This window comes from Manis javanica, chromosome 3 (genome assembly GCF_040802235.1).
Source record: "Manis javanica isolate MJ-LG chromosome 3, MJ_LKY, whole genome shotgun sequence".
NCBI lineage: Eukaryota > Metazoa > Chordata > Mammalia > Pholidota > Manidae > Manis > Manis javanica.
The window spans coordinates 214,691,785-214,763,197 of NC_133158.1; the positions used below are offsets into that span (position 1 = coordinate 214,691,785).

General features: G+C 50.4%; 1 protein-coding gene across 1 annotated transcript; it reads left to right on the top strand.

Moving 5' to 3' along the window:
* Positions 1-42,479: 42,479 nt before the first annotated feature.
* On the top strand, positions 42,480-45,183 carry HAND2 (heart and neural crest derivatives expressed 2). The gene is made up of 2 exons (XM_017651035.3): positions 42,480-43,139; positions 44,437-45,183. The coding sequence occupies exons 1-2, from the start codon at positions 42,588-42,590 to the stop codon at positions 44,533-44,535; spliced, it is 651 nt and encodes a 216-aa protein (XP_017506524.2). The 5' UTR covers positions 42,480-42,587; the 3' UTR covers positions 44,536-45,183.
* The last annotated feature ends 26,230 nt before the right edge of the window (positions 45,184-71,413 follow it).

Here is a 71,413-nt window from a genome sequence, read left to right on the forward strand (position 1 = left end):
CCTGCCCCAAGACGTGAGTATTGCTCATTCCAGTAAAGAGAAAATTCTAATTCCCAAATAGCGGTGAAAGTACTGAAATAAAGAACCAAGTTATAATGTATGCCGTTACCCGCTGAGAGCTGATTGCCAAACCTGAACACACTTGGGCAAAATAGGGTTTGTGCCGTCTTCCGGGAGCATATGACTGGGACAGGTTCACAAGAGCTAATAGCCTCAAATCAAACACTCTTTTAAGGTAAGTCACCCTCCAACTGGTTACCAGGGGTTGCACTGATAATTCAGTGTAAAATCTTGACATTTTTTCCCACCCAGGCTTTCAAAATTGTTTCATCAATGAAAGTTCTTGTTTGCAAGAAATAGAAACCTACTCTGATTATTTTAAGGGGAAAAAAATAAAAAGAAAAGTGGGGAAGCGGATTGCATGGAAGTATATGGAGGCTTCCAGAATTGATGGGAGGTTGGAGGGCCAGGCTGGGGAAATGGCCAGGCACCTAGGGGTCCAACAGCATTGGGCAGCCAGAGCTGGAGCAGGGGGAACGCTGAGCAGCCTGCTGCAATCCCCCCTGCCCCTGGCCTTCCACCCATTCTTGCCTGCTTATTCCTTGCTCTGGATTCAAAGTCCTGGAAGACAGTCTGACAGCCCAGAACAAATGGCACAGCTTCCTCCAGGAAGAGAGGAGGAGGGTCTAGCCCCTTCAGCCAGTTGTGTGGGACGTCTCCTACTGGGAGACTTCATCAAAAGAGGACAGGGGACTCGTAAAGGGGAAGTTGCACACATGCTCACACAGGATGGTGCACTAGTTCATTTATTTATAACAAGACATTGAATTTGGGAAATGAGTTTCTATTTCCGACAAAATCCACTTGGAGCTTTAGAAATTAAATGCCTTGGATGGGAAGCAAAATACATGCGCCTCACACTGACATCTTGGCTGCAGCAAGTTGTAATGGTTGTAAAATGGTTCCTGGGTGTGCCTGACTCTAATCATAGAGCAAGACGTGGCTGTAACAGAGGAATAATCTCCCCTGAGATCTTTGACCCTTATGCTAGAAAATAAGATTCATACCAAATGATTTCACTCATATGTGAAGTATAAGAACAAAGGAAAACTGAAGGAACAAAACAGCAGCAGAATCACAGAACCCAAGAGTGGACTAATAGTTACCAAAGGGAAAGGGACTGGGGAGGATGGGTGGGAAGGGAGGGATAAGGGCGGAGAAAAATAAAGAGGGCCTTACGATTAGCATGTATAGTGCGTGGGGGGCACGGGGAGGGCTGTGCAACACAGAGAAGACAAGTAGTGATTTTACAGCATCTTACTACACAGATGGACAGTGACTGTGAAGGGGTATGTGGGGGGGGGGGGACTTGGTGAAGGGGGAACCTAGTAAACATAATGTTCTTTCTGTAATTGTAGATTAATGATACCAAAATTAAAAAAAAAAAACAAGATTCAGCCATTTCTCAACTAAAGAGGATATTTTCCAACTGGATCCCCATGTTTGGTGAGGTTGAGTCAGATCTTTCCCATTTTTTACGTTAGGTGACTCTGTCAGCCAGTAGTCTAATTTTCTTTGTACGAAATAAGAAATGTAAGAGCATAATTTGCACACAAACATTTCACTAGATGATGGCAAAGATGCCATTCAACATGGAACTTTACTCTTTGGCATGTTTTAACCATTTGAATAAAATAAAGATCAACTTTTTAAAAGGTCAAAATAATATTTTATTGCATATTTGCTTACTAAAGTCCAGATGCTGCCCTTTAAATGAAGAAAGAAACATTCATACTAAGAATTTTGCCAGATAGGAGCACATTTTCATCAGATTTAACTTTTCAAACCTGACCCTCACTGTGCGGAACGAAGCAGTGAGAATTTGTAATCAAGTTTACTCCCTCTAAGAATTGCTCCCGTGTGGGTGGGGGGGGGGGGGGGGTAGGCAGAAATGGGAAGATGCTGGTCATAGGGTGCAAACATGCAATTATAAGATGAGTAAGTTCTGAGGGTGTAATACACAGCATGGAGATCATGGCTAATGATACTGTATTACATACTAGAACTTTGCTAAGAGAGTAGATCTTAAATTTTCTCACCCCAAAAAACGTGGTAACTATGTGAAGTAATGAATATGTTACTTGATTGTGTTAACCATTTCACAATATATGTGCAGACTTAATCATCACGCTGAACACCTTTTAAAACACCCCATTGTGCAATCCAAATATACACAATTTTTGCCGATCATACATCAATAAAGCTGGAGAATAAAACCAAATAAATCAGTAAAATAATAAACGAATGGTTTTTCCACAAAAGATAATAATAATATAGAAGGTTGATGTGTATTAATAAATGCTAACTAATAAAAGCTCTTAATAAATATTTCCTAATTGAATAAATAATAACTATAACACATAACACTGACTGGGCAAGGCACTGCTTTGATTGCTTTTTACATGTGTGACTTCAACTAACCCTTCTTACAGCAGACCGATGAACCAGGTGTTCTTTCCATACCCATTTTGCAGATAATGAAACTGAATCTATGTTCTTAATAGTTAAGTTATGGTTCCTCTCTGGATTACAGTTTTCCAACAAAGGGAATGGAAGTTCTTCCCTAAATGTCATTCAAAGGTAAAATATGCAATTGGTTGGGATCACGGAAATAATCCTCTGCCTCTACCTAATTTTGGATCAAAACGTGTCACAGTTTCATCCTCACCTATTAAAGACTATAAATCTAGACTACAGGACGTCTCTTCAAAAAGTAGATGTATTTAGACAACTCTCCCCAAGGCAATTGTCCTTTCCTCACCCCCTACCCGAGTGGGTGTTTCCTCTGACATTACGCTTGTTAAGCTAACATGCAGGAGGGATTGGCTTTGGTGCAGAGGTCGCTCCAAACAACAGCTACATCAATAGGTAAGCAAACTCCAAGCACTAACCATCTGCTACTTCAGAGTGGCAGGTCTACCCCAGTGCCCTAAGAGGATAAAGCAACCTAGAGAGACCCTCGTGTACAGCCACGGGCGAGTTCACTGAGCCAGGAACCGAATCCCCGATGGCACCCTTGCATTGTGCCCTAACGTGCCAGAGGAGGGCCTGCAGACAACCCATCTTCATGACAGCGAGTGAATGTGTGTGAGAAGTGGACTGAATGGCATTGAAAAATACAGCCATCACTAAAAAGGTTTCCAGACACACGAGAGTTATTGGACCCTGTTACGAACTCTGACTCCCACCATCAGTTACTGCGTTCACTTGTGCCATTGAAAGCTACACTCAGAGCAACGGGAACAAAAGTGATGTTTACATTTTCGCAGTGTTTTATTTTCAATTAAACATCTCAGCTGCTATTTACATAGTTGAATGGCATGGCATTTGTAGCATGCAATTTGGTGTTATTTCTTTGTAAATATTTCTCCAACGAGAGACCTAAGTTCAAATTAGTTGTGAAAATGCCACCAAAAATAAAATAAACTTCAATTTAACCTTGATCACAAATTATCATTACACTAAAGCTGAAACCTGTAAGAATTAAAAAAATGGAAGGACCATCAGCATGAACTTGACATGCACATGTCCCCCAGAGTGATTTGCTTTTGCACTGCCAGGGCCTGTGAGGACTTAGGTTGAGTTAATTCAACTAAGGTCAAGTTAAAGTGGAAAGGAAAGCTGTAGGGGACACAGGAGAGTGACACCGTGGGGAACGCTCGGGCCCGCAGGTCCATTCTGGGAGAGGTCACAACTGGAATGTTTCATGTTTCTCACTAATAGTTGCTGTTACCCCAGCAGCTTCCCTGCTCTGGAAATCTCCACTCTGTCTGCGTCTGAAACTCCCAGGGCCAGGCAGTCAGCATCAAATGCAGAATGGAAATAAAATGTAAAAGGACCTGCCCTGCCTTCCTTGTCCTGCTGCCCCAGAACATTCCCTTCCTGCTCTCTTTAACACAGAGAGGAGCCTAATTAAAGGGGCAGTGTTTCAGACTTAGTTTGTAACACTGACTTGGTGATTTCTTCCAATTTTTAATTCATTTTTTTTTTTAAGTTTGAATGCCTTATTGAGATTGCCAGTGTTCAAGTGAAAGACAAAACCCACGTGATGGATGTTGCCAGAAATATCAGCATGTTAAAGGGGTCGAGTGGAGGCCAACCTGGGCCACTGCCAGATGGGCAGGGACAGCGGCAAGGTGACATTCTGTTCTTGGCATGTGGGTGTCTTCAGGTGATGGTACAGGGAGGGACTCAAGAGGGGGGTCCTGTTGAAGACACTTTGGGAGAACTTGGGGAAGAGCCCAGATGGATGGCCACAGCAGAGTAGGGGAAGCCAGATGGGCAGCCCAGGTCAGATGGTGGATGGCCTGCAGAGAGCTGCTCGCCAGGGGACACAGAGGCACACAGGCAGATGCCCCCGTGCACCCATCCCTAGTGAGGCAGAAGGTAACCCTGGGCAGGATGGGTGCCCAGCTGCACAGGCAGGCAATTTGGGGCATCTTGAAGTGTTTTTGGATCCCAGGCCAGTATCTCTAGACTTTCCAATGAGGAAAGTTCAGCTCTTTGACCCTCTATCCATGGTCCGAATGGCCCGTTTCCCAGGTGCATGCCAAGGGACCATCTATACCACAGGCGGGCCGGCCGGACTGCCCCTGGGCACCAGCCTGTCAGCAGGGCTCAGATGCCTGGAGCCTCCAGACTGCTAGCCGGGCTGCCATGCAGGAGGCTGAGCCGGGGCAGACGTGGGGGTGAGGGAGGCCTCCCAGCCGCAGGGGCCCCTGCCGCAGCCCTGGGCACCAGATGGTATCACCAGATCCATGGGCCTCGGGGCCCCAGAGAGACGGGTCAGTGGGCCAACCTGGCAGCGCTCCTGCTCTGTGGGGATTTCTTCCAAATTTTTAGATTCTGACATGGAAACCTGAACATAGGCAAAACAGGCATTTGGGTGACTTGGCTGGTACGCACACAGTGCAAAAACCAAGGGTCATGGCTGTGTCATGTGACTTGAGACATTCCAGACATGCCTTTCTGGCAAAAGAGAAAAAAAAAACATCCATTGGCTTGGCAAATACCAGAGATGAAGACGTGGCTACCGATCTCTCTAAGGCTCCCAGTGGCCCTACCAGTGTAAAGCATCAAACTGGTGTCCATCTTTGACAATGAAGTGTGGGTTCCTTTATTAGAGTACTTTCCTCTGAGAAGGCTAAGTGAAGTAACCGAATAAAAACTAACAGAGAAGGGAGAGCAGTCCTTCTGGGGCAGGGGTGACATGCCGTTAAAGAAATTCAGCCATTTACCGATTTTGCCAGTTTACCAAATTTGCCTTGATTTGGGGAAATAAGACCATCCTTCCCTTCTCTGCTTAATCATGAAACTCCAGTTCCTTTAGCCGTTAGGCAGGAAAAATAACTCACACAGAACCCGCGCTGTGTAAAGCAGCAGAGGGTGGCGAAGTCTCTGACGATCAAGGAGCACAAACCTCATCGTGAGGTTTGCAGATTCAGAAAAGGAAATCGTGAGGCCTTGGCTGGCCAGTGAAGCCCTGGGGCAGCTGCCAGGTCTTTATTAGTCCAGCCTGGCTCGAACGAAGTCCTACACGAGAACTATGTCACTCAGCATTAAAACACAGTGTGGTACCTGGGGAGCGCTTGTTAAATCAAGAAGACGTGGAGAGAATCCAAACGCAGGGCAGTCGCTGGTCAAGTCCCCCCTGACCTGTCCATGTGCTGCTCATGACGAGGACGGGGAGGTGTTTGATTATTTGAAGACGTGTCCTGTTTTGTGGATGGCAGGGTCTGATGGAAGTGTACAGAAAAGGCACAGGGGGAAGGCGCCAGTTTAGACGTTTGGGAGTTCAGAACCAGAGAGCCAAGTGCTGGTCACCAGCCCTCAAAGACCGCTGTAAACCGTTTTCTTTGTTTCCCTATCTGCAAAAAAATAGAGCACTTCTGGGCCTGCCTCCGAGGGGCATTATGAATATTAATCTTGTTAGTGCCTTACAGGTGCTTTGAAGATGAAAAGGACTAATTAGTATCAAGCCCTGAAGTGGCAGCCCAGATATTCATAACAATCAGAGCAAAACAGGAAGGGGGCAGCGCGGAGAAACTTGGAAGCAATACAGCAATGCAATTGTTTCTGTGCAAACCTTGTAATAATGAGAGCTCTGAACTCCTCTTCAGATGAAAAGAGGCTCAACCGTGCCTTTAATTAGATCATCCCAGTGGAGCACAATATAGTGATAAAGAAGATTTAATAAAGCATTTTGTCTTTTTATTACTTTGATTTGATGCAACGTATCTGCTCATCCAAGCAAGATGTTTAACTTCAAAAGAAGTTCTGTCCACCCTCCCCTCTGCCCAATAAATAACTCCCAGGGGTAAAAACACAATATTTTTGGAGCATCCCCAAGCTCCTGAGTGGTGAAAAGATTCATCATTTTTTTCTACTGTGAACATGGGTCTTTAATTAGCACTTTACTTTTCTCCTATAACTGGCTGGATTTGTAAGACTTTAAATATTGCTAGTTATTAATTAAAGCGCAGGTGATGTAATTTTGAAAAAAATCCTAATTACTCAACAACCGTGGTAAAACTTGCTGGTTTGCATGGTCCTGGGTATGTCCAAATAGACTGCGAAATGCAGGAATAAACAAAATTAAGTCATAAAACTGTTGTCATGGAATTCTCAGTATCATGACAAACTTACTCTAAACATCTTTTTTTATACATACCTCTGTAATTAGGCTCAGGTCTTAAATTTAAAATTATGGCCAGGCTAAGCCTAGAAACATGTAAACAGAATGTTTAGGAAGTCGAGGAATTGATGCTGGGAATTGGCTGGCCTTTTTCCTCCTTTCGTCATCTTAACAGGAATATTAGCACAGATGATCCGATTACCGGACAACTATCCTGAGTCCCTACATATGAAAACTGCGGAGAGATCCATCCGGATAAACCGGCAAACACTGATTGAGTAGCTTGGATAAGAAAGAGAAGGAAAAGATGGACAAGCCCCTCAAGGAAGTGAGAAGAATATCAGTCAAGATGAAAGGGAATGGAAGCAACCCAGTCAAGTAATTGTTGTAACCACATCACATCTAAAAGCCACTTTGACTTTTGGGCCCTTAAGAAAAACTTGGCTGCATTAACAAACCAACATACTCTCGTGGGAGCTGCCTTGAATCCTCAGGCAAACAGAGAGAAAAAAGAAAAGTGTTTCAGATGAGCCTGTAGGCCACAATTGTAAGTGATTTCATAGGAACTATATATTTTTTTTGCACGACATAAACAGATTTTTAAAAACAGTCATTCCCAACATCTCTCTTTTACAAGAAAACCACTGGTTTCTCTATCTCCCAACCTGAGGTCCCTAAGGCTCCCCTCCTGCCTTGGGAATCAGAGACTGAATTCACACTGCACGTTCATCATTAGCAGAGCCTTCCATCTGATACTCAAACGCAGACCCCACTTGGGTCCTCGGCGCTGGGCCCTTGTCCCAGCTTCCTTAGAGTCACTTGCATGTCCTTCTACCAGCTTTTCTGTGGTGACATGTACTCAGTACATCTAATAAACTGCACATGTCCAGGCAAAATTTTGTTTCCTTATCTCTTATTTGTACATTTCCCAAATGCAATTATCCATTCATTTAGGGTGCTTGGATGCATGTAGACACAGCTTTAAACTGTAAGTTTCTAGAGAATGGAGCACATCAGACTGAAAGGCGTGGCCTAATGGTCCCACTTCTTGCAACTAGAAGGACAGAGTCCAGAATCAAGTGTACTTATGGTGTCGGACAGCTCCTGGGGGTCTGTCCCCACCCATCAGTGATAGGGGCTGGGTCCTGCGGACAGGCCACCTTTGACATCCAGCAGTGGGCCCCCTCCACCGCACCGCCAGCCAGCCACTGGCAAGAACGGGGCCACACTTGATCCAAGTAAGGCACCAGGATTGGAGGCAAGTCACCCAAAGAGGAACCTGAAAGATGGGATCTAGGTCAAGGTCCTTGTGATCACACATAACAGAAACCAATTCAACCCAGCTGAAGCTGAAGTGATGTTCTCAAGAAAAAAGGTCATTATAAGGATGGTCACCCTAATATTCCAACTACAGAAAAGATCACAAACTCTGGACAGATCAGCAATGGAAAGAAACCCGCTGCGTCTCAGCACATGGGGCAGGTGGTACTACAGCCATTTACACATCATCTCCTGAAGCAAAGGTGGGTTCTTGGACCTGAGCCTTCAGAATGGGGACCCAGCGATCCCAGCCATGGAGAGGGAAGGATGAGGAGCTTGGAAATCTACCTGGTGTGCACATCCCTAACATTTGGAGGCCCGGAGCAAGAATGCACACAAAGGCCCACGTATCATATGTCTACACATCTAAAGTTAGAAATCAAGCTTACCAGCTGTTAAATACAATATGTTTTATCCTCTGACTTTGAAAACTGTGCCTTCATAACAGCTTGGAAGGCCAAGCTCCAATTCAGAACCCGCAGACCTCTGGGAGCTCCACCTGGGGGCATGGTGGCTTGAGCCACCGCCACCTCCTCCACTCCAGGCACCTGCAGGGGCTTCGTGCAATATGTGTGGACGCCCCATCCCACACATGCAGGTCTTGCCCGTGTCCCTCACACCTGTGCTCTGCTGAGGAGAAGCACAGTCCTGGGGACAGGCCCTTCAGGGAGACAATTTTAGGTCCCAGGGACCTGAGCAGAGTTTCCCAACTTTGCGACTATTCACACTTTACACTAGACAAGTCTTTGTTGTGGAGGAAGGAGGGGGTTTTCCTGTGCATCATGGGATCTCTGGCCTCTTCCTGCTGAACACAAGTAGAATCCCCCTGCCCCAAAGTCACAACAATCAAAACAGTCTCCTGACATTGCCAAATGTCACCTTAGGAATAAAAATCACTCCGTTAGAACCACTGACCTAGAAAGGGAGGCTCGTGGTGACAAGTGACGAGGGTCAGAGTTGGGGGGGAGTGTGCTAAAGCAGGCCTGTGGCGGGTCAGGCTCTATGCTCTGTGTTGGCTCTTCCCAGAATTAATTTCCCTGACCCTCCAAACACTTGGTGAGGTATTATTAGTCCATTTCACAGATGAGTTAAATTAAGGCTTGTGAAGATAAGCCTCTTGCTGGATTTCACACATCTAGAACCTGGCAGAACTACTCATCAAGCTTCACCTACCAGTGCCAACCAGGCTGCAGCTAACTTGAGGCTGACCTGGGCTCTCAGGTCTGAAAGTGACCCTCGGAGTGAAGCAAGCCTGCTCGATTTTCCACCAGATGTACTGCAGATCTGCTGATGCTCAGGAAATGGTATGTGATAATAAAGAATACGTGACGTGCTTTCTCCTGTTTAGGAGAATATCCAAGAGATGTGGAGATGGTATTCCTGACTTTCATACCAACCCTATCTTCTCAAAAATACCATATCGGAGTGGAAAGAATCCATATGCCCCAGTCTAATTCATTTAGTTAACATGGCTTTAAATAAATGAGAATCTGCTCTTTTGAAACCAGCAGAGGTTTTGTCCATGTCATGAAGCAAAGACTTCAGTAAGATGCATGCAAATCAAGGTGCAGAGCTGGAAGGCAGAATCCCAGGGCTATGGCTCTTTCAAGGCAGGGAGCATAGCCTCGTGATTTTGGATTGAACCCTACCTATGACACGCAGAAAGCACTTTAGAAATTCTGTTGAATGAACGAACAGCTTTGGATTTCTCTAGATAATTTTAGTTCAAGAAGTACACTTTCCGCTGCCCATGGGGAGATTTCTGCATAATCACCTCAACGTCTTATTTAGCTTTAACTGTATAAAAACAACCTAAGAGAGAGCCTTGGAAGGGATCACCTCTACAATTTTCAAAATGCAGTTTGTGTTGCATACAGGTGGTTCCCCTGCTCGTGTCGGGCATAGGCAGTTCCCGCGAAGCCATGCGTCCAGCAAAACTAAGTAGGCGCGTGTCCTCAGAAAGCTGAAATGCACTCATAAGAGCGTCTGCATGCACTGGGCCAAGGGTAACCGTACACAACGGCAAAGGTTAAACAGTCGGAGGCCGTGGTTTAATAGCAGACCTGAACTGTTATTTAAATGTCACAAATGTCAGTGTTCGTCCTCAAATGGTATTACAGTAGGATTAGTGTCCTAAGCCTTGTTCCAATTTATGGAGAATCAGGGAGAATGATTCTCGTCAACTTGGTCCCGAGCAGGAGAAGATTGATTTTCCTTCACCACTCAGTCCGCTTTTATGAGATTCCCAGACCCGGCCTCTCGCTGCCAGGATCACGGGCGGAGGCGGCCAGATCCGCCTGCAGGCCGCATGGAGCAGCCCGGCTGAAGAGCTGCGGTCCCCCGAGACACCAACGCGGGGAGCCTGCCGCTCCCGGCCACCCCCCGAGGCCGGGCTCCCCGCCGCTGTCCGAGGCTGCACGGCTTAAAGCCCTGGGCCAGCGCGGGGCCCGCCACGCAGAAGGCAGGTCCCCGGAACACACTTCTCCCCAGCACCGTGTGCCTGTGCCCGGCTGGGAGAACACGTGTGATTCTGAAGCTCTTCGGATTCACATCGAGCTTCTCTTTGTTAGTTGTGGTTGTAGTGAAACACACCTGCATGTGCCAAGTGCAAGGGCCACAGCATCTCCGTGCTCACAGAGCTTTGTGAACTGGGCATGATTATTAGTATTATGCCTATTTTAAATTACAAAAGTAAGGCCCAAGGTCACACAACACAGGAAGGGGGTACAGATTCCAGGCACCAGCCTCTTAACAATTACGGAGAAGGAGCAGCTGGCAGAGAGGAAAAGGCCAAGGGCCCCCACGGCTGCAAACTCTCCCCTAACATCCGGCCCCCACCTCGCGGGGCACAGCTTTCACAGCTCAAGGGGCTGCAGCATTGGAGGCTCAGCACCCGGCAGGACACCCAGACGGGGGTGCGTGCCCCTCGAGACGGCGGACAGCTCCACCTGAGGACGGCGTCTGCCTCAGAGCCATTCCTCTTGGGAGCTCTGGACACGCCACAGAACTGAGACGCCGGTGGGAGGTGGAGCCCCTCCTGCTACAAACAGGCCTCAAAGGGTGTCAGGAGAGGTCAAGGAGAAGGTGCTGTGGGCCCCAGAGCTCTCTGAGGGGGAACCGCGGGAAATGGCAGGCCAGTGAGCAGACGGGGGGGCAGAGGCTCTCTACCCTGGCCCTCCCCAACTCCCTGGCCTCTGAGGTGTACTGTGACTTTAGGAAAGAAAGAGCTTATGGTTCTGCTGAGATTGTGGGGTATGGTGGTGTCGGAAGGCTGCAGGAGGCCCCAGTGGGTCCCCAAGAAAGATGTTGGAGCAGATAGCCAGCCCAAGGCAAGAGATTAAACACGCCTCAAGATGTCCCGAGCAAAGCGCTCACCCAGCCAGGCCCCTCCACTAAGTCTACACAGGGCGCATGGTGCGTGATTCCCCACTGGAATCTAATCCCATGACGCAAACACACAGCAATAGAGACACCTGTTGGTGGGCAACTCTGACTGCCAGTGAGATGACCCCAAACAGTATCAGATTCGTGCCACACACAAAAGGTGGCTATGTATTTAATCAGTAATAACCAATCCTTTACATTCCATGACTGTAAAATGTACATGTCGGGAATCAATGGTACTGTCACACATTAAGCTTTTTCCCTCACGACAGCCCTGGGAGGTTGGTGACGTTGTTAAACCCTTTTTATAGGAGAAGCAACTGGATCTCAGGGAAGCTGCATGGCTTTTCCAGAGTTTCACGGCTGTGAGACTGAGCTGGGGCCTCTTGATGCTAAAGCTCTTGGTCTTTGCATTCAGCACGCGGACAGCTCAGGAGAGCAAGCAGCCCGTGTGGGCAGGTGCGAAGAGGGGCTAACGCTCCATTCGGGCATTACTAAGTATAGATTTTATTCTGACAAAATTTTGCCTAGGAAGGTTCAGCTTGCCAATATCGGTAGAGCCCAGTGTCTAGACCCTCTAAGTTGGATTTATGTAGAGGAAGCAAAGATTTATCTTTAGATTTTAAAAGTATTATTAAAGGAATTAGAATTTGGTACCAAGATCAAGGAATCATTACGTCCTTCTGTGCAGTCCATATTCACCTTGGTAATTGCTAAGCGACCCTTGACTTTGCGTCCGCAGAATAGATCTTACACACTGGGCCCCTTCCTTCCATTAAGGACTCTAGTTCATAGTTCATGCATGATCACAAACCCTCCTGCCTGCACCAAGTCAGAGCTGAGCAAGAGCGACCAGGGAAGCAGAATACAAAACAACTTCTTATTTTGTGTTTTTAAGGTATGAATTAGTCTCTCCTAGTATTTGTTTACATCTACCTTTTTTTTTTTGAAAAACTAACTTCCAAGTATAAACAAACGTTTGAACCTCTTCGGTTAGAATTTTATACAGAAAGAAGAAAAGAAAATACAGCCCCAGACGTGATTAGAAAAAAAAATTTTTTTTTAAGCTTTTGTCCCGGAATTTTATGCTAAATTAGAAAAAAAATTACAACATATTATCATCTCAAATTATTATTCATAAAAAATAATATAAACATCTTCCTGAGCTGGAGTTCAAATTTATGTTGTAAAATGACCAGACTTCTATCTTGACGTCTATGCCCGAAAACCTCGCATCACTTTTTTTCATTCTTTTGCTCTCAGATTAAACATCTGCATCCCTCCTAAAATGTTTGGGAATCAGTTGGTCCTGAAGGGAGAGTGGATTCTGTCTGTCTGACAGAGTGGGCACTTCACTGAGGAGAAGCCAATCATGGGAAGGGGGCGCCTGGCTTGAGGGCAGTGAAGTGCAGGGGAGCGGTAGCAGGGAGAACCAGTGTCCCCGGAAAAAATGCCCTTGGGTTACAAACAGGCTTTTCAGTTTTGTAACAAAAATCCAATTCAACCTACAAATTAACCTTTTCTTAGTTCACCAATAATCTGAAAATAATGTCTATATTGAGTTGGGAAGTAAAACCATTCAATTAAAGAATTAAAAATATCAATATGAACTAAGAACCTTCTGATGGTAAATGTATAATAGCTCTTTTGTTCGTTTGTAAAATAAGTCCAGGAAATGTTTTGATAGATTAGTACTCAAGTGAACAGCAAGTTAAATTTTTCCAGTACAGCAATGCAGTCTGCTTTATTGAGCACCAAAAAGAAAGTTCCAACTGTACCCACTGGATAACAATCTCTACACTGTTAAATTTTAGCAGGTGGAATTCTAACTTGCCAAACACTCAAAATTAGGACCTGCTCTTCCAGCCAGCCCCAGACTGCCAAAGCTTGATTTGGTGAACTGAACACTGTAGGAAGATTGTCCTTAAGTGTGTAATCAGATCTTGAAACAATCTTTTGTTTTCTATTACATTCCAAAGAGGTCTTTATGCCGGGCAAATAATTCTGCAGTACATTAGAAAATGGGTGAAGAAGGATGATGGAACATCAGTAAATTCTGATCATGAGAGTTTTGAAGACTGAATCTCGCTTCTGCATATCTGCCTCCTTTACCCAGAAGGCAATAATGAGAATCACTAGACACATCAAAGAAAGGAGGCCCTTTTATGGGATAGAGTAAAACAAAATAACTAGGCTACATATGGAGATTTACTTCACTATAGTAATTTCTTCTTCTAAAATGTCTTAAAATGTTTTAATTTAAATATCGTATGCCATTTAATTAAGGAGTTTTATCATTTCTGGACAAAGGCATAGTCGTAAGTGCTATACTAACTGAGTGAGCCATGAAGAGATGCGCTGTAAAACGCCTAATACAGGACCGTGGTGGTTATTCACAACTGAATAATGAATGACATGTCACAGAATGCATGATAGTTATCTGCACTGCTAAAGTTATAGCTGAGTTATTGGTCTCCTTATCTGAAAGACCAAATGTAGCTTGAGATCAAAGGAGGCAATAATTGTGCAGGAAACAGCATCTTTTAAAAAATTCCTCTGAGGATGAGACAACGATTTATAAAGTTCAAGATTAGTTAGTACTGAGTATCATTTTAGGTCACCAAGTTGGATCAAACATTTTTTGCAATATGTCTAATAGATGATTTGTAGCAAGAACAAACACTAAAAAATTACCAAATCACCAAATCAGGGATCCCTTCTGGGGAAGGAACGAAACAGCACAGGAAGTTATTTTCATGTACAAGGCGTGGGAAAAGTCCATAAACAAATACAACATGATTACATAGATTCATCTCACTGGAGAGAGATGACTCTTGAAACCCACTCCAGAAACTGCACAGACCAACTCAGATCTCTGTGAGAAAAGGAGACCTTGGGGAAGCTGGTCAGTGTGCTCTCGGTCGCCAGCCACTTGTGACTCAAGTGTGAACACAGAGTCACTTGGAGCACATAGACAAATGGTTCCTATCAACTGCTGGTCAGTAAGTGAGATCCCAGGCCAGACCACTGTACCCCCTTACCAAGCACAACAACTAAGAAAACTTTAGGAAGTCATTAACAACTGATTACAGGACATCGTTTCTGAGCACCCTTAGAGACCTGCAGGGGCAGCAGACAGCCTGGCTTTCCCATCTTACATGGGCTGCCTTCGACCAGTTCTTCACTCAGAAACTTCTCCGTTTAAAACTCAATTAAGGTTCCATGAAAAATCATGATACAGAGCTCTCTACAACGGTACTGTCTAAATATTTAAAACTAGGTGTTTCCAAAGAAGGAAAGCAAATTAACAAATGGCCATCTCTGTAAGACTGAGTGACTTTTAGTTGGTTTTTTATCTTTTATTTTCTGCTAAGCACATATTACATTTATAGAATCAGGGGGAAAAATTAAGAAACATCCACAGTGTGGACTTCAATTTTACGCAAGACTATTTTTCATTCCCCACTTTACTTAGATGTGTGTTTCCCTTTTCCAAATGCAATCATGTTTCTAATAGTTTCCATTTCTCTCTGTTGACTCTTTGGAATGTTCTATGAGCAACTTGTTTTGCCCACCAATGGGGAAAAAAATCTGCAAAAGTTGCCATGCAATACTTGGGTAAGACTTTAGTTAGCTAAGTGAGCATTTGATCTCCCAGCTATGCCTGCAAGATAATAACAGCAATACTCTTCTCCTGATTTAAACACACAGCCTTTTGTGACCATTTGGCCTGCTATGATCTAACAACACAGCTTTAGTACTAATTAGTTTTGTAAAATTACCATTCCACAGGAAAACAATCTTGAAACCAACCACTTCCCTTTCACATTTCAAAACTCTGTATAAACAGTTTTAAATTATCTATGCTAGTTGTGGTAATAATGAACATATATTATTAATACAGAATGCAAGAATAGAAAATCAATGATGGATCAGAAGATTGTTTCATATCAGTAACTGTTAAGTTCGAATGTCATCTTTCACCTTCTGTGTTAGAGACTTTAGCAAAGGTCAAGTCTTGCCCTAGAGCTGCTCACCCCATGTAGTCTCCCTAAACTTCCATAGCCCTGTCTATGCCTTCCTCTGCTCACTGAGCCCAGGTAGGCTGACCCATACCAGTGACAGATACATGAGTGTGTATACATAGTATAAACACACACATGAGCACACACTGGTCGCAGGTCCTCAGCCCCTTGGCATCTCCCTCCAACAATCCCCCTCTGACCCCCGTGCCTGTTACCATGTTCACCACGCATCACTCACCTATCTCTTGGTTGGTTGATTTGAAGGACTAAGCTTGCCTTCACTTTCTCAGTCTGCCAATCCACCATCTTTAGATGGGTGTGGCCCCAACCCTGAGGTCATAACTGGGGAGGCAGCATGGTGGGATCAAAAGTGCACCAAACTGGGAGTCAGAGCATCAGAAGGCCAGGTTCCGACTCTGCTCATCACAACCCACATGTCCTTGGACGGATGGTTCATGCCGGGGCCGTCAGTTTCCCCATTTGTAAATCCAAAACACAAGACTAAGTAGGTTTCAAGGTCTATTCCAGGTCTTAAATGCTATGATTCTACATGTTCAGAATCCCCAAGAATTGTTTGGAGTTGCACTGTCCAATAGAGTAGCCGCTGGTTTACATGTCACCATTTAAATTCAAATTTAGATTAAATTAAACACAGTAAATAATTCCATTCCTCACTGACACTGTCCTTATTCACGTGCTCGATCGTCAGGAGTGACTATGGCTACCACATTAGTACAGATATGGAACATTTCCATCACCACCAAAAGTTTAATTGGACAAATCTGGTCTAGAGGGGTACCTTAAATATCATAGCTGTCCATCTAGTGGGAAGCCAACCAATCCCTTAACTTTAAATAACTCTATTAGTCTTATTCTATTGCTGGTTTTAATACCCGTAATTCACACATTACAAAATGAACATGTGTATTTGTTTAAATGACAATCACTTACAAATGATCCTTTTTCTTTAAAAAATACAGAAAGAAGGCACATGATGAGAGCAACAAGCAGAAACACAGGAGCCTGAGATCTCTCGTTCCCGTCCCGATTCCCTTGCGGCTACACCGAAGTGTGTCGCCCACCCCTCACACTTGGCAACTTCTTGTATGTTTCTTCCACTTAGAATGATTTCCGTTCCCTCCCACTCCCCGCCCTAGGTCCAAATTCATCAAGATGCTTCCCATAGTTATTCTGTAGCAAAGCTTGGAAGAACTCGACCCAGTGCAGCCATGGTGGTTTAGCAATAGGGTGGGAATGGAGAGTTCAGTAGAATAGATAGTCTAGAGAGGTCGTATACAGGCAATGCCAGGCAGCCCTGTACTCCTGCCTTGCCTCAACCTGCCTACCAAATCGGCCAAAGCTACACATGAACATGCTGAGGCTGGTTGACCTGAGGAGATGCCAGCTAAGCTCACCAGAACACGTGCTAAAAATGAGGGGATAGAATCAACCATGAATGAAGAGCCTGTGGGTCACACTCGTGTGCATCTGGAGAAACGCCGTGATACCCTGTCTAGTCTTTCTCGCAACCACTGGACACCAGGGAACCAGATTATGTGAGTATCAATCTGGCCCTCGGGAAAGGTGGGCAGCCACAGGGCAGCAGACACTTCATCAGCCTCTGACAGCGTATCCAGTGTGGGCTCTGCATGAATCACTACACAGTCAGTAAAATCTTCCACGGCGGTTCTGTTACTCCCGCCACCTCCCGCTACAGGACAAGTGCCACCATCTCCTGCCTGTTGAAAGCAAAATCTTCCTCCTGCGAAGACATTTCTTAATTCCCGCACGAGAATGTAAGGTATGTACTTCTTATATTTTCCAGAGTTTTAGCACAATGATTAGCACAGTAGTAGCCCAATAAATATGGAATCTGACAAGGAATGAGTGAATCAATGAACCAAATGAGTGGATTCATGAATAAATGCTCTATACGGAATCCCATTGCTATAACCTAAGGTAGCCCAGGTCTTGAAAGTAAGACCCAACTTACTTAAGTTTCTATTCTTAAAGAAGTGTTATACTGGTCACACAGCACAAGCAAGGTCCACCAGCAAGGTGAACTGCCAGGGTGTGTCACCGATGAGCAGGCAGAGAGTCACTCGGCCATATTTGCTGAATTTTACCTCCTCTGTTTAAAATAATTGTTAGAATTCTTACCATATTTAATTAGGCATCACACAAAATGATCTAGGGATGGTGAATTTTTGCAATTGTACATGCCAATATTAATCATTATTAGCACCAACTCATTTCCTCATAAAATTTCTAACTCAGCGACAGAAGGGTTTTCCCCAATCCTCAAAACTAACAGTGTCTGAAGAGTATCCATTAACTGAAGAATACATCTTATTCACAACCACGTATTTCCCCTGCACCATTACCGTGGGCTCACACTGCTTATAAGGCCTCTGTAATCTTAAGTAGGCTACCTGAGCTTTTCTAATTTGTAATTTATGCATGGCCATGACACTGCCTGAAATCATGACCCCCCGTTACTCCCTACCAAAGGCGATCCTTTGTTATATTTCCCTCGACTCTTTAGTTCTTACCAGAGCTCAAGAATTCATATCCTTCGAATATCGATATATTACAATATCAAGTGGAAAGGCGAAAGAATGCATATTCTACAACTAGGCAACAATGACTTTGGCATAGAGGAAACTTGGAAAATGAAAGTATGTAATTATATAATGTGATTAGTTTTTTGTGACTTTTCATCAAAAAGCTGACCTCTAGGTACTGATTTTTTCTAATATTTACTAAAAATGTTAGTATAAAAATTAGCATAAAAATACTAATATTTACTTATGCATATATAATGCATGTATAATTATTTTACTATAACATTGTCTATAAAAATAAAAGACCATGAACTCAATGTCCACCAATAGGGGACTAGATAAACAAATTATGAAATATCCATTCAATGGATGATTAGCAGACGTTAAAAATAAAAGAATAAGAATGCTTTCTAAGTAATGCATTCCCAAAGTAATTTATTACAGTGTTGTCTGTAAGAGAAAGTATTGGAAACTACATCAAGGTTAATGAATCGATGACTAAATGAATTGGATACATTCTTTAGTGAAACAGTACACAACTGTGGCAAATGACGTACAATGTTTACAGTGTGTTAACTTTTGGATTTGAAAAGGACAGGGTTTAAGATATAGCTGCATTATGACATTCTAGAAAAGCACAAAAGAAACTAGTAAAAATGACTGTGCAAAGGAGATAGAACTTGGTACATGAAAGATAGGAGAGGGAGCAAAACTTTTCACAATATACCGTTTTATATTTTTCCTTTTTAACTTTGAGAAGGCATTACCTGTTCAAAGAATTTTTAAAATACGTATCTTTATTATCATTGCTCTGTTTGTTTAGTAAGTGGACTTTAATAGAATCCCCAATGTATCATTCTCCACCCGTCTCTTACCAGACTTCTCTTCTGCCCTCTGCCCTGCCCCCTTCCACCGTCACCACCTTTTCGGTGCACAGACCCAGCTGAGGGAAGCGGCTGAGGCAGGGCCCTTTAAAATGCAATTGATTTTGATCCAATTTGAAATATAACAAGACGTGATGCTAAATAATGAAGTAATTTGGGGAATAAGTTTGCCTAGAAATGAAAGATGAGATGTGTGGGCTGGGTAATGCCCCAAAACTTGAAAAATACAGAATTAATTGTATCTGCTTCTTGTTAACATTTTAATGGTCTAATTAACAGGAAGTTTAATAAAAACATTTTCATTCTTAAGTGACGAAAATGATCAAAACCACTCTCTGAAAAATGAGTTAATTTTTTATTTCACTAGCTTAAATGGATTTTAAGAAAAAAGTAAGTAACTAATGGCCATATTGAAACTTCTTTTTAAATATTCAAGTCATTAATCTGTATTTGGAAATCTGTAACCATACAAGGTCTTCTACAGCCTTTCATTTATTAGAAATTAGAAATGAACCACGTGAAAAAGCAACAATGTTTAAATTTGGTGTTCAAAAGGTCCTCTCAGCAAGAGGTATTAAAATGTCAACCTCATTTAAATGAAACATTATTGACCCCCATTAGTAGGACACGTGCTTGGCCTGGTTTTCTCTAATGGCGATGATGAATCTGTTCTTGTCCATCCACACACCCCTGCCGTGTCCTCTCATGACCTGGGGCAGACATATGCTGGACAGCTGGCTGGACCAGGTCTGTGGCCACGGAAGAAAACAAACCTTGCTGGCCCACACAGAGACTGAACCTGTGACCTTGTTCTCATTAGCTCGATGCCCTGACCACCTGAGCTACACAGTCTCAGAAGAAGTGTAGATTGAATGCCATGTAAATAGATGTCTGTGTGTGGGTGTCAAAGCCAGGTATAAAATAGTATATAACAATGGACATAAAGCTGGTGCTTAGGTATTAAGGAAGGGTGCTACATCCTCCTAGAAGTTACATATCTTGTATCCCAAGACTCATGCGGCATTTTCCAAGTCAAGAATCAAAATATGATCACCTTAAAAGGAATTTTATTTCCACCTGTACCACAATTCAATATGGTACTGCCATGAAATAAAGAAATGGGCATTGAAACAGTAGTTAACCAGAGTGCGTTAGGAGATCCCAGAAAGCTTAGATTCCACTTCTCCTTTGACGTGTGTTCTACTGAGCTCTGGGCTAAAAGGAGAAGTAGAGATATGAATAGTAGTTGGCAGGGGTGGCGGGGAGAACAATAGCCGAAAACCTGGGACTCGAGGAAACAGGAGCTGTTTGTCCAGGCCAAGCTTCCTGAAGAAACATCAGTCAGTCCATCTACAACTTTTGGTTGACTACACGCAAGCGTCATGGCCACTGGTGAGCGAGAACTACTGACAGGGTGGGGACTTGGACTCAGAGAACACATGATCGTGGAGAAAGTCACTGAAATCTAGATTCTCAGGCTTCTCCTTAGCCCTGCATGGACAACTTTTCTGGTGCCAACTTCTGAGAAGTCCCACGACCACAGACCCAGCACAGCCCTCACCCAATTAGATGAAAAATGTGCCCACAAACGCACATGGGCGAGGGCAGGCCTGGGCTGCACCTCAAGGGCCGAGAGGCATTCCAGCCACCAGCCTTTCCTCCTCCTTCATTCGAGCGGACCCTCCGTTGCAGGAAGGAGCCACACCAGATGCTGGTCAACAGCACTGCCGGCACTCTAAGCCCCAACCACTAGGAGATAACAACGAAACTCGTGTCTTGGGTCATAAGAAATATATTCCAGGTCAGCCATCCAAAAATACCATTTTCAAGCTCCTTCCGTCTTGAAAGATATGACTCCCCTCAGCATAAAGCTCCTTGACATGCAGCAGAAGTCCAAGGCTAAGTGTTTGTTTCTGCACCCCGTGTGTAGCACGGGGCTTCCCATGCAAGAGGGACTCGATATGTTCCCGAATGAGAGCACAAGTGAATGACCGGCCCTGGCCCATATTCTCTTTCCACACGTCTCACTCCACTTCTCTGACCTACTCCTTCCCTCCAAGACTCCTAATTGTCTCTTCATTGCCCCCTGGACATGGCTGGCTCTCTCCTTCCCATGATCGCTCAGCCTGGTCTCTCTAACTAAGGACATTAGCACTTAGTGCTTATTATATATCATTTTATATGTGCTATCTAATTTCATCCTAAAAAAAAAAAGTAGTCACTATTTACCCATTTTCCATGAGAGGCTGAGTAACTTCCCAAGATTACACAGCTAGAGAGCAAGGAAATAAGATCTGAACCCAGATCTGTCTGGCTCCAAAATGAAACCCTTCTCTCCTTCTATCTTCATGTCCCCAAATTCTGCTTTTCCAAAATTGGCCTGTCTTCAAGGTCTAGTGCAAGCTGCAAGGAAAGGCACATTTTCTGTCTACTCCATCCCACAATGGTCTTTCACTCTTTCAATCAGTGTTACTACCGTGATGTCTCAGAGAGCAATCACGGACTTCCGCGACCCTCCATCTATTATCCCTTTCTGTTTTCCTTTTTAACTTTCCATTATCCCAGCCCTTCTCAGCCTATCTAGGTTGCAAGCACAATGGGTGGAGAATACATGTTACAAATCGCTGCATCAGAGAAGGACTTCTGCATGAGGAAAGCACCCAACGAATACGATGCGTTCATGTCGAGAACTCCAGCCTCCCACCAAGAATGCTTGTGCCAATTCCTATTGTTGCAAGAAGCATTCCTTCAAGTATTTGTCCCTTCAGGTTATTGTAATAGAGTTAAAAACAGGAAAACTTGGGAAGTCACACTATGCTTGCAAAGTATTTAAAAATCTTTTCTTGCTAATGTTCTGGAGCACCTCCGTCTCTGAGAAATGCACGGTCCCAATGTTAGTGAGACCATCTCCGTAAGATTTTCCTTATTTCCCTCCACTACCCTCATTTTCAAAGGTTAATTACTTGGTTGTAAAAGTGCAGCCCGGAATGAAATTTAACCTATGAGTTCTCCATCTTGAGGCAAATATTCTTAGCAGTTTTTATTTTCAGAAATAGAAAACCATCTGTTTAACCAATTTGAATACATCCTTATAGAAGAATGTATAAAAAAAATAGAAACACAGAGGTTTATGGATTTTATGCACTTTTGAGTATTTGTAAAACGCATTATGACTTTGATGGTTGGAAAAAATATGAAGCGGTGCTTCCAGCTATAAATCAGCACAGGCAAATAAACCTGAGCTAGAAGTGGGGATAACTTCAGGTTGAAATTTTTTTTGATCATCTAAAATGTTGATCATTTGTGGGCCATAGAAAAGGAGGATTTATTATTTTTGAATGGTTCAATTTCTAGTAAGAATAAAGTACACATAATTGGAGAGGACACCAACTGGGATGTGGTTCTTATTAATATCACATAACCTCTCCTACAAAACCTTTCCTTTCTCCAGCTTAGCTCCCACTAGAACAAAACGAAACACGTTGACAGCTACAACTTAGGAAGGTGTTAGGCCAATAGTCCCTCCTTTGGAGAAACTGGATCATTAATTCAATATCATGTTGCTATCTTTCTTCATAAACCAAATACATGGAGAAAGAGTCTATTCTGTAGGGTTTAATCGCACGTAAGTGGTAAAAACCACAGACACAGCTCCTAATCACTGGCCTTCAACAACGACTCTCTCTGTGCACATGTCACTCCCATTATCATTAGTATGAATAAAACCCTGACTTATTTTACACATTTGGAAGAGGCTGGATTTCATTGTTCATGGTTAGATATGTTCTCATAAAATTTATATTGTCTTGAAACCATAAAACTCTTAGAAGAAAACATATTCAAAAATCTTTTGAACATAAGCATGAGCAATATTTTCCTGAACACACCTCCTCGGGCAAGGGAAACAGAATAAAAAATGAACAAGTAGAACTACATCAAACTAAAAATCTTCTGTACAGCCAAGGATCCCATCAGCAGAACAAACAGGCATCCTACAGTATGGAAGAATATATTTATAAATGATTAATATCCAAAATATATAAAGAATTCATACGCCTCAACACTTAAAAAACAAATAACCCAATTAAAAAATGGGCAGAGGACCTGACCAGACATTTCTCCAAAGAAATACAAAAAGCCAACAGGCACATGAAAAGATGCCTCACATCACTAATCATCAGAGAAATGCAAATCAAAACCACAATGAGATATCACCTCATACCAGTTAAAATGGCCACCATCCAAGACAAGAAATAACAAATGCTGGCAAGGGTATGGAGAAATGGGAAACCTCCTACGCTGTTGGTGGGAATGGAAATTGGTGCAGCCACTGTGGAAAGCAGTATGGAGGTTCCTCAAAACCTAAAAATAGAAATGCCATACAACCCAGTAATTCCATTTCTAGGAATTTACCTGAAGTAAACAAAACCCCTGATTTAGAAAAGATACATGCACCCCTATGTTTATTGCTGCACTATTTCCAATAGCCAAGATATGGAAGCACCCTAAGTGTCCATCAGAAGATTAATGGATAAAGAAGAGGTGGTACATATACATGATAGAACATTATTCAGCCATTAAAAAAAAAAGAAATCCTGCCATTTGCAACAATATGGATGGAGCTAGAGGATATTATGCTCAGTGAAATAAGCCAGGCAGAGAAAGACAAATACTATATGATTTCATTTATTTGTGGAAAATAAGAACAAAACAAAACAAAATGAACAAAACATAGACACTGAGAAGTGACTGGTGGTCACCATGGGGGAGGGGCTGGGGTGGGTAGACAGGGAGGGGGATAAAGGGGCAAAGAACTTCTCAATCATAAGTTGGTCATGGGGATGGAAGTGCAGCATGGAGAATATAGCCAATGATTGATTCTGTAACATCTTCCTGTGTTGATAGATAGTAACCACCTAGAGGGGTGAGGATTTAACTATATGGGTAACCGTGGGACCACTGTGTGATACACTTGAAACCAATATAAGATTGTGAACAATACTTCAATTAAAAAATATCGAGCTCTTTACACAGTAAGTCATCAGCCTTTATGCCTAATAGGCTATGCGCACAGAAAAGGCAGAGACACCAATCCCGATGCACCAACGTATTGCCTGCCTAACGTCCACTGCCCATTGCACACTAGGGGCTCAGGGACTACATGGCCAGCGAGTGAGTGACAGCAGATGAGAACGCACTCATGCCGGTCTGCATGGGCTTCATACCTGCCTGTTGCTCCCTAGCTGTGTGATCCTGGTAACTTCCATGTGCCTCAGTTTCTCATCTATATAATAGGGATAATAACTGTATCTTAATGGGTAACTGAAAACAAATGAGTCAATATGGGAAATGCACCCAGAATGGGGCCTGACGCACAGGAAGTGCCACTCTCATCATCATGTCGTCATCGCTGTCACTATTCCAGCCTCTCGCTCCTGGGGAGGGCAGAGCAGGGCCTTGACCGGCCTTGCGCACTTCACGCATCCTAGACGTGCTCAGTGTCCCGTGAGAATGTTCGCCCCTGTAATAAATCATCCTTCTTTTACGAATGAAAAGACATGTATGCTTCTCAATAAAAGAAATCTCGAAAACGCCTAATGTCTTGCAGTGTTTAAGAAGATCCTCCAGAATGAGAAGCTTAGACCACTCCTGTCCTTAAGTATTTTTAGAAAGAGTTGTATCTGAATTACCACCCAAGGTCCATTGACATTAAACACAAACAATGACCTCCGCACACAAAACGCCATCAGCGCAGCGCAGGCACAGGACACCCCGTACGGCTAACCACTCCCGGGCTGCGCCGCAGACAGTGACTCCGCGCGCTGCTGTCTCGGACTCGTCCGTTCCACCCACGCGGGCCCCGCAGCCATTCTCTGAGGGGTCTGGAGCTGTGCGGAAAGGCCAGAGTGCCCGGGCATGGGCACTGGGTCCCCAGGCGGGCGGGCGAGCGGAGCAGGGGCACCCTAAAACCAAACACTGTGTCGGGCACGGTCAGGGCTGGGGTGTGGCGCGATGGCGGCTATTAAACCCCACTCGGAGCTTCTCTCGGCTTTGATGATTTCTTTCTTCCTCTCAGAAGTTTATCATTCTTTTTGTGACCTCCAGTCAACCTCATAAAAGCCCTATTTTTGTTTTGGTTCATATTAAAGCTTTCGTGGTACTGTTGTTGGTTTCAGGACTTTGTTTTGTTTTTGTTTGTTTTTTTTCTTTGTCTATTTGATCTAGGAAAACCTAAAGGGAGCCAGATCGCCATGTCAAACGCCCCTAAATAGACGCCATGCCATCACCTTGTTCCCCAGCCCCTGCCCTCCAGGGCCCTTGCTCCTAGGAAACAGCTGGAAATGCCCACATGTACTGTGATTTTGTTTCGGGCTGTGTGGTACCATAACCTTCCTTGACGTCTCTCATTCCACTGTGAGCTAGTGAAGATAAAAGGCTTCGTTTCAAAACCTGACGGTGGCATCCTTGAATAAGGTTTACTATTCACGATTGTAAGAGAAAGACCTTAAGTGCACCGTTAGAATTAGAAAATTCCCTTTCATTCTGACAGTTAAGAATTTAATGCCCTTTAAGCTCCTTGGAAAAGATGCGTTATGGTAACATCAACAGTGATAAAAATAAGGCGTTTTATTGTAAAGATTATAAAGAAGCAGTTCTAGGGTCTTCTGACCCTGCTATGAGGGAAATCACTTAAATTAACTATAAATAATGTTCCCTAGATTAACATATCTCAATTCCACCCTAGTATTTAGCATAACCTTTCCTTAAAGGGATAATTAATAAGCCATCACTTAAAGATTATTTAATGATGCCAAATAAAGCCTAGGCTTCAGTCAGTCAACTCATTGGGACTTTGTCCAGCTCCCAGGGACCACCTGGGATTCATCTCAATTCTATGATTCTGTGTTTCAGATCAGCCACTCAAAGATACTATTTGCTGTCAGCAAGTCCTCTGATTTATTTAATCCTTCCCCAAAATATGTCCTTGAATTCTCACGATTTAACCCCTACTTGTTATGAGGGCATCGCCTTTGCAATGACTGAACCCCTCTCCAACCTTGTCTGGGGTTTGCAGAGGGCCTGTGACCGTGATGGCAGCCTGGCAAAGCATGGCCCGCCCTCTGCGACATCACGGTTACTTTACCTGATCCTCGGCAGGTAACTTTAACAAATCCTCGGCAGACTTTTCTGTTACACTTAGAACCTCTACTATCCCTTTCCAAAAATAAAAACATGCACGGGTGCTGCAGGCCTATGGTTCTCTGTGGAGAATCAATACAGCTCACGCGTCTCACTTGAAGAATGAAATTACGAATTCCATCTACAATATACACACTTACTGTTTCTTAGATTAAGCAGCACAGTGTGGGAAAATATGGGTTCAAATAGAATAAAAGAAGAAAGATAAGTAAAAAGGGACAGAAAGCAAAGCACCATAATAAAAACTCTTCTCTGGTAAACTTTAAAAATAGATCGTGACAATCGGAGGCAATATCTAGTTTCTTCTTCTAATGCGTAAATCAGTCAGCTGATAGATTAAAACGCTCCACGGTTTGCTAAGCAGAGGTCCTGTGATGAAAGGGTGGCATTCTTTCCTTTCCAAAAATAGCAGTAAGAATGCATTACAACCTATTGTAAAAATCAGGAGGAAAAACTTCAGAAGAGGTTGAGGGGTGTGCTGAACGTCACTCTTTTAAAGTTTACAATTTCTGTTCTCGGTTGCAATCTTCCTCTATTTCAGGTCAGTTCTGAAAATCAGTGAAGGTCAGTCAACTTTTTGATCAAGCACACCCTTTAGCCATTTTCTTCCAATGTAACATCTTGCAAAATTATAGTACAATACCATAGCCAGGAGACTGACATCAATACAGTCATGATGCCGAACATGTCCATCACCAAAGGATCCCTCTGATAGCCACACCTACTTCCCTTCCTTCCTCACCACTCCTTAACCTCTAGGAACCACTAATCTCTCCATTTCTATAATTTTGTCATTTCAAGAATGTTACACAAATGGAAACATACAGTGTGCAACTTTCTGTGGTTAGCTTTTTTCCACCCAGCATAATTCTCTGGAGATTCATTTGGGTCATTGCACTTATCAATAATCAATTCCTTTTTTATTGCTAAGTAGTATTCCATGGCATAGATGTACTAAGATTACCAGTACATGCTTGCCTGCCAACAGAATGGTTAACAGTTTGTTTAGCCACTGAAGGACCTCTGAGTTGTTTCCAATTTGGGCTGCTTAGAATAAAGTTGCTATAAGTACTCATGCACAGCTTTCTGTGTGAACTGAAGTCTTTATTCATCTCAGATAAATGTGCAGAAGGACAAATGCTGAGTCATGTGGAAACTGCATGTTTACTTTTGAAGAAACTGCCAAACTGTCTTCCAGAGGGGCTGTACCATTTTCCAGTCCCACCCACAGTGTATGAGTGCTGCAGTTTCTCAGCATCCTCGTCAGCACTTGGTGCTATCATGGTTGATTTTTAGCCAAAGCTAGAGATCCAATTTGGGACAAAAACTACCACAAAGACTTTCAAATTTAATATCTTTTGTTATTTTAACATTTGCCTGGAGACCAGAAATATATATGTGTTTTAATGTCAGTTCTCTTTGGATTAAAGTCCACAACTAAAAGCTGTGTGCTTTAGATAAATTACTTCATATCTCTGAACTTCAGTTTTCTTATATGTAAAACCTGTCCCTCCAAGTAGAGAACTATATTAAAGGAACAACGTGTACAAAGAGTATAGAATAAAACAAATGTTCAACAAGTGCTAAGAGCTTTCCTCTATGTCATCCATTTGATCCTTAAATATTCTAACATATGTGTCTCCTCTTAATCCATTCCCAGCACCACTTATAACCATTGCTTCCATTCAGTATTATGTATCTGTCTCCCTGCAATACAGGCAAATATGGATACAGGTTAAAAAGTCAGTTAAGATGATGGAACAGAAACAGCATGATAATGCTTGCAGAAAACAAGCTCAAACCCAGCTCTGTTGCCTACCAACTGTGTGCACTTGGACAATTATTTCATAGGTCCAGCCAACGATTCAACTCTTTCATCTTCCAAATGGAAACAGACCTCCTTTACCTACCTTATGAGATGCTGAGTTCAAGTGAGAGAAATAGGTGAAAGGATGTGTAAACAGTGAAGAGCTTTACAAACCTCATGGCAGGTAGAGTAAGGCAAGTTCTAGAAAATAAAGTCCAGTGCATCTAAGGGGCTCATTCATTTTGCCATAGACTGTCAAGGTGAGAAATGGCACTGAGTCTAGGCCAGCAGTGCCCAAAGAATGGGGTTCAAGAAAACCGTATTAAAAATTCTCTTTATATTTGTTTTTATATTACCAGTTAGAAATAATACCCTTGCTTGGTCTTATAAACAGTTGCCTCAGGCATGTCTCCTCAGGGAAAGGCAGAGATTTCAGCTGCAGAGGGGTTGACAGTGGCGCCTCCCAAGTTCACATGGACTGAGGCATGGTATGTTTATACGGCTCAGTTGGGCAGAAAGCAGATTACATGGCCCACTCTAAACTAAACTAACCTTCATGAAACGGACAAGGGGTTTAAAAAGATTCCTGAAAAGAACCTTAATAATTCAAAGAATACAGGTATAAACCATCACCAAAAAATGGCAGATCTGATCGTGCTCCCCTCCTGGTTAAGAGCTTCAGTCAGCCACAAAACAAGGCAGAAACATCGACAACATCAATCAAACAGTAAATTAGCCAAAGCATTTTTCCAAGACCAAGACTATTTAAACTGTAGATTTGTTTCCACTGCTGATGATGCTGAATCTCACCTTAAAATATTTAAGTCTATTACTTAATTCTTCATTATCTTTTTTTAGTTTATTTTTGCAGGGGTATATAATGTACACAATATAACAGGAAGTATTGCAGATACATAATTTGCAAATAAATAATATATTTAAGGTGTTTCACTGTTGAGATATGCAATTAAAACAATGGAGAGAGCATTGGCCTGGGGGATTCTGTTCTTAAGGTGACCTTTTCCCCAGGTGAGACCTTTGTGACAGGCCCCATATACCACACCACACATAGCCAAGGCGGCAGGAGGCTAGATTTCCACTCCGGGTCAAGCAGGTTGCTGCCAGTAGCCCCATACCTTTCTAGAGGCTCTAAGGACAGACAGAAGCCATTACCTTCACTCTGTCAACCTGGAGGCCTGGAAGCTCATGCAGATTCTTCAAACAAGCCTCCATGAAGTCTAGCAGGTCAGCCTCCCCACGCTCAGAGGCTCCCAGGAAGGTGGCCAGGGCTGTCATTCTCCAGGACTGTAGGGCTGTCAGAGAGAAGAGCCAGGGTTTACTGTTCACCTACTCGCTGCCAGAGCCTCACGTGAATCATGTCACCAAATGTTCATCGTGCCACTGTGACAGTCTGCCATCGTTATGCTGAAGTGGAGAGCGGTTAAACAACTTCCCAAGGTCACATGCGGATGAGTGCAGTAATCAAGGCTCAAAGCTGTGCCTCTAACTCAGAGACTTGCTCTTAATCACTATGCTATGTTGCTTTATATGCATAATAGTAGCTTTATTTCCATGCACCATTATTAAGATTTATTTACCACATGCTCAAAATCGATGTTTAAAATTCATCTCATTCTAAATGTGATTTTGCTTCATCTTGGGACCAATCAAATATTTACCAGAACACACCATTTCAATCTTGTAATAAACATCAAAATAAATAATGCTTATGTTTACAGGAATTGTTGTCACCAACAGATTTTGAAAAATAAGAAAATAAAATGTGTGGTTGACTGTCTATTCAGATGTCTCCAAGGTTATAGGTTAAAACCAGCATCGAAAGCAGTAAGGAAAATTAGTGTGTGATCCAGTTATTTCCCCACATTCAGATAGCTGACCATAGGGACAAAAGACACAGGGACAACCGAGGGAGCTTTTCAATCATTAATGTGTCTATATTAATACCATGTGATAGTAAGGGATTTAAGGAGAGAAAAGTCCATTGAGTTGTAGCCACTCTTAATTCTGTACCTTTTTTATTAAATACAGCAAGCGGAAGTATTGGGGAGAAATGGCAATGTCGGTGGAGAAATGCTTCTGGCACAAGTTCCCCTATGTCATGTGCTCTTGCCTGTCTACACTCGGCATTGGAGTTTCTCTTTGTGGACATCCTCATTACAAACACCTAGAGCATGACTTTACAAGCCCTGTAATTTACAAAGCTCAGCTCATACTGCACAGACTCAAATGCCATTTTGTTACCATGCCTATTTTATCTCTAATGAACCATCGTATTTATCTTTATAAACACTTCATGAAATATCACTCTACCTGAAAAAAGAAAAATTCACCATTCAAACAATTAAGCACTTCACAGCCCGTACATAATTTTTATTTTGTAAAATATATATAAAGCAAAAACAGTCACTTGATTAGATCCTGTCATTTGATTGCTGACATCATCATTCATGGACTAGCATAAGATGCACAGAACGTAACAGTGTTTGGAAAAACAGAATTACTAGGAATGTAGAGAGGCTGTGCTTGCTTTGTTTATCCCAGATTAATACACTTAAAGCTGCCTGGTTTCTTCCTGAAAGTTTTTTTTTTAACTTTTTTCTCTGCAATTTGGATCTTACCAAAATCATCTCATGGATATACTCCATTATTCCAGTTTGACACCAGCTTTCAAAAATTCAACACTTTTTGACACCAATTATAATGATATGCATTCATTAGGGAAGAATGATGGTCTAGTGCATTGAAGGTACTTACATTTTGAACAAATATTGGAAATCAAGGAAACTAGTATTTTCCTATATACAAGAATTTACTACATCTCCTTGACTGGACTTCCTAATTCAGTGAAAAAATCTATTTCAAAAATATCCGAATGGAAGAAAACAAAAACCAACCTGTTTGTTATGTGCACCCACCCCATCGCTCTCCTGTTTATAGACCAAGAGCTTAAGGGTGATTTCTTTTTCGGATTTTATGTTTCTGCCTTCCTCCTTTCTTGTATTTTGTGTCCCCCTTTAAGCCATTATTTTATAACTCCAGTTAGAAAAAGGACTCACTCATTTTACCTGACTTCACATTTTAACAGAATTTCTTTCAGACGGGCCACAAGCAGTCTCATAGAAAAACTCCATTTTCTGGGAGGTTTTGCAAAGGGTAGCAGTCCATCTAGTGCACTGTCCATTTGTCACCCAACACACATAGGGAATCCTATTACCTACAAAGGTATTAGAAAAGTGCTCCCAGATGAAAGCATTTATCCAATGCCAATTGTTGTTTGGAAGTCTAAAATACTAAGGGTGGTATTGTTCCAGGAGCTACTGTTTAAAACAATGCAATGCCTGTTTGGAGTGGAAAAAATCAGTCTGAATTGGTTTAAAAAAATAATAACTGTGTATCCAAAAAAGAGTTCTTAAAGAAACATTTCTAATGCCAGGCACATGTTTTTAATTTTAATAACATTGGCTTACCAAAATAACTATGTAGGACCTAATAATTGTTCTCTATAGTTTGATATTTTTATATATTATTCTGTTTTAGTGAGTTTGCAAAGAAGCTAATGAATACCAATGTGGAAAAAATATGCATCTGTCAGTACAAAGTTGCTGTGATTCGTAGGCATTACAAAATGCTGTGTTGAAAAAAATCTGTTAAAAAGTAATTGAAAACTGCTCTGATTTTAAATGAAATGAATGTAGCCATGTTCTTACAGGATAATGTCAGAGAAAAAATAATCATGTTCCCTCTACAATTGTGTTTGTTGGCATTTATATAAGAATAATAATGCTTTAAGATTATTTTATAGTTGTTCACTTATCATGGGATTAACATCAAAATCTTCATAATTATCTGAGATCACCCATTTGAAAGCAGCATGATAAAACATGTTAATGCTTAAGGCCCTCTGCTAGTTTTAATACTAAACAGATTAACACACATGAAAGTAATATTATAATTTGTGCATTGAATAATATCCAGACCAATTTTTTGGTAAAGAGAGAGTTCTTATGAAATGGTACACTCCCTTACCATGGCTTCCTATTTCTTGAGAGATATGCATGGGTATGCATGCATGACTTATGAACTTGAAATGTTACTGTGTGCTGTTGTCATTGTACAATTTTATGAAAATTACTCATGAGGCTTGCTTTAAATAAAATTCAGAACCAAAATATTAAAATAGGAAGGTGTTCCAGAAGAAGGAAGATCCGATGCAGGTGGAATTATAAACCAAGAAATGTTAAAGCACTAAAGTGCTAATTGACCAATGGCTATGAATTTATTTGATGACCACCAGCAAACAAATGTAGGTCCATACCTGATGCATTTTTACATAATAAAGGAGCATATTTTAATATGTTCCAGAGCTTCAAAAAATTCCTCTGCCTCAACTTTCCCACCTCCTTCAGAGGTCGACATGCAAGGAAAATGGTAGTCATTTAGAGAGTAATATGAGATCCTAAAATAATGGCCCAAATCCTGCACATCTCTCTTGAATCTTCGTGAAAATACACTGCACTTCCCAGACCTAATTATTTCATAATCCTTGGTGCATTCAGATATATGGATTAGGTACGTAGGTGTGAAATCTTAAAAACTAAACTGAATGTAACAAATTCAGGTGTCTCCCCACACACGGAGAATATGTGTTAAAAGATAGTATCTGTGTAACTTCAGCTGTGCCTGAGAGGGGGGCGGGGTGGCGGAGAGTTAAATCATGTTGTTTCCACTTATGCAGAGAGAATCCATAAAAAGAGATTTATTATCATATTTTCTTCTTGAAATGTAGTATTTGTTTTCGACTTTCAAAGCGCTTCTCAGTATCGAGCACAGTAAACATTACAATTTTGTTAAACAGCAGCCAAGATGTAATTGTGTGTGAAATATAAGGCTTAGGACCTGATCTGAGTTAACTACTGTGCTGCTGATAGAAGCGAGGCCGGCCTCGGGGCGGCCGGTTTCCGCGGAGCGCTCCCCGCAAGAACTAAAGGCGGGCTGCGGGCGGAGCCCAGCCCAGGGGCTGGGAGCTCTGTACTACCTGCGGCAGATTTGCAGTGACTTTGTGCAAAAACTCAAACAAGAATGAGCAGCCATGGAAAATGTTGACAAATCACGCTAGCAGCGTAACAGCGGGAGAGAAGGGGAGACCCAGCAACGCCAACAAACCCTGACGACGGAATGGGGAGAGGAGAGCGGGAAAGGGGAGAAAGGAAGGGGGTGCGGCCGCAGCGCCGACCTCCACGCGTGCGGCGCGGTTTGCTAGTCACCGCGGCGGCTCCCTCCAGACCACGCGGCTCTACGCGCCCTCGCGCGCGGGTCTGGGAACCTGGGCCCCCACCCCCAACGCGCGCCCCCTGCTCCCCTCTACGGCCCCGCACCGCCCTCTGCGCGCCCCCGCGCCCCCTGCACGCCCCTGTCTCCCCCCGCGCGCCCCGCACTCCCCTTCCGCCCTCTGCCACCCCCCGCGCGCCCCCATCGCCCCCTGAGTGCCCCCTGCCCGTCCCTGCCACCCCCTGCGTCCCCCTGTCGCCGCTGTCGCCCCCTGCGCCCCTCCGCCCGGGCTCCGCGGGTCGCTCCCTCCACCCACCAGGGGCACAGAAGAGGGCGGGCGGCTGCGATCTGCCCCGTGCCACCGCAGCCACAAGCCAACCCGTAATTGCAAAGCAAACAAGGCTGAAATATTGGATCGGTCTCAATCGTGACAAGATCTACGCTTTTGCCGCCAATTTGTTTGTGCAGCTCTATTTAAAGGCACTTGATTGAGGAAATGTTGGAAATAGCGGTGAGGGTTTTCCTAATGAGACCTCAGGAGGGAAGCGCCGGCCTTCGCCCGGGCCGAGTGCGGGAGGGGGGTGGGGGGGGGCGGGTTAACCCCTTCCTGCCCGCCTCCGGCGAGGAGTCCCTGGCGGGCGGCGGGAGGCCCTGGAGGCCGAGGCCCCGGTGGCGGGACCCGAGTGGGGATCATTTGGCCTGACGGAGGGCGGCCCAGCAGCTGCGCGGGGGCCGCCAGGGGCCGCGCCCCTGCCCCCCAGGCCCCCTCGGGCGCGCCGTCCTGGGGGCGGGTCCTCGCGACGCCCGCGCGCGCGGATCGCGGCGGGGCTCCGGGTACAGAGGCTGCTCGGGCGCGACCCAGCCCAGCGCGGTGGGCCCGCGTCTGCCGGCGGTTGGGAGGGAGGAGAAGGCCCGAGAGGCACGAAGAGCAAATGCCCAAGTGTTGACGGAGCGCAGCCCGAGCGCCGGGCGTCTCGCTCTTGCGGGCGCCCGAATCTCATGCAGTCGCCCCCACATACCCTCGGGTCGGTGCCGTCGCCCACTATTCAGACGAGCAAACTGAGGCTCAGAGAGCCGGAGGGGCAGGTCCAGGCCCCGCAGCCGGTGAGCGCGCGCGGAGAGTCCGCCCGGCCCACCTCGGTCCGGGCGCAGGACGTCCAGGGCGCGGCCAGGGAGGCCAGGCCGGCTGGGCTCCCGCCCGGCTCCCACGCGGCCGAGCAGCCCACTGAACGTGGTCCATCCGCAGGCGGCTTCCCGGCTGCTCCGGAGGGCTTGGAGGTGAGGGTCTGCTTGTGACAGGAGAGGTCAGACTTCGACTAGCTGCGGCCGCTTTCAAAATAAAGAGACCCACATGCAACAGGGGTAGGGGATTCACCGATTACTCTCTCCTCGCTTTTACGCAAGCTGTTTAAGCACCTACTGGGCACAGTGTATCGATTTACGCTCCCAAGGACCCACAACTATGGCAGGGAAATAATACATACCCAGAGATCTACCAGAGGGAATACTGGGGGGTGGGGGCAGACACGGAGTTCAGAAGAAAGGAGACTTATTTGGGGGAACAGAGAGAAGGGAAGCACCACCCGGAAAGGCTTCCTGGAGGAGGTGGCATTTAAGTTGGGCCTAAAAGAAGAAAGTATGAATTTTTAATGTGGAACAGAGATGGGTTGTTTGCTAGCTATGCTGGCAAGTCAAGGTGTGCCAGACACACGGTCGGGGACCCTTTCACCACCTGCTGCCACCTCGGGGCTTCCCCACTCTAACTTGTAAAACTGTGAGCTAATCAAGCCCTGAACCAAAATTCCCATCTCTCTGGACTGAAAACCCTGGGCTTGGGGACCAAGACCACAGCTAGACTTTGACCCTTCCAGAGTCCTAGACTTGGGCCAAAGGGGACTGTCAAGGGCAGGGGCGGGACAAGGCACTGGGGGCCACTCTCCACAGAACCCCACGTTCTTCTGCTTTTCCCAGCGGGATCTGGTCAGAGGTGTACCTTGGCCACTCTGAAGTTTGTCTTTCTGGAGTCCCAGACAGAGAGAGGCTGGTAAAACGAGGACCCCCAAGGGGGTAAGGAAAGACTGCTTTCGGTTGTAGTTCCCCAAGAATGAGCTGCGCCTTCTGTCAGCAGAACAAAAAAGCATCAGTCACAGCGATTTAGTGAAGCCTCTAAACGTGTTCTGAATGGAATTCTGCTTTTTCTGTACGCAACCAATTCCTTCTTTTGAAGTTGGATTCTTTGCAAGCAAATGCAATTCCATTTTTTGTTCCTCGAGGTTTTGGCCTGTGTTAACTTACAGTGGGCACTCACACAAGTATTAAAAAGAAAACTATTCTCTTCTGGAAAATGCAACAAAGTAGCTCCCCTCCAATCATGGTGCAGATATATAATCTGTAACAACAAATTAGCCTCCTAGTGCTGCGCGTTTCCAGCAAGCATCCTGCCTTCTCTGTTTATATTATAACTTTTCTGCCCGCAATTATTTTTATTTTAATTTTCTGTCACTTTAACAGAAACCAGAGGCTTTTCTTTTAATGTTTTGTACACAACATGTTCATTTTGATAAGATGTTCTTTCCTATCCTCTTTTAGCTTGCCTTTCCTTGTTTAGAGTTCTGTATCAGGAGTTTCTAATATTTCTCCCTCTTTTTTTAAAGAACTTGTCCCTGTCTTGCTTTATTTGTTTGTGTGAAATTTAGTTTGAAAGGAGATCAGAGAGAGCAGGAGGGGATTGTAATAAGAGAATGACCGAATGACCCAAAGGCTGATTATCTATCATTAACTGGAGACTCGGTGTACCCAAATTACCAGGGAGACCTCGGTCTGCCGGATCCTGGCCCCGCCAGAAAGGCCAGTGTGGAATGCACACGGAAACAGGCTCGTGGCATTGCAAATGAGGACACTCTGCTCACACGTTTTCTTGAGGTTTCCTTCAAAACTCCACTCAGGTTCAGTGGACGAATTTATTAGATTCTGACGTGTTGTGCACAGGCAAAATTCTTGCTGAAAGACCAACTTGAACATTTCTGTAATGCTCAAGAACTTTTTTTGTTGTTTCATTAGGAGCAAAATTGCAGTTAATTATCTAAGCTCCAGAGAATATTGAGAAATCAGGTCACGCTGCTTTTGATCTGCTCATGCTGCTAAACCCCAGCCTTGTAAAAGTCGAGGCTTGCCATTAATATTGACAATAAAAGGGTTTCTTTCTGTTAACCTGAAACTTCACCATCCTGGCTCACGTCCCTTGTCCAGAAGCGAAGGCCCTAGGAGAAAGCAGAAAAGGCTTGGAACAAACCGCCGGAGCTGAAGAAACCTCTCCAGATGGATTTGCAGAGGAGGCTTCAGAACAGGGCTTCCCAGGAATCCGGGCAACACTGCAGTCAGAAGCTGGAATGCACGAGGGGCCTTGAGTCACAGACCCCTCAGTCACAGAAATAAATGGTGTGTCCAAAGCCCCACATTTTAAGTTGCCACTTACTTTCCTATTTTATCCTGAACTTCAGACTGTATTACAGAGTGGTTGCAATCTAGTACTTACTGTTTCCATGGAGTGTGTACACAAAATGGCAATTATTTCCTTATCTCGATGTTGAATGCTTTCCTCCTAGCTTGGAAGAAAATACTGCTAGTGTGTATGTAATTTGCTTGAAACAAGAATTCAGATAGTAGTTAACATAGATCCTGTGGGATGTATTTTCTTATGCCACTTCGGCTCTAAACTCTACTTTTGACTAGAGTAGCAAACATCAGCTTTTCCGTACCTCTTAGGACCAGTGCAAGAACATTCTCAACACCCCCAGGGTATACAATATGCTGCCTCCAGTCAGGCACTTGCACGAGCAGTATCTTTTGTTCCTTTTGGCATGAAAAGGCATTTTAGCTTTACAGACAGACTGGGATGCCTGGCAAAGTAGCTCTTTCTCCTTACCCCTGAAAAGCCTCCAGATCAGCAATGCATCTGCCAGTTAATATGAAGATCTAGTCATTGGTTATTTGGAGAAAATGCCAATTCCCAGTGCCTATAATACTGGATATTAAGATTCTTCTTACACATCATAAACATACACAGAGTTATATGTCAATATATCTTGGTTTTTAAGAATATTTTTTTTTTCTTAAAGAAACTAAGGATGAACCAATATTTTATTCTTCCTTAGTTTCAGGTTCACTGATGTCAAAAACCTTGCACTGCTGGAGGGCAAAAGAGAAGGGAGAGAAGAAGAGAAGGGGGAAGGAAAGAGAGAGAGAAAAAGAGAAGAGAAGGCAGAAAGGGAAGGGTGGAGGGGGGCAGAAAGGCTAAATGGGGGGGGAGAGTTACAGGGACTGAGCAAGTCACGATGTTCTCTACTGACTTAATGTCTCCTAATCAAAAAAGGACTGAGAGAGTCATAAGCCACCGACCCCTCCAAAGTCATCAGGGCAGCTGGACCACCCCCTCCCCACCCCATCTCCACAGATCTGCTCTGGACGGGAAAGAGGAGAGAAGCGGGCGCACTTACCATTACCCCACTCCCACCCCCACCCCCACCCCAAAATCCAAGAAGAAAATGCTCAGAAGAAATAAAACATCCTAAGAGCCAATGGCACCTTTTCCTGCCCTTCATTTCAGAAGCAGACATAAAAATCCAATCAAACTTGATTCTACTTTGTAGATGACAATACTCCGAGCACCACACGGTTCTGGAACCACTGTCACTAGCCAACTGCTTCCCCAAAGGAAGACCAGACGGGGAGGTTATGCAAAACTGAAGTCAGAGGGAGACCCTTGCCACCACTCAACAATACACTCGTTTTAGATGTCCTAAAGATTCTGGGACTAAGTGGTCAGCATGTAAAATGACTCAACTCAGCCACGTACAGACAGAAAGGCAAAGCCATCAGCTCGTGCAAAGAAGCACCTTCCCTGGGTCAGGTGGGCTAGGGTGACATCACTGGGAAAACATTGCTTTCTCTGCCACCTTCTAGGTATGATGTTCTTTCTGGGCTCACCTTACACGAGAGCTTAATAGATATTTAAGGGCATGCCCAGAGTCATTCCTACTAGGCTGGTTAAGAAAAAGAGGTAAAACGAGATTTCAAAAACGATAAAGGGAATTGAGCCATAATTCCCGTAAACATAAAATGTGTGTTTATGGCCCTCCGGCCTGCTTCTTTTCAGGTCCAGTTTATTTTGAGTTCTCTTATGAGCAAAACAGGAGACAAACTGCCCTTGCCTTTGAAATAATAAATGCCTAGAAAAGATCTGTAGTTTCCCTAAACACAGGTTCAAGTTTTTAAAAAAATTTCTTTCGTTTAAATCAGATTGATTTTAAAAGTAATATCTCTTAGACCAAAAGGTTTGCAGGGGAGTGCTCAGTCCCTCCCTGCTCTTTGAGTCTTTTCCAGGGGAAGAGGTGGGAGTGCAGGGAAAGAGATGGAGAGACGTGGGCGCAAAGTAAATGTCTGCTTAGCTGGAGGCAGAATCGTACGCCACCCGCTGCACGAAGACCTCGCGCAGGAATCACAGCCTTCCCTGAACCCGCTGCCCCTGGGACGCGCTCTCCCCAGCCGGGAAAGACGGGTTGCATGGCCCTGGAAAAGAGAGGCAAGGTAGCCCACCCCTGCCGGTGCTCCTCCGTGGGCTCCAGGACGGCCCCCAGCCCGCATCGTGTCAGCCACCTTTCAGGGACAGCAGTGCGAGTCCAGCCCTTGGGTGGGGTCGCTGGGCTGACATCTAAGCAAGAACCTCACTTTGTTCCCTTTCTTTTCCCACATTCCCCTCCCCAGCAGGCCCAGGCCGCCTAAACTGGGAGGAAACTTGAGCTGGCCTCCTTGCCTCACAGCTTTCCAGAGCAATAGGCCGACCCAGCAACCATTAGGCCTGGAGCACAGTGTGCGGAGAGGACGCGGAGGAACCCCGGGGGCTCGTTTGGCTGGGCGCTCAGAGAGCCCTGCAGCGGGTCTGGCCTCTCCTTGTCAGTGCCTACACTAAAGGGCACTAGAGTTCGCCCATGTGTCCTGGGCCTTCAAGCCACCTTTCTATGGCTTTCTGGGATACAGGAAGCGTGGGACCTGGGACCACATTAATTAACTGACGAGGGCTCTGTCAGTGAGGACCCATGTGCCGATTAGCATCTTTTACGACTTTTTTCTGTCCCGTGTTGTCATCTCTTTTATCACTTGCTGTGCTCTCTGGGGTCAGAAAGGGATTTGCCCATTTTTGTTCCAAGTGAAAGAGCAGCATAAAGGCTGGAAGCGACAAGCTCTGATGCCTTTGCCCACGAACCCCCTCACCTCTGGCGGACGCAGCACCCCCATCCCCAGCTCAGCCCTCTGCCTGGTCTCTTCCTTCTTTCCAGTCCAAAGCTCCCTCGGGGTCTGAATGCAACCTCACAACTACTTTTCCTGAATTTCTGTCTGTTTCTAGCCGGGGGGTGGGGGGTGGAAATTATCTTATACTTTGTCTACCTGCTCCCGAGACCTAGATGTGTTTTTGTAAACAGACATTTTTTTTAATGTATCAAGTGTCAGAGGACTGAACTACCAGTATTTACACATTCAGGGTTTGCCTCTCCGGTGAAAATGTAAACAAAACCCAACCACAGTACCTATATTCTTTCCTTGAAGAACAAGGTCTTTAAAAGACCCTCGTTGTGCAGACCACAAACTGCGGACCACCCCCTAAGACGGGGGTTCGGAGCTCTAGGTCGCTATTTTGTTGCGAACCCAAATGGCACTTCACAACAAATCCGGCCTTAGCTACTCCCCAAAGTCCCACCTCCGCCCCGAGCCCCTCTGCTGGGACGTCCCGGCAGAAACTGAGCCTTTGCCCAGGGGACACATTGGGCCCTGAATGGACCCCCAGCCTGGGTTTCTACGACCCTCCTTTCCCCTCTCCTACCGCTCAGCCGCAGCCAGTTTAAGTATCTTAGTGCTGCCGCCCGGGACTGCGAGGTGGAGCCTTGTGGACCCGCCGACTCCCGGACAGCACGGAAGTCGGGCGCCCCCCCAACCCCGCCCTCCACTCGCGCCGACCTTGCCTTCCACCGAGACCATGTACCACGCGGAAAGCGCCCGGCGGGCAAGGGCAGGACCGTGCTCGTGTGTCCTCGGGGAGGGCGCCCTTTGCGGCCTGGGGCCTGCCTCTGCCTGCCTCCAAGGTAGGACGCCCACGGCGGGGTCGCTGGCCTCCCCCGGGGGACCTTGGCCAGGCCCAGCAGCCAATCCCCGGCCGGCCGGCTTGCGCGCTCCTGCACCCTCCGCCCTGGGCTCGCACGGCCGGGGGCTCCCGCGGACACCGTTTCCCACGCCGAACGCCGCGCGGCGGAATCCTCATCCACACGTGAGCCCCTCGGGCGGCGCGGGGCCGATGCCCGGGATGGGCAGCTCCCGCCTGGTCTGCCTCCAGATGCGCACCCACGCAGCCGCCGCGGCCCGGGAACCGACGAGCCGAGATCCATTTCCCGTTTCAATGAGTTCAAGATCCCCAAGGCCAGCAGTCTAAACATCCACGAGCCGGTCTCCCGGTCTGCCTCTTAAACTGGCGTTTAATGGTTCCCCTCCGATAACTAAACCTGCTTTCCACAGATGCCCGCTTTTATGGGAGAGGCAGGAATGCAGAGATATATTTATATGTTTGTTCATAAAAACTGCAAAATAAGCTCTGAACACGCTGTAAAAAATATTCGGTTACTTACCAAACAGGCTAGTTAAAGCAGGGGCACACCGATGCCGGCCACACCACAAATTCGGGGAACCGAGGTGCCTACGCTTTGAAATCGCCCCCGTCTTCGCAGGGGCCGGTGTCCCTGAAGGATGTGAAAATGAGACTACTTGCAGTCGGCGCGACTGTCGGCCCTGGGGTCGCCAGCGTGAACTCCAACGGCAGCCACAGGACCCTGAGTCGCCCCCCAAGGCCCTGGCCCGGGGAGAGCGGTGGGTAAGCCAGGCGCGGGCAGCCGTGCCAGGTCCCAGCAGCAGCCCTGCCCGCCGCGCCCGTGCCCGCGCCGCCGGGGGACACCCGGCCCGCTGCCCCCGCTTCCCGCCGAGCACCGACCCGCGCGCTGCTGCCAGCCGGCCTGCCCGCCTCCGTTACCTACAAGACCCTTCGAAAAGCAGTATCTATGTCCCTTTCCATGTCTTAAAAAAAAAAAAAAAAAAAACAGGAAAGAAAACGTAGCTATACTGTACCTCGTTTGAGATTCGTCAACATTTGAGACTTGAGAAAAAAAAATAATTTAATAGTGAAGCATCTGTTAAACACTTGCATTAACCTCTGGCTGATAAAAAAGTTTTTTTAACCCTGCCCCCCCTCGTTTTAATTATCTTATGTTCTGAAGGGGCAGCCAATCCTGGAAGAGGTCCTCGACAATTAGCGACCAGAACATCAAAAAGTTTTATTGCGGAGAGCGCGAGGCGCCGCCCCCGCCGCCCCGGGATTGGCGCGAGGGGCCTCTGACGACATATATTAACCCGAGCGGCCCTAAAGATGTAGCTGTACATGGAGATCTTGCTGGGAAGACCCGCTCGCTCCCGCTCGGCGTCCAGCCCGGGAGAGCCACCGCCGCCGCCGCCGCCGCCCGGGAGCCCCTAGGCCGCTGCGCGGAGCCCGCCGAGCGCCCCCCGCGCCGCCTCCGCGCCCCAGGCGCCTGCAGGGCCCGGACCCTTCCCCGAGAGCGGACAGGATCTGAGAACATGGAAGCGCTGAGACCGCTCTGAACGCCCGCCGAGGGAGCCCGAGAGGAGCGAGGACGCGTTACTCGCAGCTAAAATCACACTGAAGGACCAAAACCATCACCACCAAAATTTTCATTAAAACAATACGCACCCGAGAGCCCACGACGAGCTGGTGGGGGGAGGGGAGGGGACGGGAAGGGGAGCGTCGCCAGGAGGTGGCTTCCCGGCGAGCAGTCGACACCGCCGCCTCCCTGCAGAGCCGGCCCGGCCCCTGCAACCGCGGTCGGACGCGGCCCGGGACTCCGAGGGAGCTTCGGTCCAGGAGCGCGCGCGGCCCGGGCGCCGGAGCCCGGCGACCCCGCCAAGCGGCCTCGCGGGAGCGCGGGCACCTTTGCATGAGCCCGAGAGGATCCTGCCTCCCTGCAGCAGCCCGGGAAGCAGCGGCCGGCGCGCGGGCCGTGGAGCAAGGCGGGAGCCGGCGGCGGCGGCGGCGGCGGCGGCCGGGGGCGCACGGTGCCGGGGCCAGCTCGCCGCGCCCTATGGGGAGCCGGCGGCCGCGGCGCTGCTGAGGCGGGCCGCGCGGGCCAGCCGGGGGCCCGGGGCCCGGGCTGCAGCAGCCCCCTGTGCGGCTGCCGGGCCGGCCCCGGCGCCGGGGGGCTGGGGGGCGGGGGGTGGGGGCGGCCGCCGAGCGCCGAAGCGGGGGCCCGGACCGAGGGCGCGGCGGGGCTGCGCGCACGCTGGGGCGCGTGGAGGGGCGCCGAGGGCGAGATGAGTCTGGTGGGGGGCTTCCCCCACCATCCGGTGGTGCACCATGAGGGCTACCCGTTCGCCGCCGCTGCCGCCGCCGCCGCCGCCGCCGCTAGCCGCTGCAGCCACGAGGAGAACCCCTACTTCCACGGCTGGCTCATCGGCCACCCCGAGATGTCGCCCCCCGACTACAGCATGGCCCTGTCCTACAGCCCCGAGTACGCCAGCGGCGCCGCCGGCCTGGACCACTCCCATTACGCGGGGGTGCCGCCGGGCGCCGGGCCCCCAGGCCTGGGGGGGCCGCGCCCGGTGAAGCGCCGGGGCACCGCCAACCGCAAGGAGAGGCGCAGGACTCAGAGCATCAACAGCGCCTTCGCCGAGCTGCGCGAGTGCATCCCCAACGTGCCCGCCGACACCAAGCTCTCCAAGATCAAGACGCTGCGCCTGGCCACCAGCTACATCGCCTACCTCATGGACCTGCTGGCCAAGGACGACCAGAACGGCGAGGCGGAGGCCTTCAAGGCGGAGATCAAGAAGACAGATGTGAAAGAAGAGAAGAGGAAGAAGGAGCTGGTCAGTAATAGGGGGCAGCGGGGTGCGGGGCTCGGAGGAGCGGTGCTCCGGTCTCTTTCCAACCGGGCTGAGCAATGACATCCGCCTTCTCTGGCTGCCAGGGCTGTTGCGACCCGTTCTGGTAGGGACGGCTTCCCGCCGGAGCGGAGTCGGCGGGGGAGGGTGTCAGCAGGAGGCGGAGGTTGACGGGGGTGCTGCGCCGGGGATCTTCTGCCCGGGGCATGGGGATCCCCCAGCTGAGCAGGCCTTGCGGTCTCAGCACCCCGAATGATCCGTCCCACCGGCCGGGCCCCCTCATTCGGTGCCCTCTACAGCCGTCATCTGGCCTCCAATCCTGTCTTTCAGATATTTCTGAGTCGCCCAGAAGCGCTCGATTCCAGTTACTTTACTATTGATCCCATTTCCCCCTGGAGAACGAGGCTGCACTGATCCTCAAAGAGTTCCGTGGTTGCTCTCATTACTATGCCCGGAAGACGTAAAAGTTAACCAATTAAGTACTTTTAACTTCAAAATGCAGTTCCAGTTTCTCTTTAGCAATGAGGTTGAAACGTAACTCCCCAGATGAGAGTGTTTCAGAGGTATTTCTGGTCTTGTTTGCATGAGCCTGTACATTAAGACAAACAGTAAATACGGTCGCTGTTATTGTTAACAAGAAGACAAAATTGGAACTGAAAGTTTTCTCAAGTTCCTATCAAGTGGCCGTAAGATGGCTCAGAGCAGAGCTTTGTCACGCAAGGCCTGGAAAATGATCCCAATTGTCGAGTTTTCCTTCTTGAGGCCTGGGCTCTTCCGTCGCTGCGCCGAGCGACCTCGGGAATGACCCGGGATTTCAGGCCCTTGGGGGAGGGGCGCTGCCAAGCCGGAGGCTGGAAGCCGCGGCCGCGGGTCCACGCCGGGCCGGAGGGAGCCTCGCGTCTGCCCCGCAGCGCGGGCCTGGGCCAGTTCGCGGTCGAAATCAGGAGAGCCAGATTTAGCGCCGACCCCCGCTCGCGCGCCCACATCTGGAGGCAGGGAAAAGGCCCGGGGCGCCTCCGTCAGCGAGCCGGGGACGGGAAGTTGTTGATAAACCGGCCGACCCGGTAGCTGCGCGTGGCGGGCGCGGAGGCCCGGGCTGCCGGCGAGGGCCGCGCAGGACTTCGCAGCTTCCCGCAGAGGCTCGGACTTGAAGCCTCGTCCCTCCTGTCCCTTCCTCGCTCTCTCACGTCTTCTGTCCTGGGAAGTGGGGGGTGGTCGGGGACCAGGCCTTTCTCTCAATTTCTGTCTCCGCTTTTCTCTCCCTCGCCTCCCCTCTGCCCAGAACGAAATCTTGAAAAGCACAGTGAGCAGCAACGACAAGAAAACCAAAGGCCGGACGGGCTGGCCGCAGCACGTGTGGGCGCTGGAGCTCAAGCAGTGAGCGGGAGGAGCCGCCGCAGAGCGGGGGTGAGCCGGGGCCCGCAGCCCGGCGCAGGCCCAGCGCCCCGGGCAAGCGCCCGCGCTCCGCTCTGAGGACTTCTTGCATTTGGAATCATCCGGTTTATTTATGTGCAATTTGCCCCCCTCCTTTGTCCCCCCCCTTTGAGGCATCCGCTCCCCACCACCCCCTCCAAAAAAAAGTGGATATTTGAAGAAAAGCATTCCATATTTTAATATGAAGAGGACACTCCCGCGTGGTAAGGGACCCCGTCGTCTTGTAGCTTCCTGTGTGTGAATGTTCCCTTCTGGCTGTGTAGACACCAGCGCTGCCCCCTCTCCACCTACCCAACCCCTTCCCGATAAAGAGCGGGCAATAGTGTGTACGTGAAGTGTACCTTTAATACTTGGCCTTTGGATATAAATATTCCTGGGGATTATAAAGTTTTTATTTCAAAGCAGAAAGCGGGGCCGCTAGCATTTCCGTTGGGGTCGCTGTATTCATCTGTGGTCGTTCCCTATTGGAAGATGTTTCCAACAGCTACTTGTTTTGTGCACTTCCGTCCTCTAAGACTAAGTGGAATTTAATTAATATTGAAGGTGTAAACGTTGTAAGTATTCAATAAACCACTGTGTGTTTTTTTTTACAAAACCCCCCATCTTTTAATGGCTGATACCTCAAAAGAGTTTTGAAAACAGAACTGTTATACTTGTTTTCATGATATTTAAAATATTCAGAAGTAAACTAAATTATCATGATTGCCTCTAACTTTATTTGAAAGAGTCAGTGGTTCCGACCAGTCACCTACACGAGCTCCCAGCTCTTCGGCCCGAGAAGGTTCCCTTAGAGAGACGCGTCCTTGGGGAGAATCCTGCCTGAGGACCTGGCTCTGCCCGCGTCCGTGCCCCGCCCTGTCTCTCCCAGGCCCGGGAGAACGCTGAGCGGCCTGCAGAAGGAAGGCCTGGGCCGGACAAAGGCCACTGCAGTTTGCTCCGAAGGTGGAAAGGCGTCCTTGTTTTTCTGAAATCATCCTGATGCCACTGAGTGGGGACTCCGGTTTTTGTTTGGGGAGCGCGTTTTCCATGCAGCAGGTTTGAGAAGGACCCCAGGCGTTATTGCAGCAGCAGGAACGAGTCTGGAGTTTATAATTCAAAATGCAGGGCTTTCATCCAAGGAAAGGCAAGGAGAAGGGGAGGTTTTTGCTTGTAATATCGGTTTGGGGTGGGAGGGGAGTGCGGATTCTCGTCCAAGCAGTCGGTGGGGAAAGGGAGGGCCTTTGGGGAAAAGGCCACGATTAGGTAACAAGGAATTTTACGTCAAGTAAAAAATCGCGAACACGACCAAGGATTTAAAAGGGGGCAAGGGTGGGGGGCGAGATTTACAAGGAGCTGCAGGGAACTCAGTATTAACTGTGCGCTGTCTGAAGTCCTCACAGCAGCGGGCCAGCCGCGCAAGAGGCTTCCTCTCAGGCCGCCAGCCGCCGGGACCTCACCCCGTCGGGGTCCGGGTCTCTACCCCGCACGTCCCGGAAGGAAGTCCTTGCGGCCTCCTTTGCCCGTGGGCTTGGCCGGAGCCGGAATCTGTGTTCCAGGAGCCAAAGAAGCTGCAAGGCCAGAAAGGACCCTGCAGGCTCGAGGGGGAGGGGGCTGAGGGAGGGGGTAGGAAAGGTGAAACGTATTAAAAAGCGGTTCTTTTCATGCAACGCCACATATATAAATCTCCTGCTAGGAAGGCTTGCCAGAGGTTTCCATCTTGGAACCCACCTTCGGGGCGATGTTCGCAGACCCTCCCCGGATTTCCCACGCTTAGAGGGTGCCCACTCTGAGCCCGCGCCAAGGGACAAGCGAGCGGCCCTGCGGGAACTGCGGGCAGCTGACAACGAGGGCGAGGGGTTAGAACAACTCGGCCAAAGCGATCTGAACTTTCTCCCCTCGGGTCAGCCAGCGCTGAGCCGGCGCGGTGGGCGCGGGGCTGTGTTTACAGACACTTGCCTTTGTTTATAGCACCGGGGGGCGGAGGGAGGCGCGCCCTGATTTTCTACTACTCTCCGGAGCCGGGTCGGTTTGACCGTGTGGCTGCCTCTCCTGCCTCCAATTGCCTTTGGGCTTTTGCCTCAATACGTTCAAGAGACTCCAGATCCTAGGGGTGGAGGAGAAGAGTCACTGAAATAGTGGGGCGAGTGGTGGTGGAGGAGGGAGGTTTTTCAAACAAGAACCAGAGCGTTTTCCTCGTCGTGCCTGTGTGCCTGTGCTCGCCTCGGTAGCTGGTCTTCGTCACCCTCTGGGCCTTTACGCATTTCAGCCGGGTTCACACTTCCCGGTTTACTAACCACCAGCAGAAGGGAACCAGAACACCCTGGCAGCGCCGTCGCCCCGGCAGCCTGCTGCTTCACCAGCCCTAAGCCGCGCCCCGGAAACCTGCTCTCTTGGGCCCGGGCCGCGCCCGCCTCCAGCCCACGAGTGCCAGGCCCACACCCCACCCAGCCCGGCTTCCCCACGCACGGGAAGCCCCACCTGGCCAGCCAGCAGGGCCGCAGCCCCTGGGCGGATGCACACCCTAACCAGCAAGACACCCTACGCCGCCGGTCAGCACCCCAGCCGCCCAGACATTCCGCCTCCCCACCGCCCCCGAGACCCAACATCCCGGACCCCGTCATCAGGGCCCAGGGAAGTGAGTGGTCTGCTGGGCAGGCGTTTCTTCTGCGCTTCCATGCTTTTCTACACATTTATTTCTCTTTTAACGCCCTTTCATGGCTTTTAAAAAAAGTTCCCAAGCTCTGCTTTACAGGACCAGCTAAAAGGCCTCTGTTTTAATTGCTCGGATAATGTGGTTGCTGCCATTTTGTTAAAAGCAATCACTCCTGCAGCGAAATCACAAGCTCTCTAGACAGGCCGGAGCCGACAAAAATGCAGGATTTGACGTTAAAAGCTAAATGGGAAGCTGGGGCGGCGGAAGGTAAATTGATGGTAGATCTGGCTGTCAGGGCCCGGCCCCAGACCGCCGCGCAGGCCGCGCTGCTGATAAGCCTGGAGCACCGGCGGGGAGAGAGGGTGTGTGAGTAAGTGTGAGTGTGAGTGTGTGTGAGTGAGTGTGTGTGTGTGTGTGTGTCCCTACACACCCTCCAGAGTGGTACCTGCACACACTCCCTGCTCTAGTCTCAATTTCGCAAGACGTTCGCCCCTAACAGGGACACTGACAGCAACTTTAGGAGCTTTTTTCAGGCCGAGACATTGATAGGATGACGGCAAGATCACTTGGAGTTCTCGCTAATTCCAGGGCCACGCGCTGAGGTCTTGGTGGGACGCTCCAACCCCCGAAGGGGTTAGCCAGTAGTTCCGGAAACCTAGGGAGGGAGGGCCTCCAGGCCAAGCCCCCCATCCTCAGGTGTGGCAGAACCAGGAGCCCGCGTGGTCTCCACGCTGGGGCAGAGGCAGCCGTGGCGCCAACAGAGCGGGCCCCTTGGAAAGGAAAGCAAGTATGCGCGAGTCTGGGGGCGGAGGGTGGCTGGATTCCTCCTCCCACCACGCCTAAGCCTCTGCGGGCTGCCTTCCGGGGCTGGAGAGGATAGCAGAGCTAGTGTCCCACCGGTGGTTAAGGTAGCAGGAGGGGAAGGGAGTTGTGTGCGCGCGGATTTCGCAGGAAGGGTGCAGAGAGTGAGAGGGGGCTCAGTGCAAAGCCACAAGCGGCGAACGAGGCCGAGGCAGGCAAGCTGCTTCCCAGGCTGCAGTTTCTCCGAGTCCCCTAGTCAGCAGCGAGGGCCTGCGCTGTGTGTGCAGAAGACACTAACCCGGGCAAAGGAGGCCACCAGGGCAGGGACTAGCATTGGATCTGCAGGTCTGCAAAGCGCGGGAAACTGCTCTTCCCGCAGAGTGGCGGAAACGCGGTGTGGGGCGCTGTGCGTGTCCCGCGGCCTCCCCTTCCACGGCTGCCTCGCGTTCTCCTGCCCGCGAGGCCCCCGCGTGTCGGATCGGGTGGTAGGTGCCGAGCGGAGATGATCAGGAGAGGAGGCTGGTGGCGTGTGCCCCGTAGGGGGCTGAGTCTGCACCGGGCGTTCCCTGCCTTCTCGGGGTCTGTTGACCCTCGGGAAGCCCTTCCGTGCACACGGCACCGCTGCTCGCGTGGGGGACCTTGCGAGAGGCGCGGGCGTTCTGGGGGCTCCGGGAGCACCGGACCCTGGCCGTTCGGAGCCCGCGGACCCCTGGGGGAGAAAGACCCTGAAGCACCCTGGTCCTGAGCCGGGGCCCTGGCTCGGCCCAACAGCCCCTCCCCAAGGCCTCTCAGCCGCGCTGCAGGGCTTCCGTCTCCCGCGCGGAAGGGCACGGAGCATTCTTTAGCTGGGGGGACGGGGGAGGAGGGGAGCCGGGTAACTCCAAGGAGGAAACGGGTCGCACATTTCCGACGCGGACGGCACCCTCCGGCTTCCCGCACAGCCGTGGTGCGCTGGGCTGGGGGCCTGCAGCGGCCGGGCGGCCTCGCCAGGCGGCCGTGGCGGTCAGAGGCAGCGGGGTGTGTGACCTGCGGGCGCACGAGGTTGGGCGTCTCCCCCGGGGCTCGCTCCACCCGGCCCGAGGCAGCTCCCTTGGAGCAGCGCGCCCCCCTGCACACACATTCCCTTCCATTCTCCCGGCAGCCGGGCCGCTTTGATGATCAGATGGGAGAGCCCTGATTACAAATTTATTCCCGGCCTCTCCGTCCGCCTCTATCTCCGCTATTAGGACATCTGGGAGTGATTAGCGCCCAGCCCGCGCCGGCCGCGCTCCTATCTGGCGGCCGCGGGCCCGGAGCCGCGCTGACGTCAGGGCAGACGGCTCGGAGCCATCCCAGCCGAGCTGGGTGCAATCGGCCGCCGCGCGGCCAAGTCCTCCCGGGCCAGGCCGGCAGCTGGAACGCGCCGCCCGCCTGCGCACTGGGACTTTCTAAGGGTATATTTTTAGCCCAGAAGACGGTTTTGTTTTCCTTACCGGAGGCGAGGCGGGGCGGGTGAAAGTTTCCACAGGCCCTCTCCCCACTTTAAATTTTCCAACCCGGTGCGCCGGTGCATTCCTCCTTGGAAAGCCTCCCAGTCCCGCCCTGACCAGCGCACGCTCCTCTGCCATCCCTGCGCCGGGGTGCAGCTCTCCTACACTAACAGCTGCGGCCCGTATGGTAGTGCCCATGCAGGCCAGGGGCGGGGAGAGGGCTGCTGTTAGGGCTGTCCTCTCCCGCACTGGGCCCTATAGTTCTCGAGCTAAGAGTGCCAGTTTCTGTCTCGCGGGGTGGCAGGACAGACGCCAAGCACAGACCCAGACGGCTCTCCCAGCCTCCGTCTTTGCACCTGCTATGGCTCTAGAGCCTTTCCTGCGCCACCTCTCAGCCCCCCACCCGAGTTGTTCTTGGCTCAAACCCTGACACCTCGCGAGGGCAGGAATGACTGCTGGCAGCTCTGTCTGGAGGCCCAGAGCAGAGTGGGTGTATTTGTGTGATTCCTGGATGGCAGGAGGCACCCCAGCCCTCCAACCCTGGCGTCCTGGGCCACCGTTCTGTTGTCTGGGGAGAATACAACTCCAAAGTCCTGCAGGTCGGAGCTTTCCACACCTGGCTACTTATCTGAAATCCCCGAGAAACTTGATACAATTATAAATTCAGTACTTACTTCACCCCACCTTCAGCAGAAATTCTGATTCAGAGGTCAGGGATGAGATCCCGAGTCTGCAATTTTCAAAAGCTCCCTCCCGCCCGTGACACTCTCTCAACAGCTGACTGTGCGCATGGGGGAGGATTCATCGGGAATGGGGGCCGCAGTGAAAGCAAGCCTTCATTTTTTAAAGTCTCTGCAGGGAGAGAATTGGCCATATTAGACATCAGTCCTACACCTCGATTTAAATGGGCAACGGAAGGACTCAGAGCAAACCCAGAAGATGCAGTTTATTCCTGTACAGCCTCCAAAGCCCAAGCTGAGCGTTTAAGTCGGAGGCTTGCAGTGAATTTAGTTAGAGGGAAAAGAAGTCATCGCCCAGGATTTGAGTGTACTGACAAGATCTCTTTGGGGGTCAAGTGTACCAAAAATACACAGGGAATCCAGTCGAGAAAACTTTCCAAATGTTCACCCTCAATTCTTTGAGGCAACTCAATACACAAAACTCCAACGTGTCTTCATGTAATCTAGAACGGAAGAGGACCATTTCCCCCTAAATCGGTGAAAACGTCACATCTGAGAGACATTGCCCCCCCCCCCTCCCTGTCCTCTGCAGAGAGGGAGGGAAATCTTGAGCTGGGGGGTTGGGAGTTAGCTGCTCGGGACAGAGGATAAGTACTTTAGAGCACCGAGGCCTCTAAGACTGGAGAGGGAAGGGCCTGTATGTGCTTCTAGCGGGGGGAGGGGCAGGTAATGGCTGCACAGAGCGGTTTCCCAGTGCTGGGAAGTGGCTTCTGCGTGATCGTCCTTAATGCTGGAGTCTGCTCCGGCAAATAGGCAGCTTTCTGAACACTGCAAACTCCAAAAGACACAAAACATCTCTTTTGCCTATAGTGTTTCTTGCACGTAGCATAGATCTGAGTTTTTCTTTAATTACATGGAATGAATCAACATGGACCACGGGCCCGGAGAATCCCAGTTCATGTTCCCAAGCAAAAGAATGGGGCTTGCAGCCAGCTGAACCATTTATATAAAGAATCACAGAGTTCTCATCAGCCGCCTCCCCAAGTAACAACCCAGTCCTCTCCAATAGTATATTTAATGCACAGCCAATCATGAACAACCATCCCCAACCTGATGCCTCCCCATGATCAGATGGAGGATTTCAAAATGCAACTTGTAGCACCAAAGTATCTTTCAATTCATTGGCCAAGGAGAACTGAAGAGTCAGGGAGACCTAACGATGCCTCTGTAAGAGGTGTGAGGTCCTTTGCCGCTCCACCAGCTGCAAGGACTTAGAGCAAGCAGCGTACTTACTCGGGCAGAGAGAGTTTTCAACTTGCATTAAGTACCTTGCCTAGGGAAGAGGCCAAAAAAGACATCATTCTAAATTAAGATGGCAGTAAATACCTCCTTTCTCAAAAGATGGAAGCCAGGGGCCTCCACGGCCCGTGCGTGGTCGCTCCTCTATTTAAAGTGGGTTGGTGGTTTGCCTTGGGCTGACTTTTTTGTCTTTAGATAAGGGAGACACAGGAAAAGGAAAATGCGTACTTGTTGCTTGTATTTTTAAAGAAGAAAATGCAATCGAGGTCTGTAACTAGACCTTGGCGATGAGGAAAAGCTGGTGAGGTTTTAATGGGAGAAAGTGGCCTCCAGGCCGTCCGGCCATCGCCTTCGCTTTACAAATCTGGTTCTCATATTCTGGCTCAGTAATCACCCAAAGCCATAACTGTCTCTGAAATTATTCATTAAAGTCATTTTCAGGGATTCTCACAGGATGACTCCTTTATGTCTATAATCTGTGAGCAATGACATCAGCCGCGGTCTCTTTTCCGCCTTTAATTAACGTGCTGGGAAGACCAGGGGGCCGCGGCCGTGTCCGTGGGGAGGGGCGGGCGGGGTGGGGTGGCCGGCCGCCGGCGCGCGCGGCCAGCAAAGCGGGGGCGCGCAGACATCCTCTGATTAAGGAGGGTATTTCGGGAGTGCAGGCTGTGCCCTGTGGTGCTGTCAGCAGTGACAGATCCCAGATGGGGCCGCTACTGTACGGCAGATTGAGTTTCTCAGCAGAAAACTCACCCTCCCTTCTAAACGTCTTCAAAAACCTCCAGATACTCCAGGTCGCTTCGTGTGAAACCGAAAAAGTGCAACCCCAAAACTGGATTAGCGAGTGTGTGTTTACTGGGTGGCTTTCTTCTTCTTTATACTCTTTCTTCTCAGTACTCCCTCCTCCGAGCATCTTCGACCCGCAGGACTACCCGGCTGCTGGGAGAGCAGACCTGGTGGGCCTGGGGGTTCCGGGTCGCCTGCCCCCACACCTGCGCCGGCGGTCCTCGCAGCTCCGAGTCGCCCCGAAGGCAATCCGGTGGGTAGGAGCTCGGCATCCGGGACGTGGGGGCGGCTCAGAGCGTCCTAGGCAGCTGGGTGCACACGGCCTACCTCCCTGTGGGGAGAGCGGGCCGGCGGGGAGGTGAGCCCCAAACCTGGGGCCGAGCGCGCAGTACCGGGCATGGAGCCCGCTCGGGTCCTCGCTTCTCTGCAGCGCAGCATGGGCCCCCTGGCAATCCCGAGGGGTGATGCCAGCCCAGGGCAGCGAGCGAGGGCTGTCTGCTGGGAACCCGCGGCGAGTGAAGGCAGGCTCCCGGGGCGACGGGGTCCAGCGGGGGCAGGGTGCAGCAGGCGGCGAGAAGGGGGCTGCGGCATTGCCCAGGCAGCGGGCGCAGCCAGGCTCAGGAGAATAGCCGGTCTGGGTGCTCGGTGTCGCATTCCTGGACATACATCGGGTTGAACACATTGCAGAAACTTTTGGACCTATTTCAAGCCTCTAATAAAAAATGAACAAATGCCCTGTGTCCCTGCCCCCTCGGAGGCAGCAGAGATGCCTCGCCTGCCCCCCTCTCCTCTCGGGGATGCCTGGGCCGGCTCCCGGGGTGCAGCAGTGGCCTGGAGAGAGCGGGCGAAAGGCGCCCCGGAAGGCGCAGGGCACCCGCATCTGCTCGTGTCGCTAGACCCCACCCAGCCCTACACCCACGGTCCCCTAAACTGGGCGACTGGCCTGTTCCCACGGGCCTGGGCCCGAGGCGAAGAGAGAACAGAAGGGAAGGACTGAAACCTAGAGGGAAGGAGTTTTGTTTAAATTCAAAGATAAGCACATATTTCCTTCAGATACCCGTGCGGCCACCTCCACCTCCTCCCACAGCCCCTGCGAGTGGGGGGCTTCGGAGACCTCCACTCGGCTTACCGAAGGACCTCCGGGGAACCGCGGGCGCTAGGCCCGAAGTCCGAGAGGAGGACGCGGCCTCGCGCCGCCGGGCGCGCCCTTGACCCGGAAGCCGCCTTCTCGTGGGCCGGCTGGGGTCTGGGCCCTTCCCCCGGGCCCGGGGCCGAGCAGGCGCCGCTGGGCAGCAGGCCACCTCGCCTTTGCGCCCTTCGGGGTCGTCTGTAGCCCCGCTGGTTATTCTTAGGGAAGCGTCCGGGCCCATCTCCGGCAAATTCGGATGCCTCACTGTAGACGCTTCCCATTCTACCCACTCTGCAGTCTCAGATTTAAGCAGAGCAGAGGTGGGAACAGTAGATCCCATTTTATGCCAACGGTCCGGTCGCCCGGGGGCTCTTCCCCAGTTCGGATGATGTTCTGTAGGGATGTGTGGCAGCTGCTTGCCGGCCTGGCACTCAGGCTGATTTTGGGAGAAAGCTGTGAACCCCTTATTACAGCCTTTTCCCGAAAATAAACAATCTAGCAGTTTTTCCCCCTACAACTCTCCCCTAGTTTATCAGGTAAAACCACAAAACTCTATAAAAGCAAAACACACAGTGAATTTCAAAACTCCCGCTCTCCCCCTTAAAGACAGCTTTTATTTTCACGGCCCACGCTGGATGAAAGTGGTTTATTTTTATCCCCCACCCCCACCCTTGGACCCAGATGCCTTGTAAAAGGTTCCTGTGCAGGGGCCCGGCCCCCCTCGGATGACCGCAGGGCCTTGCTTCCAGACTGCACCCCCCGCCGCTTGGTTTTTAAATCCTCGCCTGGCGGGGATGTGTAATTGTGACCCCGCCCGAGCCGAGAGCCTCCAGTGGGGGACGCTTGGCTGGGCCTGCTCTGGGGCTGGGACCTCCCAAGTGGCAGCCCTGGGAGCCCGGGGCGCGCGACCCTGCCTCCCTCACCCCACCCCGCCCACTGCGGACCTTGCCCGGCCCCCCGCTTCTCGAGCCACCCTGCGCTAGGGCGCCCCGCGTTCCTTCACTTTCGGGGTTCCCCCTTGCCCTTTTCCTCTCGAGCCCCGTTTACCGCTCTCTCCGTCGCCTTCACGTTGAATTCCCAGGCCCAGAGAAGCAAAGCGGGGCTCGGTCGGAGTCAGGAGCGAGGAGCCGGGAGCCTCCGGCCCCCTGGGCGCCGCGGCCAGTCTCGCCGCGCGCGCTTCTGCGTAGCGTCAGCGCGCGGGGTAATTTACCTTCTCCGGGCGTCTGTCAATATGACTGATGTCCACCGGGGTCAAAAAGCCTTTCTCCGGCAGTCCATCTTGGAGCGCTCTCTTACGCGCCAGACCCGGGGAGCCGTTTTGTTTCCAGCCCTAAAAAATAAATGCTCTTGGGGGCGTCCCGGCTGGGGCAGCCCGAATATACACGGTGTCAATTAAAGACAGTGTGCCTTGAAGTAAGAACTGCCACTGGGCTTAAACCGCGGCGACCTGCTTGCCTTTTAGTTCACATTACCTCGTTCGTCCTTGGTACCAACGCTTTCTTTAGAAAAAGGAAATAAAAAATGAGGCAAATGATTGTTGCTCCAGCTTTTCTCTGTCGCGGGTGGATCTCTATTGAAACGCTTCCTCTGCGTTTCAGGGTGTGATTTAGACGTCGAGGATGCGCGCTTGTCTTGCTAATTTGGCCTGGGCAGACAATACGTCATCCGGGTGGTGTTTTACAATAATTTCGGAATTGCTGCCGACTTGTAAGTGAGAAATCAGTGTGCTGTGGGTGTTAACACCGTCCGGGCCCGATACTGGCGGCTAACTGATGCGCCCCGCAACTCAGACCCACTAGGAGCAACACGCTGAAGGAAGGTAGCGTGGCCAGCCAGCCGGCTGCTCCCTGTCTGCCAGGGCCCCTCCTGCCAGGTCCAGGGAGCGCGGTCACCTCCCAGGGCACCGGGCGGGCTCCTTGGGTGTTTGGGGGTGGGTGGACCTCTCCAACCCCGGAATCTGAGTCCACGGGGGTGGAAGTTGCCAGGCATCCCATTTCCCTCCCACCTAGGCTCAGGTTCTGAGGTGCCAGCTAATAAACTTGCCCGAGTTAAATTTTTAACAAACTCTCCTGAAAAAAACACATTTTCCACCCTTCCCCTGCTTTGTGGCCTTCAGCAAGTAAATGCTTAGACTTGGGGCACTTAGGAATTCTGGGGAACCCACTGAGGAAACGCACTAAGAAAACCCAGCAGGAGCCCCAGGCAGCCTCCTCCAGGGCGGCCTCCTTCCCAACCGGCCCACCACCCACAGCGGTGGGCCGCACACCTTCCACCGCAGCCCGACCCGCACACCCACATGCATACAGTCACACGCATACACACTCACACCTCTTTCCCTCGCCCTCTCTCATCTGTTGGTGCATTCATAACCTAATGAAAGTATATCCTTTAGGGAAAAGACTGTCTATAAAATGTGAAATATGAAGAATCCGTGTGAATATTCCCACTCCCCGCCAGGCCTGATCTTGAATTTTTTAGCCCAAACACCTCAGCTCCCTCTGTTGCTTGCATCATCGCACTGTTATTTTTACTAAATGCTGAGAATTGGTTCTAAGTGACCTCTGCTCATTCCCTGTGGAAGGAGAAAGTCTCCAGACTGAAGATACATCTTCCTTTGAAGGAAGGCATGCCCAGGGGAAAAAATAATGTTACTTTCTATCCTTTGTCCTCTTTGGAAAACACTGGCACCATATGTTCCAACTTCTGCAAACAGCTGGGGAAAGCCCTTGGCTCTTTCAACTGCCTCCCCTTTTCCTTCCTGCTCCGCCTGTTCCCCCAAATGCCACCCTTTGGGCTTCCACAGACAATGGCCTGCTCTTTCCGTCAGTCTTCTGAAATCTCTGCCAGTTTCCAACTCAGTTTCTGAGTGACTCCTTGGAAATCACATGAATTAACTACCTGTTTTCATGGGAAAAGGTGGTCAGATTTTGCGTGTGGGGAGGATTTGTTTGTTACCACGAGTGGGCTGAGCAGATGATTCTCCATGTGGGCTCCTATACACCACAACTTTCAGTAAGAGTCACTTTCATTTGTAAAAGTCTCTTACATTTTGCAATTTGACCTTTGCCAGGAGGGTGGTTTAAGTTGTTTACTGGCAGGCACTGTGCAACAGGGGAAACTGTGGGAGATATAAACATGATGGGTGAGCTGAGGAGCCCTGTCCCCTGGTGGAGTAAAGTGGTTTATTTGTGTATTTTTGAAGAGCACAGAAGTTCTTAGTCTTTTTTGCCATCCAGGGTCCCTTTAATGACCTGATGGTGGAGTGGGTCTATTGTTCAACTCACTGCTTTGTTGATTGCTTGGTTTTCTGGGTTAACATTGCTAAGACAATTTGTACTCTCCTTTTTTTTTTGATTTAGGGTTAAAACACTGAGTTTCCTGAGTATAATTTGCCAAACAACAACTTTTGCACCTGGTTAAAGCCTAGGAAAAGGGGCAGGCCCCTTGGGCAAAGTGTCCAGCCTGCCCTCTGAGAAAGACGAGGATACACAGATGGGAAGCGCTGAGAGGCAGCCATTTCCCGGGAAGGGTCTTGTCCTCCTTGTAAATGAAAGCGTCCATGTTCAAACATCTATTTGGAAACATGAATTCTTTCTCCGTTGTGTTCCAGCTTAACTTTCGCACTTAAGACTGTGGCCTCAGCCCGTCCTGCGAGTCGGTGTTCTCAACACCCTGACTTAACGGGAGGAGCACAGGGCTTTTTTTAAACTAAAAAATGTCCCATCTGGTGATAGGAGAGGGGTGTTTGAGGACAGGGGCAGGGTACATTTGGCCCCACCTAAAGTTGTAAAGGTCTGCATAAAAATATCATTTTCTAGTCCGATTTCTAACTCATGATTATTGAGCAAAGCAAAGTTTATTATTACATGTTTTTCAATCCCATACTCTTAGTAGATGTCCTCTAGATCTTCCTCCTCAATATATGATGCTGAAAAATATTTAGCATCTACCATTTCTCATGTATATATACCCTGATGATATTAATTTCTAATGAATAGGCAGTACATTCTCATGGTTCAGAAATACACATGTACGTGTGACTAGTCTCCCTATCAGTATCTGTCCAGCTGCTTCTGCCATTGTCAATCATTTTTGGCACATCCTTCTGGAGCTTCCCAGTGCACAGAAAAGCAAATGAAACTGCAGTCTCCATAGACCTAGAACGGTGCAAGTCGCTCCATTTGTATCTGCTCTGCTGCTCAGCACGAGCCGGGAAAAGGCAGAGCCCTGGAAGCTCTGAAGATCAATATGACCTGGTCAGGATATGAGATGCCTCCTGACCGTAATTTAAGGTATCAGGGGAGCAGAAGAAGGGGCACGCACATCCAGGACCAGCCATCCCTAAGGCTCCAAACTGGATTGTCTCTTATTCTGTGGCTGAGTCCAAAGGAGGAGGAAAAAAAGAAGAAGGCCGGGAAGAGCAGCAAACAGGAGTGAGGTCATCAAGTTCTACAATGGTGGGAATGTGGCCCCTCAGTTTCTGTGTGCATCCCCCAGTTCTACTTGGAAAGGACTGAATCGTTATGCATCGAGTAAGTAATGAATAAACTGCCTCCTATTATAAGGGAGGTTTGCCAGGTTCCAGCGCACAAGTCTTTTGTACGCGGTATAAATGGAGGGGGGGTGGGATTGGGAAATGCGCATGCGCAAACAGCTGAGCGCAGTTCTTCAGTGCAGTGAGTGTATGTAAACCTGATAGACGTCAGGCATTTTGTCCTTTACAATTCAGCAAGAGACAAACTACAGCCACAGCTGATTGCTCCCTACACAGAACAGGGGGCACCCTCAGTAGCATGAGTGCAGCCCTCAAAAAGGTTAAGGGGTCTTGTTGCCCAGCAGTGACTGGCCCTGACCATCCTCTGTCTAGGAGTCAGATGTGGTTGGAGAAGAGGACACACCTTGCAGGGAAAGTGCACCATGCAAGGACCCTGCCAGCACCACAGTGGGCTCTCTTCAGAGTGCTGTGTGACTTCCAGGTGTCTGGCCAGAACTGCAGCTGCTAGACTGGCTCCAGCTCACACACTCCCCCTCACCATGCCTTCCCTTATCTCTGCAAACGGGGTTGGAATTGGAAGCTTTTTCAGCTTCTCGATAAACTATAGCCTTTACAGTGGGTGTGTTCAGCAAAAGGGTTGCTAAGTATCCATGCCATCTACTAATGCCAAAAATGTCTCTTCTTTCACTTTGGCCTCTCCCTGCTCCTCGCACAATAACACTAGATCCACAATAACAACAAAAACATGCTGCCGATTCTCTTTTCTTCCTTTAAACAGATTCTTGATTCTTGCCAGTCCCTCTAAGGGACCCACTGGCAGATTTTAGCCTTAGTTACTGTGGTTAATCCATGCTTGGAAGGGAGCTAGCTTTCAGAACACCCACTGCGTTCTGCTGATGCCCTGGTAAGACCAAAGAGCACAGGGAGGTGGAAAGGATCCCGAACCTTCTGCCCCCTGCAGCCCTGGAGTTGTTCATCAGAGTGGAAGCCAAAGGCCCACGTAACTCTAATTAGTGTGCATATGTTGGCCAGCCTCATGGCCGGTTTTATGGGGTCTCACTGGCAGTGTCTGAAGGTGCAGGGTTGGATGAGGATCACAGTTCCTAATGAATCCTGTGACCATGACTGGGCGTGGATGGTGGCTGTGTTCAGGAGACCTACCCCTGGTGCTCCACGCCCAGAATGGAAGGCTGGTCTGGGAGGAAACAGCCAAAATGGGCACCATCACAAGTTTAAAACACCGTCCTCATCTGCATCTTGGCAGAGAACATTACTGGAATGTGTGAGTATGTGTGTGCTTGCGCGTATGTATGTACGCACACACACACAAACACACACATATATATAGCTTCCATTGTTCAGAAATACAGAAGAAAAGTTGTGTCTTTAGTAGAAGTATGGAATTGCAGCGTGGAAAGCGGCCTTCAGCGTTCACTTGTTCTAACTGCTTCTTTACAGGTGAGGAGAGTCAGCCAGTTCCTAGCAGCTGTGCCACTAGTTAGTAAAATTGTATGTGTGTGTGTGTGGGGGGGTCCTCTCCCTGGGTAGTTATCTCCAGGGATCTCTTGATTCAGAAAGATAAAGGCATAAATAAGGAGAGAGTCACGGTAGGAAATGTTTTTGAAGAAAAAATCTCGATATAGCAAGCCCAGTGGGAGCGGAGGGACCCAGAGGGGACAATCGGGGGTCCTTTCCTTGCAGGCCTATCTACCCTTTCCTGAAAATTTTTATTCAACTCCAGGACAGCTCTTAGAGGCTGATGTTTCCACACCACAGATACTTTATCGTTTGTGTGTGTGTGTGAAGTTTAAGCCAATCCAGAAGAATAGATATTCCTCTCCTGGGAAGAAGGAACAGTGTTTCCAAAAGAGAAACAGCTCTCATCAAAAGCGCTCGTGGATCTGGTGACAAGGACACTTGCTTGTTGGAGAGCCTGGAAACTGTCCGGCGGCGGAGGCGGGTGGAGGGCGGCTAGGGCTGCAGGCTCCCAGGGTGCGGGAGGCCCGAGAGAGGTCGTGGCCGGGCTAGGGGACTAGCGACAAGTCATGGGGATCCGAGAGGGATGGAGGCTGGTAGCGCACCGCTGTAGACAAAGATGAAATGGGAGGAAGGCGCTCGCGCGAGCAGAGATGCACGGTCACCAACGAGCTTCTGTGTCTCTGGAGGGAGCGTTGTGCCCGCAGGGCAGCCGCCTAGGTCCGCAGTCGGGGCTGAAGGTATCCCTCGGGCTACATGTCTATGTGCAGGGCGGGGAGCCACCAAAGTGGCTCTGGGTTTTGCATAAATTCACGCTTAAGAAGATTCTTAAAAATTATTTTGCCGTGGGTGTCGGTGGGGTCTGAGGCTGGAGTGCCCTGGCCGGACAGAGAGGGCCTGGGGAGCCATGGGCAGTCTTCCCTGACGCCTCGGAAACCAAACTGGGCAAAATTAAACTAAGCCAAGAAAATTAGGCAACAGCCCGCGCGAGCCCTCCTTCCCCAGCTGGGGAGCAGCGCTCTGGCCTCAGCGCGCAGGATCGAAATCCGGATAAATGCCGCCAGACCCTGGATTACACCCCAGGGACAGCCCTTTAATGTTAATGTAAAATATGCTTGTAATAATCACTTGCGGGCCCCGAAGCCCCGCTGGAGCCTCTGTTTAGTTATGGGGGCAGGAGAGGAGAATTACCAGCTAATTACATCCAATCCTGTGTGTGCCCTCCCTCTGCTGCAGCCCGCTTTAAAACGCGACGCTGCTTTTTAAACGTGGCCACATATGAGTTTTCTAAACCCGTGCAAACTAAAGGAGAAGCCGGCGGACGAGGGGCGGAGGGCAAAGGAAGAAGTGAGGGGGGCGGCGCGTCGTCTGGCGCGGGGAGGCCGAGCCTTCTCTGCGGAGGCTGCCCCTTCTCCGTCCCGCTGCCCTGCTCCTCGCAGCTCCCTGCCGGCGCCCCAGGCCGCGTCTGGCCAGAGAAGCCCGGCGCCCAGCCCGCGCGCCCCGCGGCCTCCCGGGGGCCCCGCAGCGCCTCGGCCTCCAGGCGCGCCTCCGTCCTTCGCGCTCCCCGGCAAGACGAGCACGCGCGCCACGCAGGCCTGGCGGACGCTGCCCCCGGGCTCCGGGCGGGTCCCCCGGGCCCCCCACCAGCCCGGGGAGCCGCGGGCCCGGCCCCTCCTACTCGTGCGCGCACGGACCCGCGCCCCTTGCCCTCTGCCCTCACCCGCGCCGCGGTCCTGCTTTACCCGGGGACCGTGGAGTCATTCGCGTAAGACTGCAGGGGTCGCCGCGGTCCTCGGCAGGGGAAGCACGTGCCGCGGCTGTGGGCCAGCCCGGGGCCTCCGCGCCCAGCGTGGCCCGGCCTCGCCCGGGAGGCGTTCTAAAGGCCGGAGGCCCTGCAAGCAGTGTGACAGGGCGCGTGCGTTTCCAAAGTGCCAGTGCACCCACCGAGGGGAGGCATCCTTCAGGGCTACTTCACCGCGGGCGCAGTGTGCGGGGTGGACTTGGTGGTCGCAAAGTGCCTGGGGGTCTGGAAGAGAGCTGGCGAGGCCCAGCCCCCGGCTCAGAGGAGGTGGACTGGGGGGCGGGGGAGCACGCTGTGCGCTCTACCTGGGACACCGCGTTCCCAGGCCTTGTCCAACGCCGAAGGCCCAGCCCTGGTCAACGGCACAGCCTAGCGCGGCCGCGCGGCCTCCGGCCTGGCTCCTGCAGAGGCGGCAGTGGTTTACTGCCCTGCAGTTAGCGATTCCTGAGCCGCGGAAGGTGGTAAATCCGCACCCCTCTGTGCCTGGGGTGGGAGATTATCGCCCGGCCCCTTGGAGAGGTCCCTGTCTGCAGGGCAGAGCGTGGGAACGCTGGTCTGGTGTGTGCTCTCTCCACCTGGACCCCGCTGGGGGCACCTCCCTCGCTGGGACGCTTCCTTTCCCTGCCCTCTTCTTCGCAGAGGGAACCTGCCCACCTCCTGCCATCTTGACCCGGTGGACGGACACGTTATTTTACAAAATTAGCAAACTCTTATTTTCAACCTAACCTACGACATGATCTGACGTGATACCTATGTATTATTTTATTAACTCCAAAGGCTTTCTCCGTACATTTAGGGGGAGGTGATAATGTTCTAAGAAGCCTCCTGGTGTTAGCCTCACCGCCGGGAGTGGGATGCCCACAGGGCTTTACTGACGCTTCTTGGGTGCTGCTAGCCTGGCCCCTCCCTCCCCTGCCTGTGGTCTCTGGGCACAGCGCCCCACCCACTCTGGTCCCTAACCGTTTCCCCTTCCCTCTGCAGTCCCAGGCCAGCCGCAGCACCTCCCAGCGCCACCGTGGGGCAGCAGGGACGGGACCTTCCAGGCCTGGCAGCCGAAGGACCTCCCCGCCTGCTTTGGAAACTCTCCATTTTCCCACAGTATTTCACATTCATATTACTTTTCACACCCTGTTAGGCAGTAATAGCGCTGAACCTGCTAAATGCTTCCATGCCCTGCGCCAGCCCTCCCTCCAGGGCTCCAGATCGTGGTCTGCCTGCCGGTGACAGGAAGGACTGCTCTCTCGTGGTGGGACACTGTTGCCTTCTTTCTTCTCTTCTGGGATCTACCCCCAGATCCCAGGAAGGTGGTGCGGGTACTCAGGGTGGAGGAGGTCTCAGCCCTGGCCTCCAGAGGGTGCAGAGGGGCCAGCTGTGGAAGAAAAGGACTTGGGGACTGTTCTTGGTGTGAAGCTGGACTGGCGATTTTTAAAGAACAAGGTGTTGTTTCAGACCTTGAGCAAGGAATAGGGACCTATATGACAGGCACCACCCCATGGCCTTTACTTCAGGAGCACCAGGCCCCAGGGGTGACATCTGGGCACTAAGGACTCTGAGGCATCACAGCCTAATGCTCCCCATCACTCCTGGTCACCATGCAGCAGCTCTGAGACTCTGCCGCTCAGTAAACCTGGTGGTGGTGGGGAGGGTGGGGGGCGGGGCCAAGGTGGACAGGGTGAAATCTTCAGAACAGAGGAGGAGGGGCAAGGTGGGCAGGGAAGCCACCGCAGCCCACCAGGAGCTGGCTGCTCATTGGTGCTGGAGCGGGTACATGGGTCTCCCCTAGACCTAGGGTGGGCAGATTCTCAGAGCCCAGTTACAGTGAGTCAGGTGGCACCAGCACGCTGGACACTACCATCCTGGCCTTCACCTAGCCCCAGGCCTGGGCTCCGAGAGGGTGCAGTTACCCTAGGAAGGGGCCTTAGCAGGACTGAGGCTTGGGGCCCTGGGGCCTCAGTCTGAGAAGTCATGCAAAGTTAGGGGTGGTCCTCCGTCATTCCTCCAGGACCTCCCCTCAGTTTTCCATCAAGAAAAGAGGAGTAATAAAATCTGCCTGCCCCCACCTCCAGGACATGGGGGAAGGAACTAACTTTTAATGAGCCTATTAATTGTCAACCATGTTACAGGCTCAGGCTGAATATTGCTGAATTTTCACAAACGGTACGAGGAGTATTTCCAAACCCTGTGTGCCCGCCTGGAAACTGAGGGGCAGAGAGCAGGGGCCTGGCCCAAGCCGGAGATCTGTGCGCACAAACACACTCCGTGCCTCCTCGCTGCCAACTGCAGCGAAGTCCTGGGCACCGATGCCACACTGGGGGATCCTGCGGCCAGGGCCCGGCTTCCCCGTGACCTTGAAGAGGGAATGAAGCTGCCTTCCCTGGGCCTCCAACATGCCCTCCTGGAGGGTGATTTAGGTGACAGGAGTCTGGTTCCAAGGACTTGACCCTTTGGACACCATTCAGTGCCTTTTCCTCCAAAATATCCCTGAGAGTCAGAATGAACAGGGCTCTCTTACTCAGCCGGGGGAGCTCAAGGCCCTCACATGTGTCCCTAGTGTCATTTTTCTATCCCCACCACACCAAAGTTGAGATTAAAACTCGGATTTACTGGACTTTTTTGCTCATACTACTAACATCTACACAAAGCCCCAAGCTCCTGCCTTCAGCCTGCAGCCTAGAAGCCTGGAGAGGCCCAGGGAGGATTCACTTGGCCTCTAATTCCAAGTGTCCCAGTGAGCAAAAGCCCCGCCACCCCTAAGCCGGGGAAGAGCGACTGTGGGGCTCTGGGAACCTGCACATCAGCTGCGGACAGTGAGGCCCCCGCAGCTCCGGCCCTAGACGGTTACTTGCACACCCACCTCCCAGCACCTGTCAGTAGTTGCTTGGTGTCCTCAGGGACCTCCTTGCCATCCAGAGAGGCTGTCTGGTGACTGCTTGCTTACACTCTTGAGAAAATGCCTTAGAGTTTGGATTTGAAGCATTTGAAGAAGATGCGGGGGGTGAGACAGAAGCAATAAAGGAGAGGCACAGGCCCGTGCGGGGAGGCCCACGGCAGCTGGGGGATTGCTCGGGGGGAGACCTGTGTCTGTTTCCTCTCCTGTAAAGGCGGTCCCAGCACAGGTCCTCTCCGCTGTCTATGTTCTCTCCCCTCTCCCTTACTTCACTCTCCTGATGCTGAGCCTGAGCAGGGAGAATTAGGGGGTGGGACCCTACGTCCTTCTCTCCAGCAGTCAGCTGCACAGGGCCCTGCCTCCAGGGGGCATTAAGGAGGAACTGTTTGAAAGAGCCCCTGCAGCCACACGCATCCCCATTAGCACTCCCTTCCCTTTGGGCCTGGAAGAGAAGTTCTGGAGGAGAATTTCTGGTTAGTCTGAGACTGCTGAACCTGAATTGCCCCTGAAACACTACACCAGACCTGGAGGCAGCTGACTGAATGGGTATTTAAAAGGATTTTTAACCCTAGCAGGGTATATTAATTCATTTTACAGTCACTGTGGTGGGAGAGGGGGCACTATGATTTCCTAGTGAATGCCAACCAGTGAGCCACTTTCCCCCCGAAGTTTCATTTTACAAAACAATTATTGACTAACCCAGCGGGGCCAAGGAAAGCTGGCGGACAGGTGAGACCAAGCTAAGGGGCACCACATCCATGTATTCCCCTCTGTCGCTCTGCCAGTTTCCGCCGCTGCCTGTGGCTGGTGGCGCCAGACCCCGTGGAAGCTCCCTGGGAAACACGGGGATTAGGTCGCCAGTTTGAATTATCTGGGTCCTCCCTCCTCCAACCAGGGAGTGAAATCTCCTTTGCTCTCAGGGACCCTGGCAGTCTGGAAACTCTAAAAATCAAGACAGAGAAGAAAGAAATTGAAGGAACAAGAAATTGTAGGAGAGGGAAAGAAAAAGGGAAGTGTGCACAAAATGTGGAGGATGTCAGGGATTCTGTTCGAGTTTCCAACCAAGGCTGAACGTGTGGCCGCTGGGGGTCTCCGGGTGGTCTCCAGAGCCCACGTCCCTCGCTCAGTATCTCGGAGGGTCTTTGCCTGGAAAGGGCGCCAGGGGGCTGCACCCACTGGTGGTGGGTGGGGTGGCTGGAGGCAGCGGTGGCAGGCAGCCACCGGGGAGGTGCCGGGAGGTCCCGCCCGGGCCCTCCCCTCCCGGTACAGGAGGGGGCGCTGCGCCCGCCGCCCCAGGGGCGTCCCTGGGCCCCTGCCATCCCGGGCCACTTGGGCCAGAGCGATCTTCTTACAGTTTGAAGCGGTTCGCGCAGGTCGCCGCGGGGCTCGGCTGTGCGGGGCTGGCAGGCAGCTGCGTGAAATTAGACTGCACGGGCCTTATGATGGGTGGGAAGTAGGACACACTCCTGGCTACTTAAGCCTTACCACCCGCACCTCCTCCCTGCGGCAGGTTTAAGCAAGTCTTTTTCCTCAGGATGACCCCCCTCCGCCCACCCGTCAAATGCCGTCAGGAGTTTGGACAGATCAGCGCCTCTGGTGGAATTAGCAACGGCGTGAGGGTCCCCCTTGAGCACCTGTCAGACACTGCGTGGCAAACGCTCACTGAATCTCAGGGCCGGGCACACCCCGACTGGGTCCTGGCTGCTGTTCTCGATGGCTTTGGGATCTCAAGCCAGCGTCTTAGCCTGTGGTCGTTTTAGGGCTTGCAAAACGGGGGCATTTGCCCAATAAATAAGAAGTTTGAAAGTGCTGCTCCTGGCCCTGGTGGTCGTCCTCGCTGTCCGCTTATTCCTCCTGGGCAAAGTCCCCGCATTTTCTTCCTAGAAACTGGGGAAACGTGACATAACTGCCGTCCCCACTTCCGACAGCGGGGTGAGTCCTCCTAGACCGACAGCTTCCGCCCCACCAGCGACCCTGCGACCCCAGCTCCTTTCCTGGCGTCTCACAGGTGCGTTTCCGATCCAGCAGGCGGGGTGGGGGGCTGGCGTTCCCGCGACTGCTCTTCAGCCAGTGCTATCCTCCCGCTGCACGTCGGGGAAGTTCACTTTCGGCGGCCAACAAGGACGGTCCCTCCAAAGGGGCCAGAACCTGCGCAAAACCCCGGACCCGAGAGGCCGATGCAACACTGCTCTTACCCACCTGCCGGGTGGGCGGGCCAGTCCGCACGTGCAGGACTGGGGACCTGGGAGTGGGAGCGACGCCAGTCGGCCCACGGACCCACCGAGAGGGGACCCCTGCACTGACCGTGCGGGATCCCGGCTAGGACGAACCAGGGAGCCGCAGGGAGCCGCCTGTGCTGGGTTCCGCCGCCCTCCCGCAGCCCACGCCCGGGAGCGTTCGAGGTCGGGGGGTGCTGGGCCCCCCTCAATGCGCGCTGCTTCCCAAGGAGTCCCTTAGTGCACGCCAGGCTCCCTTCTAATTTTTAGTTCTTCTCTAAGGAAAGTAAACATCTTGCATGTATTTCCATAGTGGTCTGGCTCTAATTACGGAGGACAGCGCTCCAGAAACTCGACTGCTGTGGCCAGAAGACGCCGGGCTGCGGAAGACGCTCGCAGCTTTACATAGGCGGAAAAAGTCCAGTTTAAAACCGTTTGGGAAGGGTCCGGAACACACAGGCTGGTGGCTGGAAAGGCGGGGCGCCTGAATTCCCCATTCCGAAAATGGGGGCCTCTAGGACACCTTGCAGGTGAGAACTGGGGGAGCAACAGGTTGGTGAGATCGGGACTGCCCGTCTGACGAGAGCATTCCCCGGCCGCCAGGACTCCTGCCAGGGCCACCAGGCAACAGGTAGCCAGGAAAATGTCTTAAAGCTCGCAGACTGGGAGAGTAAGGTAACCAGGCAACGGAATTGCGGAAATATCCTCTTGGTCACGTGCACTTTATGGCAGATCAGAAAGTTATCTAACAGCTGCCAAAAATCTTCTTACAACAGGGCTCCAAATGTTGACTGTTTCTCACACCCCACCCTCGGGCACGGAGTCTGCTGCTTTGGGGGTTATTAAGGTTTCCTATTCTCCTCCAGCTTCGATCTGCCCCCACCTTCCTTTTTTCCTTGTGAGAGACCACGTGGCTCCCGTACTTACCTGGGGTGGCTGTTTCCCCCCGCCCACCGCCCGAAAGGGGGATTCCAAATCTCCGGGGGGAGGGTTAGTCGGCTTGAGGGTCAGAAAAGGGGAGCCGAGCCCGAAGTCCAGGCATACAGCATTACATCCTTCTTTGATTCATTCCAGAAAAAAATGTCCAGCAGAAGTAATTTTAATGGGCACCCCCACTTTATTCCACTAACGCACTACTTCCCAGTCCTGAGCCAGGTTCACGAGGAGCAACGTAGCCTTTTGTGGCCTTGTATCCCCCAAAGGGCCTGAGAAAGATCTTAACACACAGTAGGAGCTGAGACAATAGATCCTGGTTGGCAGAACGGACGCTCCGAAGGGAGCAACTTCAGGTAAAGGCGCCCACGTGTGCACCCTGGGCCTGCTGCATAGTTTCAGGCTCGCACGCGAGGTGACCGCAGGAGGACGTGCTCCCACGTCTAACCCCGCGCGCGACCCGGGCCGACGGCTGCGGGATGCCCCGCCCTCGGCGTCGGCGGTCCGCGCTGACCCCCCCAGCGGGGAGAGGGCTGCTTTCCCGACCCTCGCGGGCCAGGTGAACTGTGCTCAGTCATTTCAGACAGCGGGAAGCAGGGCCCTTCCCCAGACAGGGCGCGCAAACCTGCATTCGCTCCGGGCCGCCCGCACCCACGACCATGCGCGGGCGGAGGCCGCGGAAGGCCCTTCTCCGGGCTGGCGTGACTGACTGGAGGGGCCCTGGCGTGGCCCGCCTGCGTCACTATCCGCCACCCTACGGCGGCTCTCTCCGCGCGCGAGCCTTTGCAACTGCCGCCGCCGCCCGATCCGCCGCGTGGCGCGCACCCCGGAAGCGCTTGCCGAGACCCGGAAGCGGCGGGAGCTCTCGCGGGGAGCCCGCCCCGCCTTCTTGGGAGGTGCCCAGGTCGGCGAAGCCTCGCGTCGCGCGAGAGCCGGGCCCGCGCTGGCGCCGCCCGTCCGCCCTGCGTCCAGTGTCCTCCCGGCGGGCCGCCGGTCCCCGGAGGACCCCGCGGACCCAAGGCCCCGCGAAGCACGCTGCCCGGGCTGCCCGGGGCGGAGGGAGGCCGTGGGAAGGAGGGGGTGGCAGCCGGCGCGTGAGGGACTAATAAACCGCGCAGGGGCCGGGCGTGTTTCCTCGGGGCCGCGGGCGCGCCGCAGACCTCCGCACGGAACCAACGCCCGCCTCCCGCCCCGACGGGGCCTCCCGCGACCCCCGGGCTGTCGGGCACGCGCGGGGCTCGTCCGGGTGGCTCCGCCCGCCCGCACGCCGGGGCCTGGGCGCGGACCGGGAGGCGGGGCCCGGGGCGCTCGGGGCCGGGACGGCGAGGCCCCAGGGCCGGCCCGCCGGGCCTGCCTCCCCGGTTCCGCGTCCGCAGGGCGTAGGCGGTCAGAGAGAATGTCTCCCCCGGAAAAGACATCAAAGCCCAGGGGCCGCCCAATGTGCAGCACACATGGGCGTCTGCGAAGGCCTTGCTGCCAGAACGTGCTGCTCACTATGCGGCTTCTTTTTTCCCGCCTCCCGTCCCAAGGGAGGGGGCCCCGGGGGGCACCCAGGGCGCGCTGCGTTCGGGCGGCGGTGCCAAGGGCCTCCCGGACCCGGCTCAGCCCGGGGAGGGGCTTGGAAGGCCGGCGCTGCGGGGACCGCCCCTCGGCCCGGACCCCAAGGCCGGCGGGGCAGAGTCGGGCACCAGCTCGCTGACTCTAGGTCGCTCTTGGCATTATTCCTCGAAAGCACATTTTCCTGTTGGTTAATGTGCCCAAGTACACCGGCTGAACTCCCGGGCCTCAGCACGCTGCTCCGTACAAAGGGGCGCCTCCATATTTACTCAGTGACTGTTGCACGAGCCAAAGTAAGGCAGTAGCCTGCAAACCACTTTTACTTGAGTCTAAACAAGGCTTAGTTGCAAAGGTTCGCTTTCTCATTAACTGCTATTATTCTTACTATGACTGTTCCAATGATTATTGAGACCACTGTCCCAGTTTTCCATTCCCTAGCACAGAGGCAGGGGACAATTGGCCAGAACTCAAGGCAGTTTGCTTCAGGAATTTCTTAAGATAAAATCTAAATGTTAGGGGTCATTAAAATGATCTAGTTCGACTTCTAAATTTTCCTGAAGATGAGCCGAGACCCCAAAAGGTAAAGCCACCACTTGCCTAGGGCACACAGCCGGGATGGAGCTGCGGAAGTGCCCTCTTCCCCTCGCCTAGTGCCCGCAGTGTCCTCCGTGGAAGGACAAGCTGCATCATTTCCTCTCCTTTAGCTTCTTTCATTCAATGGATTTCTGTCATCACTTCTGAAAAATAATCTCAGGATTCTCTCCTTCAGCAAATTTACATGTAGGGTTAGTATTTAAAGGCAGGGGTGAATTCTTGGGGCCCCCATTTGAAAGGAGCGTGCTGTCGCCAGACCCTGCAGCTTTTTCTAATGAGATGATGACCGTGGGGGAAGGAAACACCACACATGGAACTGATTAAACCTGAATCTCATCAAATCTCCCAGGGTTTTGGTGACTTACACGACGCATACACAGAGGCCAGTGGGCAAATTACCTGACAAGTAATTGAAAAATCTGGACTTTAGCCCCGGCTTTGCCATCAACCTGCTGCCTCTCTTGACTCGTCAATTTCTCAGGATCTTTACATGTGCCTGCGTGTGTATATATGTGTATACACACATACATGTGTATAATATATATCATACCTGTTTACATCTATATTAACTTTTAATCTAGCGGATCTGTCGGTTCACATACAGGCTCTCGCATTCTCCAGGCTGCCACGTGTACCGACATACAATCCCTCACCATTCCGGACGGAGCGGGACGGAGGCAGCCCCGGAACCCTACCTTCTCTTGTATTTACTAAGTACTTTGTGGACGCTGATCCGCAAAGTGTTTTTGAGATGCTTCAGCCCCTTCATCTTGGATCCCAGAGAGCTGATTTTCCCACATCACACGGGGTTGGCTTCCCGCCCAGAGCCACACTCCTCCAGAAAAGCTTTTACCGTGACGGGGTCCGCCAGTCTCTGGGGCAGGCAGAGGTGACGCGCGTCAAGTCTCTAGGATACCTGCTGCCACCACTCAGCCGCCCGCACCCCACCCCACCTTCTCGGTCAGACCAGGAGAGACTTGGCTAGGATAGGACAGTCTTGGGTTTAGGAGTCTGAATATGAAGCGAACGGAGGCCAGCCCCGTTGCGCTGAGTGGTGGTTGAACCTTACCAGCTCTGGTGTGAGCCTGTGAGCCCCGAGGGCCGTGGGGCACGGTTAGGGTTCCTCTGAAGAGAAGTACGGCAGCAGGTCTCCTTGTGTGTGAAGTCTTGAATCCAGTGTAGAAAGGCAGAAGTCCCTGGTCAAACTTAAAGAGGCAAAATAATCACTAATTAGTTAAAGTAAAGCCAGTATTCAGAGTTGCATTCCACCGATCCTTTCCTCTTACGCAACAAACTCCCAAATTAACAATGTTGGGGCAGGTGGAGGGGCCCACAAAGGAATTCTCCACCATTAAGAATAAGATAGCAAAGCTGCTCCCGCTTACCTGTGGGGAGCACCTTCTTGCGAGGAAATGATTTGGGGAACTGTCTGCAATGTTGGAAGGTAAGTCTAGGGCATTTTCTCTCCCACTTGTCTGGCCCTGGTTGACCTTGGCCGGCCTGCCTGAGGCGGCCTGGCTGGAATCCAGAGAGTTCAGAGGAACAGTTGTGACGTGCTTTCTCTGGGTGTGTAGTGGGACAGAGTTTCTGCACTGAAGTAACCTTTTCCTCTGTCACCTTCAGGCTGTGGGGGGGGGGCCTTGATTCGTGGGCTCAAAGAACCCCACATAGCACTAGATTTGAGGGACTCAAATGCATATGAGCAAATATTACTGCTTTTATTAACCATCCATGGTTTCAGTGGATGTTGATGACATTTCTCTACAATTCAGACCTCTTCCTGGCATGCTAGTCCTGAATATCCGACTCTTTGCTGGGGGATATTTCCATGTAGATGTGCTCAGGTTTTTAAAAGTCACCTTGCTCAAGACAGTATATTTCTAGTCTGTCGCACACTCAGTCTGTTCTAGTCTGTGGGGGGTACCACCACCACGTTCAGTAACCTGGCAGCTGTGGCCAGGTCCTCAGAAGCATCTCAGATCTGCCTCCTCCTGCCACCCCACTTCCAGTCTCAGTAAGGACAGATGCTGAGTTCTGCCTGCATCCTTGCACCATCTCCTCTTCTGCCAG

Coding starts and splice junctions, on each gene's coding strand:
- HAND2 (XM_017651035.3), top strand. CDS start 42,588: ATGAGTCTGGTGGGGGGCTTCCCCCACCATCCGGTGGTGCACCATGAG. Junction 43,140..44,436: donor AGAAGAGGAAGAAGGAGCTG/GTCAGTAATAGG, acceptor CCCTCTGCCCAG/AACGAAATCTTGAAAAGCAC.